Source organism: Otolemur garnettii, unplaced genomic scaffold (genome assembly GCF_000181295.1).
Source record: "Otolemur garnettii isolate 467f Iridium unplaced genomic scaffold, OtoGar3 scaffold00118, whole genome shotgun sequence".
Classification (NCBI taxonomy): Eukaryota; Metazoa; Chordata; class Mammalia; order Primates; family Galagidae; genus Otolemur; species Otolemur garnettii.
Window position 1 is genome coordinate 3,385,009 of NW_003852513.1, and position 72,089 is coordinate 3,457,097.

Sequence of the window (72,089 nt, forward strand, 5' to 3'; positions counted from 1 at the left end):
AATGGAATGTAGAATATGTGGTGATCTCTTACAGAAGAAAATGTCCAAGGGCAGCACCTGTGGCTCAGTGGGTAGGACGCCAGCCCCATATACCAAGGGTGGTGGATTTGAACCCCGCCCTGGCCAAATTGCAACAACAACAAAAATAGGTGTTGTGGCGGGAGCCTGTAGTCCCAGCTACTGGGGGGGCTGAGGCAAGAGAAACACCTAAGCCCAGGAGTTGGAGGTTGCTGTGAGCTGTGATGTTACAGCACTCTACCGATGGCGATAAAGTGAGACTCTGTCTCTTGAAAAAAGAGAGAGAGAGAGAGAGAGAGAGAGAAGAAAAAGTCCTGTATCAAAGCAATCCCCTCTTAGCTAGGTTGTCAAAAGTGATCTTTAAAAAATAAATGAAACCAAGAGTTCAGTGCCAATGGGCTGCTGTGCCTATGTTCTGGCATGTCTGGACCTGGATAGCTGAGTTCTAAATTACATATTCACTCCTATATCGAGCAGTGGTGACTGCAGTGGTTACTGTACCATGGTTAGCCTGGAGCTCAAAACTATTGTTTTTGTGACCTACCTTGCTTTTTTTTGTTTACTCTAGAGTCTTTTTTTTTTTTATTAAATCATAGTTGTGCACATTAATGCTATCATGGGGTACAGTGTGTTGTTTCTATATAAAATTTGAAATATTCTCATCCAGTTGGCCAACATAGCCTTCATGTCATTCTCCTAGTTGTTGTGTTAAGACATTTATATTCCACATTTAGAAAGATTCACATGTACCCTTATAGGATAGATCATAGGTGTGATTCCAACAATCCCCAGTGTAGAGTCTCCTTTGTTTACATGAAAATGGAAGATACTTTCCAGGTGTGTTGGACATGCTGAGTGCCCACCCAATCCCCTCCTCTCTTGCTATTTCCATGCATGTGAGCTTGACGTCCCACAGCCAGTGACTACATCTTTGTTGGGAGGCTACCTTTGGGTTAACAAAATGTACTTTGCCCACATGCATTTTGGGGCTGGATGTGTATGGAAATTAACACAGGTGACGCCCCAGGTGACGGCCCTTAACCCAGTGACCTGTGTTGTACAGGTTATAAATAACTAGGCTCTTTACCCTCTTTTCTGGACTAAGTCTAGAGCTTCCCTGTGTTGTCTATTATGATGATTGGCTTAGTAATACATACCACATGGCCTGTCTTTCCTTTTTGCATCATCTTCCTATTTTTTTGTAAGGATCGTTGTTCCAAATTACTATATACACTCAGTTTTTGTCTCAGTGTTTACTTCTAGGGGATACACAACCAAGAACTTGGTATTGTCCAAACAATCCAGATAGAGTCTTGATTGTAGCAGTATAAGTCTACCAAATAGGGGTAGCAGGTAGAATTTTTGTTTCTTTTCGAGGCCTGAAAACTTATAAACCTCAATCTATGACTGACAGAATCTGGCATACTTGATTGCAGATTACTGTCACAGAAATTCTGGTGTATATAAATTTACATTCGCAAAATTCACATTCACATAAATTTGTATTATATTGACTGGTTTCACTCTGAGATAGCCAAATGACCTGATCAATTGTTAGCTTTAAATAACAGAAACATCTGTGTATGTGATTATGTATGTCATTTTTTAGCTGTACAAAGCGTGTTGGAAGTCTGTTACGTTCCAGGTGCTATCCTGGGCTTTAGAGATATAGCAGTGACTAAGACTTACTGATTGCTTAGTCTTAACTCTCTGCCTTCATGGAAATTTAAAGTTGATCTTATTTTGTTGTGTCTACATTTTAAATTTTGTGTCTACAATTTAAAGTTGATCTTAATTTGTTGCGTCTATATTTACATGCTGTTTTTGTAAATATATGATATTACTATAAATGCTAATAGTTGTTATTAAGAGGTTTTACTCAATGTGTATGATTCTTTTCCCTAGTACTTGCATTAAAATATTCAGAGTGATGATACATTTTCTCTGTTATGCTCTTCTATATTGATTGTAGTTTATTGATTTTGCATACCTGGTACATTCACTTAACTACTTCTTTTTTTTGCTCTCCATTTTCATTCTTTTCTTCCATGGATGACTTTTCATTATTGTAGAATTTCATTTGTTTCAAGTTCTGTTTTATTTCTCCATGAATGTCTCACCAAGATTAGCATTTTTCCAAGTTTTTATATTTTGTTTACCCATGGCTACATAAATGTTTTAAAGCTTTTGATTACATACAAAAATGCTCAAAATTGAATACATTTTTGATTAAGTGGTCTGAAGCACAGATCATTCTTAATACTATGAAGAATAGTATATGTAAGTGTGAAATAAATGCCATATTCAGTTTTACACATTATAGCAATTTTTAAGCTTAATTTAAGAATAAGTTAGTAATTTTTAGAAATGTATAAACCTCTTACAGATGTTTACTACTTCTTGTCGTACGTCAGTGTAAAAACTCTGGTTGACTCACGGTCACTGTGTTCCTGTGCATTCGGAGACTGGACTCCTCACCTCCAGTTTGCAGTTAGCTAAACCTTGAGGAAACATAGCAGAAAGTTGATGTACATAGTCCTTTACTGAAAGTTTTAGATTCATAAAATGTGAGTATTCCTTAGACATTTTTGCCTTTAATATTCTTTGCATATAGAAATGATGATTAACCTTATTAAGCCAAAGTGTAGTTGACTTTTCTTTTTTTTTTTTTTGGCAGGTTTTGGCCGGGGCCGGGTTTGAACCCGCCACCTCCAGCATATGGGGCCGGCATCCTACTCCTTTGAGCCACAGGTGCCACCCCCATGTAGTTAACCTTTCTTCTGGCATTAGCACCTTGGTTTTTCTCTGGAGAATGACCCCCTCTCAATATTTAGATTTCAGTTGAAGTTGGCTGCTCCCCACTTCCATGGAGGGAACATAATTTAGGAGTGGCCAGGAATAGTAGTACATCCCTTCCAGGACATCCCTTTGGTGGTTGGTTCAAGGGTAGATAATGTCAGCCAAGACAGGCTGTCAGACTTTGGCTAGAACTATAGGAAAGAGGTATTCTCCTTCTGCTGGAGTTGCCAGGCTGGTAGTCTGTATGCCTGGAGCTATTTTGGGGACCATCTGAGAATAGCTTGCTTGAGTACAACGCCTGTAAAAGGAACTGGAACACAAATGGAGAGAAACAAAGTACTGTTGACAAAACCTGAGCATCTGGGTCCAGGGGTGCTGAGATCTGCCCCTGTCCTCTTATCTGAATCATTAATGTTTGGCAACTCCATCAACACTCTCCTACCACCCCTTCACAATTTGCATTATTTTTTTCTTAATTGCAACCATAGGGTGCTATATAGACTATATGAGCCCATTTTTCTCCTTCTCTCCACAAGACTTTTGTGTTCAAAACAACAAATACAATAAATAGACTTCAATAAGGACCTTTTGGCTCGTCTCCTATATGCAGGAGAGTAAAGCTGTTCTTTGCTGTGGAGCAGTAAGAAGTGCCCTATGGTGTTGAATCCATAGTTACATGCCTAAAGGAGGGCAAAGTCATTGAACACTGAGCATGACCTAAATCTGTAATCTGAGAGAAGATCTGTCGTACTTAGAGATGTGCCTACTATTTACTCAGTGAAGGTTAACCAAGCTCCTGCTATTTTAGACAAGGGGGAAGGGTAATGAGTGATACAAATAGAACTCCCTGACCTCTTGGAGCCGACATTCTTGTGTTATTCTGGAGGGATGGAACCCAGAAATGGCCATTTCTAGGGCAGGTGGCACTCGGGAAGTCTTCATTTCTCTTCCAGAAAAACCTTAAGTGGTTTCCCATTGTACTTAAATAAAATCCACATTTAATGTATTTTTAAGTAAAATACATTATTAAATGTATTATGGGCCTGAGCAATAAGATCTGGCCCATGTTCACTTATCCAAAGCCTTATCCAAGGATTTATACCCTCTGCTCACACCACCTTGCACTAGTCATACCAGGTTTCTTTCCTTCTCTCTAACAGTAATCTGCTTCAAAAACTTCTGCATTTTCTCTGCTCCGTCTTGACTATCTTCCCCTCCCTCCATTGTACCTCGTTTCACATGGTCCCAGCTTAAATGGCATTTCTTCAGAAAGGCTTTCCCTAATCACCCTGTCCGAAATGGGTCCCCTTAGTATTATACCAAAGAATCTCTTTTTCCATAGTATATATAATAAATTATCATGTGTATACAATAGATTCATGTCTATGTGTTTTATTTTTTAGTGTTCATTTACTACCTCTCACACCACTGTGAGCTCTGTCATGGCAGAGACTATGTATCTGTTTTGTTCACCAAGTTACTTAGTGCCTGGCCTAGGGCCTATGACATTGTAGAGACTTAAATTCTATTATGAGTGCCTGGCGTAGGACCTACTCCATTGTGGAGACTTCAATCTATTTGTTGAATAACTATGTGTCTTGACCTCAGGCTCTTTAGCAGCTCTCTGAACTCCCTCAGACCTTCTTTGAATCTTGTTCCTTCCAAGTCCAGAAACCCTTCTTTCCCTCTCCTTCAGCTGCCTGTCCTAGAAGTCACTCTGGTACAGCAGTCATCATCTATTTATGTGATAGGATGGGACTCAGGCTCCAAAGTGGGACAGTGACCACAGATACCTGATGAGATAACAGGAACCAAAACAGAAACTCCACCCTTGTAACTGGAGCTTTCCAGAGTGGGAATTGAAAGGGGAAGGGTGGTCCCAGAATCCCATTTGTCATCACTGGGGCACTGGACCCCAGACCTGACCACAGATAGAAGAGGCTCAGAACAGGAAGGCCAGTGATGAGCCTGAGCATATGGGCAAGTGTCTGCTTGTAAGCTTGTTTGTTTTGAGTGTGAAATGTGTGTGAAATGGGGTGGTTATATAATGAGCAGCTATTTCTGCTTACCTACTGACCACCCAACACACACAGAATGGCCAGCTAACCAGGGAAAGAAGGACCTCTAGGTGGGTTAGTGCTGGGGAAGTCCAAGGCACAGGAAATACGATGAGTTGACACCCAATCTTGCCTATGCCAATCATTCTGGTTCTTTTTTGGCTTTAGGATGTAAATAGATTCTGACTTAGTCTACTCTGGTCTCTTTTAGACTTCAAACCTTCTTAGATTCAAGGAATTAATTCATTCTCTACTATTTTCCTATGAAAGTTTTAAAATATACAGAAAATTTGAAATAATTTTATTGTGGTCACCCAAGTATCTACCACCTAGATTCTGTCATTAGTATTTCACTCTGCTTGTTTTATCACATCTTTATCTATCTGTTTAACCCTTTATCTACCTATTGCTACATCTTAATTTTTGAAGTATTTACTGAGGAAAAGAAACATAGTTGTTGGTACATTTCCCCTTCAGCACTCATATCATTAGTAAGAATTAGTATTTTTTACATTTTTTTTCTTTCTGAGGTAAGTTTTATACATAATAAATGCACAAATCTTCAGAATGCATTTATGGTGTCTCAACAAATGAATATACCTGTGTAAACCAAACCATTGCATCACAGTGTATAAATTAGTTACTCATCATCCCAGAAATTTCTCTTTATACCCTTTCCCTGTAAATCCTTGTGCCAATCACTGGAGGCCAGGGCTGTTCTGTTTTTTGTTTTTTTTCTATCATAGTTTCAAGACATGGATTTATACCAGTTTGTGTCATTAATGAGCCCTCAATCTTTCTTCAGCAGTTATCTGTTCTTCCGATGATTTAGATACAAAGAACTCTGCTTCCAAAATTCAAATGCAGCCAAAGCTTGAAAGAAAGAAGCCAGTGTCAACTGCACAATGACTTTCTCCATTTAGGGACTAGTGTTATGTTACCAACTCAGATTTCCTCAGGGTGCACCAGATACAGAATAAAAATGGGGGTCACAAGGTCAGAGTATTACACTAATAGAGACAAATAGCATTTCTCTGGTTGTTACCTCCCCCTCCTCCCACTCACTCTGAGATCATTCTGGCCTCTTAGATTCTCAGCGGCACTTTCAGGAAGTCTCCCTCTATGTCTCACAGGAGGTTGCCAGCACTGCCAAATTATTCCTCTGTGTTCAGACTAGCTCTTTACCCTTTGTTGGGTCAAACTGGTACTTTGACAGTCTCTGTTAACCTAAAGATGAGTTATTTTCCAAAAATATCTTTTACAAATATATCTTTGGTGGCCAAATCTCATTTGTTCTTTAGATATGCTTGGACACATCTAAATTATCTGTGAGTTCATAGTGCTGCATAATCTTGCTATCTGTCACTATTCTATCAAAACTGACATCCTTGAAAACGAAACCATTGATAAGGGCTATATATTTTTTCTAGCCCTTATTTGTCCAATATAATAGAAAACACTTTCTATTTTATGTTAGGCTTTAGCTTTTATACATTCCTTTTCACGTATTAAAGTCAGACTTTACTATATTAAACAATAACATGCCCCAAATACCTCACGTCCCCTGAATTTGAACTCTCTAAGTCATCTTATCAGAAATGATTTCAAAATTGTGCTGAGTTGGTGTTAAATGCCAGTCAAAATTTAGCTTCACTATGTTCTTGGCTTTATCCAAGGAACAATATTTATTTATGTATTTGAATTTCCTATTATATTTTATCCTTATTTTAAAAATGAATTCACAATAGAAAAATGAAAGAGCTGGTAAAATACAAAGACCTAAATTTCTTAGTAATAAATTTGGAACAAAGACTAACATGACCTGAAAGCAGTGATTTGTCAGTCTCAATCAAAGGTTCATTAGAGTTAAGCAGCTTGTCCATGTGTTGAGGTGTATTAATAAAAAGAAAGAACATATGTGGAATGCTTCAGAACTATATCATCAAAGATTGGGTTTAAAGGTGAAACATAATGAGAGATATTACAGTATAACATTTTGTAGCTCTTTGGTAAGAAACCCCACTGTTAAAGCCATTTATTGTAATGTAATTTTCCTATTACTATCTATTACAATTTATAAAGACATACATACCATGTGATTATTTATCCAGTGTATCTTTCTCCTGCTATACAATGACCCTGAGTTTTTTTTTTCTTTTAACCACTTGCTTGTGAGAAATTAGCAAAATGACTAGCACTTAAACATGGGTATAACAAATATGTTGAATGAATGAATGAACTTGTGTGAATATTCCTATAGAAAAGCTACTTTGATGTTGGGTTTAAAGACATGAGCATTTTAAATATTGGTAGATGCAGCTAAATAGCTCTCTCTCTAAAAAAAAGGTATAAATCCTATTCTTGACGTATTGGAAAAATGTAAAATAAATGTAGAATCTATTTGTTTTCTTGTGAAGAAGTTAATATGCAACTATGCTTAAAAAAAAAAAAAAAGCAACCCTGTTCTGGCTGGGTGCACTGGCTCATGCCTGTAATCCCAGCACTTTGAGAGGCTGAGGCAGGAGGCTCACTTGAGGCCAGGAGTTCAAGACCAGCCTGGGCAACTTAGCGAGATTCTGTCTCTACAAACAATGTATTATTTTGTATTTTAAAATATTAAAATAGGGAAAGAATTGGCTCCTTTGGTAAAAGTATATTGTATTGACAAACTATGTTTTAAGATTTTGAAATTGTTGCTTCTTATAATTTGAGAATGTAGTACTCTAAGGAAGTAACATAAAAAACCAAAATTTGTAGATGTTAGCCAGGTAAAAAGTGTAAGAAATGGATTTTGAATAGAAGGAAGAACAAGTGTGAATATATGAAAAAGCAAAACTCCAAATAGTCAACACTAGAAATGAGATTAAATAAATGATATGTATGTGTATCTTGAATACGATGGCGTCATTACAAGAAATGAAATGGACTAGTAGTTGCTGATACAGAAAGATACTATCTTTTTGAGGAGGAAAACACAGATGTAGGATCTTGTTTTCTTGAAATAAACAAACCAATGTGGGCATGTGCATGTACAAAAAGTGTCTTAGAGGATGCAAATCAAAATGTTAACCTGCTTTACTCCTGGGGAGTGAATGGCTTGGGATTGTGATAGGGAGATTAATATACTTAGGTTTTAATGGAATTTTTAAAAACAGCCAACTTACATAAATTTTGTAATGAATGGATTGTTTTAAAAAAAGAACATGGTATGTGGAAGCAGGATGGGTTTTAAAATGCATTTGTTAATAAACTCATAGGAAGCATCAGGAGATTTCTTGTAGCACTTCTAGACTTCTACAAAATGGGGTAGGTTAGATTAACGATTTTCTAACGTTTTTAAAGCTGTGGAGCCTGTTGTTTACATTCAATCACAGGCAGAATTCCTGTATGTGAAAAGTGATGAAAGCAGAGTTGCTTGGTGGAAGCTCTGAGTGAGGGGCCTCTCTCCAAGTCCCCCTTCCCCCATAATCTTTTGACAGTCCCTAGGGCTCTGCTGAGCACAGTTTGAAATATACTGGTCTCTTCCCGGGATGCTTTTGATTTAGTCCTTCCTGAAGGTCAGAGGGATATATCAGCCCTGTGATTCTAAAGCACAAAGAATAAAGAATGCCTACAGGTAACCCTTGAATTCCCTCTTGTCTCACAGAAAACACATTTACAGCAGGAAACATTCATGTCCTGTAAGATATTTCCAGATGTACAATCGAAAAGGAATCATTTTTTTTTTTTATTTCTTGGCTTTGGAGTCTTATAATTTTACTTCTTCAAGTGCAAGCTTTATGATCTATGCCTTCTTTATATCCTGAAAGTAACTAGAACAGTTTTCTTAAGGTAGGGATTGTAGGTTCTATAAATGTCTCACTGCTCTAGCATTCTTAGACATAAGGAAACAGACAACTTAAAAAAATGACATATTTCTATATATTTCTCTAAGAATATGCCTTTTCTAGGTTCAGGCTATTGAACAAAGAAATACATCTTTAAAAAGCATACATAGTATTTAATAGTGAAATCTAATCCAAGTTTTAAACAGAATTAGCCTTCATTTAGGATTTGTACACAATTTTATGTTTACTATTTCATGCCCAGTGTTTAGTTTAGGGGATTTTTTTGTTTGTTTGCAGTATTTGAAGTGCAGTTTCCTAATACCACATGTTGTTATGTTTAACTTGCTAGTATCTTGAAAGTTTTGATATAAACATTCTAGTGTGTTTTAAAAATTAGAGAAAGCATGTATTACAATTTATTCACATAGACGTAAATTTGTGTACTGTACCTTAAATGGCTTTATTTTTACTTTTATGTGTGTGTGTGTGTGTGACTATAGTAAAGGCAAGTAAAACAAGCATAATATCAAAAAGAAGGAAAAAAAACTCTCTTCCCCACAAGGTGGTACTGTGGTTCTTTTACTCTTTCAAAAATCTGTGTATAGAACTGATATTTCCCCACTTGTCTTCCTTCCCCCATTTTTTACAGGTGATCTTCAATTAGATTCTAATAAAAATGAGAAATAATTTCAAAGGCAACCTGCTACTTTTAGGTTTGAAGTAACTGGCAAGCAACCGAAGGTTTTCTATTTAGACTTCTTTACAAGAGTTCTTGTCCTTAGGTTTAAAAAAAGTTCTTATAAAAACTTTGGTTATAGTTTATACCATTTTATTTATACTTTGTACTATAATGAAGGTGGATGTAGTTGTAGTTTGTTGTAAAGAAATAACAATATTAAGCATCTTTAACATTTTTTCAATAAATGAGTATAAATACAGCTTGTAGTCTTCAGGCAATTCAACTCTGGTGTTATAATTTTCTCTCTTTTCTGATAAACTTTCATGTTCAGAATTTGGTACACACCATAGTTATATAGGTAATAATTTCAGATATGTTTTTTTAAAAAAGCATTTGAGGTAGTCAGAGTGTTATTAATTTCTTTTTATGCTATATCCTTTAGTTTCTTTGAAGATTTAAAAAATATATTTATATTTGGCTATGGAACATTACATACAAATTTGTTTTTCTCTGTACTAAGAACCAAGGCGAGTAATGGAAGACTGGGCTCCAATCTCTGCTTCCCTACTTTTCTGGCTGGTCACAGGTGGAAGCCTGTCAAGCTCCTCATAGATTTCTGGGTCTGGCGTTGGGGGGTGGGGGTGAGGCGGACATGATGACAAAGAAGCCACCACAGCTCCTGCCCTCAGGGCAGAGGCGGTCTCAGAGGTCCCGCATAGTAGAAATGTAGTGGTTGCAAGTGGGGCGAGGGGACCTGCGTCTTAGACCGTCGTGACATAGCAGACGAGGGTTTTTGTGGACTACCTCTTTCGGGGGGTGGCGCAGGGAGGGGCCGATGGAGATCGTGGCGGGATGGTGGTCTGGGGAAGGCCAGGGTCTAGGAGTGGAAACAAATCTTTGATGAATTTGGTCGCAAAAACCAACGTGGCAGGAAAAGGAAAAACAAAAGAGAAAGGACTCTGCGAGAGATTGGGAAGACAAAACCAAGGGAAAACACAGGATCAGAAATGACAACAAGAAGCAGAGAAGGGAAGGCAGGAAGTGGAGAAGAGGAGGAAATGGGGTCCGAGGAGGCCCGGGCAGGGCGCCGGGCGGTAGGGCCGGGCCTGCGCTCCCTCCGGTCTGGCTCTCGGGAGCCGCGGAGTCCGCGTCTTCAGTCCGGGTTAGCGGTGGGATGCGTCGACCTTGAGAGGTTAGGTAGCTGCTCAAGGTCACCGCGCTAAGCGCCAGAGCCAGGATTCTCCCCGCTGCTCCCCCGACTCCCGGCTCCAGCCAGAACGCGGGCCGCGGGGCTGGGGCCGAGGCCGGGCGGGGAGGCGGCCCGGGGCGTTGGGCGCGGAGGCGCCCGGCGGGAGCCACGTCCAGGCCGCCGGGCCGCAGTCGGGGCCGAGGGCCGAGGCCGGGTCTCCGGCGCGCGGAGAGTCTCCCCACTCCCCGCGCTGCCCGGGTCGCCCGGCTCTCCCGGAGTCGCACTCGGTCCCCGGTACGCCATTGCGGAGCGCCCCACTCCCGGGGCCCGCGCCTGGGTCTCCGCCCGGACCCGCCTGTGGGCGGCGCTGCGCGCGTCCCCGACTCGGGCACCGGCGGCGACAGCGTCTCCCAGCGCCCGGAGTCGGGTGCTGCCGGGGAGCGTGGTGCAGGACCCACAGGCTGGAGGACGCCCGGACCGTTTACAGACCTCACGGTCACTTAGATGCGTATGCACAGATAGCATACACACGACGGGTACGGGTGTGCCTCGCTGGCAAAACCCCAAAACCACCGCAAGGAAGAGCGTGGCCGCGTCTGGATGGTAAACCGTGCGGCTTCGTGTCAGAGCACCCCATTCGGTGCTCCTGCCAATCCTCGGTGATTATTCTATGATTATTAATTGACAAGACACCTTTCACCTGAAAATGGCTCGTCTGCATTGTCTCCGCAGAGAACTGCGAATTAAAGTTTCTTTGTTAGGGAGAACAAAGAGGAATCCAAATTATTTTAAGGAAGCTTTAGCATTTGCCTTGGCAAACCGTTTTGCTAAAAATCAACCTTGGCTCTTTGACTCGCCCCCTCTCTGTCAAAGACTCGGCAGGGCCGTCTTAGGGCAAGGATAATGCTCCTTCTGGGTTTGGGGCCTCTGTCTTGTAGAGATAAACAATTTAAAGTTAAGAGGGAATTTAGAATTGGGGTCTGTAGCACGAGTGGGAACTGCGGCCTGGGGAAGTTAAGGGTGTTGTGAAAGTTCGTGCCCAGCTGGGACTGGCCTGCCGGATCCAGGCCTGGGGCTCTGAGCCTTTGTAGAGTGGCGGCTCCCAAGGCCTCCCTCCACGTGGCCCTGCACCCCACGCTCATCCTCCCTCTTGGGAGCCCAGTAAAAATAATCCCTTCTTGAAAGTTTGTCAAGAAGGCAATGTCTTCTTCCTTTTCAATTTAAAAATTATTTTCTCTCGCTGTCAGATTCATCCTGACATAGATCAGGAGTGGAAAACTGTGTGGTGTAGAATAGAGTCATTAGTAAATCCATCTCGTTTTTTGTTTCATTTGACAGCAACACATTAAATTAATCCCTGTCCAAAAGAATCACATTAAGGGAGCTGTCAGTGCTAATCCCCAGCTCATGGTTGCTACCTAGCTCAGGGTTGACTTTAATGGGTCGCGCTGACATCTGTTTCTTTGGAGGCACGTCGGTGACTTCATCCAGATCCAGATCTTTTCCCATCAGAATGTCAAGGCACCCACAAGCTTTTCCAGGCCCTAAGTTATCTGGGTGTCCAGCTTCCATAGGGGTTGTGCTCTTGTTGGGACCATTGATTCACATTTGTACCTTTAACTGAGTAAAGATGCTTGTAACAGTAAAAAGAAAGTAAGGTAGAAAACCTTCCCCAGGAGGACAAAAGCTGATTAAAAAATTAAAATAAATGAAGTTGCTATTGTTCTTATATGTATTTTTAGCATCTGTTTTGGTTTCTTCTGTTATCTGCATACTCAATTGTGTATAAACCAGATTTAAGATTGAAAAAACTTAGAAAAACAATTAAATGGTTGTGAGGAAAACAGATTACACACACTAATGAAAGAAAAAAGATGGGGAGAGAGGAAGGGACGAAAAAGCCTGGAAAAACATAAGATTAAAAATCTATACAAGGTATAGAGGAAAAAAGGGAATTTACTGGCAAATCAAGGTGATAATTCAGATAGAATTTAGGCAGTACAGAAACTAGGAAAACATGTTATTATAAGCTTTAATTAACATCTAGAAACCATAATAACAAAGTGTTTTCTTTAAATTTGCTGTCTATGTCTCTCTCTCCTCCCTTCACCCCTGCAGCCCCTGATGAACCCCTATGGATTATCTAGCTTTTTGCTTAAGACATTTATGGATTCCAGATCTGACAATCATGTATTAGTCTTTGTCTGGGCAGTAAAGAAAAGCAAAAGACTGATTGCATCTTACATCATTTTACCTGTTTTTAAAATATACTTCCCACCTGATTATTCTTATTTTCATAGATACTTGTCTCCAAGGTTTAGGAGACAAAATGGGAACTAAAAATCTGGAGATGATCATCCATTATTTCACAGCTTACAGTGAGTGATTATTGTACATGCACTACAGGGTTCTATATTGATGCATACCAGAAAAGAGATATGTGTATCTCATTTTTTACTAATTGAACCGTGCTTTGTTCATATGTTGCAAAGTGACACTGTAGATCTCTTTGCCAAGTGGAAAACTTACCTTTCCCCTGAATATCCTGAATATCTGTATTTTCCAGTCACATGGTACAGCAGAACTTGTGGGATCTTAGCTATTTTAATTCCAATTTTGTTTTTCTTTTATAACAATTCCTTACTCCTTTGGCTCCTGAAAGTCACCACTGAATTGTAAGGGTGGAAAAGTATCTCTTTCTTTTTATTGTCACGTAGTAGATGTACATATTTTGGGACAATTTTCTTTTATTCTACCCATCCTAGGTTCATGGCTGAAGCCCCTATAATAAAAAAAACAGATTAATAAGAGACAATCATACAAATATATTTAATATAAGTTTTACATGATATGAGAGCCTTCATAAGAAAATGAAGACTTGAAGAAGTGGTTAAACCTGAATGTTTTTTGTAGTAGGTTTGTGTATGTTTTACATAGTTTTATGGTAGGTTGGATGAAGAGCGGATAGTCGTGGAGAAATATGACGGGACAAATGGAGTTTACACTAAATGTGGCAAACTGGGGGAAACTCGGAGGCCTGTTGATTCAGATCCTTTCTGTGTCCCTTTGTGCAGAGATAACGGTGTTCCTTTCCTGCTAGGACAGGGAAGACCCCTCTCACGTGAGGTCTTATGACCTGCTTCAGGGGAAAGGATGGAGAAGTTCAGGAAGAACTTCCTACTTCTGCTGTTTCCTCAAGTTCTTTTAGCTTAACTTATTCCTTCTGCTTAAAATATGCCAAGAACCCCATCAGGACATAGCTACTTTTGAATTTGCTTTTATGCAAGCAAAACACAGTTTTATGGAGTATCTATTGAAAGTTATTTCATTTATTTTACTGATTAAACAACTAAGGTTCATTCAGAGAAAATGGGCTAGGACTAAAACGATGGTCTTATCATTTTGGTGGCCCAAACGATAAGACTATGAAGGATCAGCAGGAAAACAGCTGTGCATGTTTTCAGGACTCTCCAGAGGACCCTGGGAGCGTGTGAGGAGCGGGCATGGGCTCCTGTTGCATCAGTGGGCTGAGACCTAGTTGACATTTTGGAAGTCATCAGGCTAGAGCAGACATGAAAGGAATGTCAAAACTCCAGGGACTCCAAACTTAACCAGCCCTTGTACTCAGCACAGTGTCTTGTGCATAGTAGGCATTGAGCAAATAATCTCCGAATCAACAGTGATTGTGTGCAGAGCGTGCGTGGGAGAGGGAATGCAGGCTGGCAGGATGTAGAGAGAAAACAGCAGAGGTGGCCAGGGAGGCGGCAGAGCTGGACACTGTTAGCTGTGGAAGTGGAGGCAGTCAGTGGCACCTCGCTGGGTCAAGACGACTGGGGAGCTGGCTGTGTGCGAGTTGCCGCAGAAGGCGAAGTCACAGGCAACGATGCGGCGGGGGATATGAGGCGTTTATCCCTCGGACAGATGGCCACAGGTGCTGTTCACTGGGTTTGTGGTCAGACAGGGCTTTGCCTTCAGGGGCAAATTTAGGTAATTCAATCATCCTTCCATAGAAAGGCGTGTATGTGGGAGCTCTTGGTTTAGCTCTGAGAAGCAGCAGAAGCCGGGCCCCCGCCTGTGATGATCAGCCAGGAGATGAGGCTGGTGACTGAGCTCCTGGGGGCACCTGCGCTCCTGTCTGCGCAGCCCGGAAGGACAGACGAATCGCTGGTGGCGGGGACACCACTGGCAGAGACTGGGATGGGGTCTGGGGAGGCTGCAATGGCAGTGGGTGTAGGAGGTGGGGAAGAACTTTCTATTAGAGTATTCCTCAGGCCATGTCCTTACACCCCATCACTGGCAGCCATTACCTCACTGTTTTTTTCTTCACTGGCTCAATGGATGGCCGGTGGCTTTCCTTTTCCACATCTGTCTCCTGTGGTTTTTGTCTGGCATTTTCTCCGACCTGTGGAGTAAGAGCTTTTGTCCTATCATCCATCCGACTTTGAGGCAAATACAATATTTTTGGCTTTTAAAAAGGATTTTTTTTTATTAGCAATTATGGGAATGGAGAGAAGTATAAGTGTAAGTAAGTATACTTATAAGTATAAGAGAGCCCCATTCCCCTTCTTTCATATGCTTAGACATCCACAGAAGTATAGCACAGTCTTTATGGCTGAGGAGTGTTCTTGGGGCATGGAAAGAATGGAAGTCAGAGGCAGTGAAGTTTCAGACCCCAGTTCTCTAGAAGGTTGTCACAGGAGTTGGAAGCGAGGTCTGAGATGAACAAGACCTTTGAGGATGGTGAGGATTTGGACAGGGATGTGGGTGCTGCCTGCACCATGGAGGCTTGAGCTGAGTGAGGAAGGGTGGGGAGGAGGAAGGTGGCTCTGGGGTTCTCCATCCACTTAACCCTCCTTGCTGCTGCTGCTTCTGAACACAGGCTGCTGCCGGGAGAGCAGGGAGCAGGTGAGAAGTGGGACCCACACTCAGGATTGTTTCTAAGTGCTAATGCTAATTTTCTCTGAGCGATCAGTGGCCTCTCACTATTGACCTGTGGTGTGTTTCTGTGACAATGTTGTCTGGATTAGTGAACCAGGCTGTGGAGTAGAAGGAAGATCCAAGAGGGGAAAAAGAGGTACACGAACCTGTACTTTTAGTTTTATGCTATTGCTTCTAAGCCCATTGAAAAGATTGTAACTGACAACCCATTTTTAAACTTAAATTATATCTGTGTAATTTAGGTAGAAAGCCCCTGGGCAGGTATGGCACCTTTTTTCTGTGCTTGCCAGGGTACCAAGCATACTGAAGGCGTTTAGCAAATAATGATAATAATTTAAAGCAATGGGAACATTGGGTGTATAGGGAGATAAGAAACTGGAAGACTGGGGCCCACTAATAATTAATAATGTCTCAGGAGGTGGTCCCACTGTTTTTGGATTTCAAATCCCTTTGTTCAATTTCTTGCTGGAGTGAATTCAACACAAAAAAGAATAATCTTTAATTTGATACTTAGTAACTTCAGTGTCCTGTGCTGAGCTGGTTAAGATTGCATATTCTTATGAAAACATACGCATTCATAATCAGCCAGATAATGTCACTCCCCAGGGTTTCTAAATGCAAAAGCGAGAGATTTCATATTCAGATATGTGGCTTCAAAGTCATAGGATCATCTGAGAAGTTCGCATTCCTTATTTTTTACTTTTTATTATTGAAATTGAAAGGAAAACAACACCATGAAAGTCTCTAATTAGATACATAATGAAACAAGGCCCAGCATTCACAAGTTAAGGCTTCACTAGGAAAGAATTCTCACCCTTTTGTGTGATAGGCTGAACTGACACTTTAGTAACATGACAGGATGACGGGAGTATGCCTTTGGTGAAGGTTTAGTGTCCAATTCTCTTGCTGCCCTGTGTGCTCACATCCTGAGGAGTTGGGGTCTGCCATAATTTATTTGGATTAAAATAGCCAGCGAATGTAGCATAGGGGAGTCCCTGAAAAGACTGGAAAGAAGGCAAAATGGGTCTGATCTGCTCATCACTTCTTTCAGTGTGTTCTTTCCGCCGTCTCTAATGCACCCGTTACCACCTGCCTTGGGTTTGGTTTAAACATTTCTTCTCTTCCCTGTATCAAAGCTTAGGATTCTCTGCTTTGCTGGACTGACCCCATTCCATTTTAGATTCTACTCTTTTAACATTCCTGAATCCTTTCCTTCCTCTGTATCTTCTTTGCCTTGTCTTATTCTTAGTTCGCATCATCTCTTGTCTGAGTTACCGGAAAGCTCCTTGAACGGTGCACTCAGGCTGGGCTCCGTGTAGGGCATCCTTTACCTGCTGTTAGGGTTTTCTTTCTCAGACACAGATCTGCTTTTGTCTTGTTTCTGCTTAAAAATTTTTACACCCTGTCTCCATCAGCTACAGAGTAAACATTATACTAAGCAAAGCATCACAAGTACTCTGTCCTCTGGTCCCTGGCTATCTGCCCAGCCTTATCAGTTCCCTGGGCCATCCTTCTTTGTCCATGGGCTTTCACAGGCTGCTGTGGTGTGCTTTGCTCCATCTGTACCTTTGAACAAGGCATTGTGTTTGCCTGCACTGCCTACCCAGGTTTATTGTGAAATTACTTTACTTACCCGGACAGAACAATTATTTCCTCATCATCACACTTTCTTTAAAGGGAATCTATCCTTGGACTAGGGTTGGAGTAAGGTAGATTTTCTTTCCAAAGAATTGATATGGAGAAACAGAGAGGGATGATATGGAGACACAGTCTTGAGTGTTGATATGGTCATATGTACAAGCCGAGAGAGCTGATCTATAGGAAAAGGCCGGAAGATGGAGCAGATTGGAGGAAAAAGTACATGTGGGAGATCCTTAGGACCTAAAGAAGGGGAAAGGGGTGGGGCACCACTTGGCCTGTCTGCTTATCTATTCCTGTGGAGTCACTGTTGAGTCTGCAGTCACTTGTTAGATACTCTTAGCTCTTTACGCTACTATCATCTCTATTTAACTGGCCCAAGTGAGAGTTCCTGTTTCTAGTTATCAAATGATTCCTTTTTAAGACTCATCTATCATGTGCAATGAAATTATTTGTATACAGTATGTTCATCTTCCTCAACAAACAGAAAACCCTGTGATAGAGACACTTAAAAACTTTTATTTTGAGATTCCCAGGAATTAGGCTAGCTTTGGTTGGTTGATGGCATAAATTTGAAGGAAGGGAAACTAATCCTATTTTCTCAGTGTCTTTTCTAGTATAATAAAAAGCTTATGAAATTGCAAAGTTGGTGTTGCTATTATTGCAGATGACGAAGTGTTAGGTCTTTCAGGAATGTGGAATCAATCCTATGAGGTACAGAAAATGCCAAAAAGTGGGAATTTGTCATTACTGGATTTGAGAATTTGTCAGCATTAGATTTCATGGGGAGGTATTTTGGGAGCCTTTAGACATCGCTGAAATTATAGCATATCTTGGTGCAGAGCCAGCGGAGCACAGGGACAGTGGCAGAAGGAACTGTCTGAGGGACAGGAGGACTCCTCTGCGGGAGCTGATTGAGTGGAAACATGTCCGGGACCTTAGTGCCCGGAACTGCATTTACTTTCTTCCAAATAGTTTTAGATAAGCACTGATCACCCAGGAAAAACAGAAATAGTCTTAGTAAAACCAATCAAAACACCAACTTGCTTGAGATAAAATCACTGTGGGAGACTTCACTCTGAATCAGTGTCCTGCCCTTTCACTGTGGTTGCCTCTAAGAACCCAGTCTCTTTTACACTTCCTAGGTTGGTATTGCTGATTGAATGATAACAGACATCAAATGAACACATATGAATTAAAGAGGATGCAAAGACCTCAATGTTGGGAAATTAAACGGGATGGATCATTGAAATTAGCTTGAGATGTTTCCCTCCTCCAGATTTTACTTTCTAAGATAGCTGACTCATTCGAATTCTTGATGTCCTTTTTAAATTGAGAGATGTACATTTTCACTTTCTTTTCCCCCTTACCACAGCATTGTATCAGTAAACCTCCTGTTTTTTGATTACACCAAATGAGGGCAGTGAAACTGTCACTTCTCAAGCTGCTGTCCTCACTGGCTGGCATTTCTGTCGTGGCAGATGCCTTTGAGAACATCAGTCTTCACGGAGACCAAAGCCTGTTTTGGCAAACTTCTTCTAGACAAATCTTTCAATGAGGAATGGATCCTCGTTAATGCTATTTCTGGTAAACGGGCCACACATTAAGGCCAGCTTTGTTTAAGGACTTAATAAATTCTACTTGTGGGTCAAGGTGATGCTCCTTTTACATTGAATGTGACTGTAATAGGCTAGAGTTGCAGCATAGCCATGTTGTTGGATAAACACAAACTTACGATGCTTAACAAATTCTGGGCTTATATTTTAAGGTTTTCTCCCTTGTGAAAATGCTATTCAGCTCCAGGAAAATGTGCGTTCACTGTCCTCTGGAGAATCTATGAACACAAATGGAGGTTAAACAGCTGGATAAAATGCCAGAGTTTTAAAATATAGCTAGGGATCAAAGCTGGAAAGCAAAAAGCCCTCCTCAGCTTCCAAGATAGCCAATTAAGTTGCAAACACTATTGATAATAGTTGCTTTATTCAGAGGCTTATTATATACAACACCACGCTGTCTTGAAACTGAGGAGGAGGCCGTGCAATCGTCTCCATAATCCATAATTGAAAGAACCATAAGTGTAACAATTATTTCCCTGTATGATTGCTTCCACAATTTCTTGTTCTCTGCAGGATCCTTTTTTGTTTTTTGTTTTTTTCCCCCTTTAGCTAGTTGCAACAATCAAGCAATTACATGTGACTCATATTTAAGATTAAATTTTGCATGTCTACTGAGGTATACAAAAATCTCTATTTTTCATAATTGTGAACTATGCTTATATAATCAATCAACTTTTAATGTAAGTAGTATTGAATTTTACGTTTTACCAATCAATGACTTACAATAAAGTGATGTGATTAATTTAAAGATGAATGAACAGTACAATATTCAAATTGGGAAAAATTCTCTGTATGATGGAAAAAAGATAAGAAATAAAAGCATTTCTCATATGGGGTATTTAATTCAATATTTAAAAAATTGTGCCATCCTCCAGAAGCTATTTCTGGCTTTCAGTACTTTAAAATGTTTAGTAATGAACTAAACGAAGATGTTATTACTTCTCAGATTCAATAGCGTCATTCTATCTGTGGGTTTCATGAAGTGGCAAAGGACTCTTAGGAATCTATTTATTGTCTTTGCTATAATTAAGAAGTTCATTTGATAATTGTTTAGAAGTGATTGGAGATTGGCCAGCTTTTCTGGGAGCCCTGATTTGTTAGGGCAGAGGCTGCATTTGACCTGCCCAGTCCCTGCTCCTCCTCAAATCTAGTGGGGGAAAGTAGGAAGAGTTGGAGGCACAGAGGGAAAGGGAGAGGAAGGCGTGGAGGAGAGTAGGAGCGGCCTGGAGAGAGTCTCATGCATTTTGAACATGTGACATACAAGCAGCTCTTTATTAAAGAAATTTAAAAACCATCAAATCATGTCATCTTAACCAAAGCTAACAACACTTCATTGGATTTAGACTTTATTTAGAAAACCCATGGATATTTCTCTCCATGTATAACCAATACATTTTCGCAAAACCCCTCACGTTTTACATGATCTCAGAGACCATCTAATTCTTCTGCTCATTGCTCAGAAGAGCACCTATACTCTACAACTGGCAAGTCCAAACTTGATTGTCCAAACCTGGACACTTGAGAATAAATGATTACCCCAGAACACAGGTGTAAACTGGGAAACTGGAATTTATGACTACCTTGATTATAAAAAATGGAAATTAAAATTGCCAGACGGTTGAGTCATTAAAATTAATTTAATTGCTTTTTTAGTGTTCTGCCTTTATGACTGAGGGAAAAGTTAAACCGGCGATTCTAGTAATAGCTCTCGTCTTCTGATCACTTATCATGCACCAGACACTATTCTGAGTACTTTATTTGTAGAAACATGACTAACGTCTTGGTCACCCTTTGCAGCTGCCATACTTGTCCCTATTTTGTAGATGAGGAAACGGACACCTGGAGAGATTAAGTTACTGGTCTACATGCGCAGTCACAAAGCTCTCAAGTGAACCATCTGTATCCAAATCCAGAGTCCGTGTCTTCACAGCCACCTTCCTCTGCCTCTCCTTCCTCTAGCACTGATGGTTGTAGAAGAAGTTCTCCAATGGCGGAAATATTTGAAGGGCTAAGAAGATCTCAAAGATTTGCAACTCTAAGGCCATAAAGAATAGGAGGCCCAGGGCAGGAGGTTGTGAAGCAGACGATTAGAGACCAAGGTAAAACACGGCATCAGAGATGACAAATTAAAGCATTAGGCTGTGGTTATCCTGTCAGCGTGCAGAAGGCATGACAGTGTGATCCTGGGCGGGTGGCTGGAGCAGCATCTGACCAAGTGAGGGGCAACGGCAGGGAATGGAGGCTCCTCAGCCTGGTGCAGCCTCTACGTGGAGTACGTGCACTCGCTTTGATCACAGGGACAGGAGAGGTTTACTAGTTGATGCCCTGGGGTTCTTTGTCACAGCCTGGGTCCTGGCAACCACTGACCTGCTGGCGCCCTGAGCAGGCTGATGCTGTGTTGAGAAATCATGGAGACCAATTGGCTGATTATATCTTGATTTCTTGCTCTCTTCCTAGTGGGAAATGACGAGATTCAAGAACTAGGAACGATATACTGTCACTTCTTTCTTTCTTTCTTTTTTTTTTTTTTAAACAGAGACCTGGTTCTTACATGCCAGTTTTAATTCTACATAATGTGAGTTGATGTGAGTTGTGTGCGTGTGTGTGTGTGTTTTTGTAGTTATTTTTGTCCTTATCACTAAGACATCTCTAGTCTCAATTATTTATTATTTTATAGATTTTGGTGCAGACATACATTTACCACGTATACTTTTAAACCCTTTGACATATTGTGTCTAAGTTTTTGTTAAAGAATGTAGGAGCACACTCATTCTCCTCTTTTATTGATAATTCACTCACCTGGATCCCCGCTATATTCTATTCATTAAACTGGCAAAGTCAGTCTTATGCTGGTCAATCTTACTGAGGATCCGTTTATTAAACAGAGCTACCCTGGGAGGCTGACATGGAGTCAGTAACTCCTGTTTCCAAAGTATCTAGGCAAGGAACCAATGCCAGAAAGTGAAACTAAGCGAAAGATAAAGAACTTAATGAAAAGCAATGTAAAAAGGGCAAATGATAGTAGGAATTACTTACATTAATTCTCAGTGATTATGGCCTAAAAGTGTTCTCACCAGATACTTTATCCTACTTTAATCTGTTTGAATATTGTCATGTATTTTGCAAAATAATGAAGTACAATGACAAAATCTAAAAGAAAAATTATATAATACATATGGAAAAAGTATAGACACTTTGCATATAGAATCCAAAATTACAAGATGTTATTTAGCTTTCTTAAGATAATATAAATATTCTCCAGTTTGAAATTAGAAGGGAGCTCGGAGGTTATCTAATTCAATTTTGCCCTTCACACGGTGACTAGCTGAGGATCAGAATCTCCCATGCCTTGCTCAAGGTCACTTGGTAGAACAAACACAACTAGAACCCAGGTTCTCAGTCCCTCAGTCTTCATCCCTTTCAATATTTTTGTATTCACTTAAAATATTCATATTGTATACATAACACAGATTATACATCTGTAAATTTAGTGCTGGAAGACAAAGAAATCTCATTCAGGGAAATGTAATGTTTTCTGTGACAAACTCGTTCCTGTGATGCACACAAAACATCCTCCACGTCGGCAAACCAGGTAGTAATCTCGGCCTGATCTTGCTTCTCAAAGGCTAACGCTGCCTTTGGTAGGTCTGTTCAGCTCTGTGCATAGCAGGAAAAATAATGTCTTTACTTTCTGAGGTGGGACAAGTTGGTTTTTTTTTTTTTTTTTTTTTAAACTTACAAAGCGCCAACAATTGGAAAGGACTTGAAAATTCCATGTTATGGACATACTATCACTTTTTCATGAGAAGCAAATTATCTAAAGTAATAACGTTAATGGTTAAGCAAGGCAGAAAGCCTTTTACAATATCCTCTGCTTATGTCTTTGATTTTAGTTCCACTCTTTTCTATAGAATTAAAAACATTTTCTCTTATATATGTTTTTCTATCTTGACCAAATTCTTGTTAGAAATACATTGTTACAAAACTGTAATAACTTTCCTGAAATTAATAAACTGAGCTAAATCATTTGAGTAGTTTTCTCCTGTGCCTTATCTGGATAGACAATTGATAGTGGTCACATTAACTGGGTAATTACTTAATCTCCATTATTTTCTGATATTACAGCAGAGCCAAAAATGAGAGAGCAGGAACATAGAGGGTGAACTGTGAATGCAAAAACAAAGCTGTTTAACTTTTGTGTTTATATATTTGGGGGTCTGGTGGGGATAAACATTCTTTTCAGGTTAGAGAAATAAAATGAAGAAAGAATCAAAATAATCTATTTTGGAAGCAATATTTCTTAAATTAAATGCTTAATTATGGCACTAGAATACACATAGCCCCAAACTATTTTATTATCGGTATGTGCAAGACATAATTATACACATCATTGCAAATATCTGATGCTTTTTTGTAAGAACTGACATTTGAATCTATTTGTCAAAGGTCTGCACTTTGTTTTCGTTATTTGTTGTAGAGACCAAATAAAATGCTTATTCTTCTTGTTATTCATGAAAAGACATTCATTTTAATCTTGAAGGCATAGGTTTGAATCAAAGAGGTATCATTTAAGTAGAAATATCTTTGCAATTAAACACGTTGGCACTAATTTTATTGTTCTGATTACATTTTTATTTTAACCATTGGAGGGCACATTAGTTTGAGAGAAATTGAAACACACAGCAGTAAGATGGAAGAACTCTTAAAAGTGGTAGAGAAACTTTATGTACTTAACTCTGCTTATTTTCACTCATTTCATTGTCATTTGCAATGTAATTTATCAGAATTTTTTTAATCTGGCAAAGAATTCAAATATAGTAAGTTTTATGTAAGGAATAACTCTTCACTTTTTACTGGGGCTACTACTCCTAGGAGGACAAGGTTGGTCTAGTTGAGTTTGAGGAGGTTGACTGTTGTGACCAAAGAGGACATAATAAATCATGGCATTTGAAGAATATCTTGAGTTCAAAGGTATGCACGATTAGGTCACTATGAAGCAAATGCCAGCCCCCCTTTTTGTAGTTAATAAAAAAAGGCGCCTAAGTGGGAATGAATGCAGCTCAGCAACTGTGCTTCACAGAAAATATTTATAACCTTTAAAATTTGGTACAAATTACAGAGAGAACAAAAGATGGCCCTGGAGTGAACATAAGGCTTTATTTCACTGAAAGACTTGACTGAGGTCGTAAACTGCAAGTGGGCAAGCAGCTCCCATGGCTTAGAACGACTGCCGAGACTCAGAATGACTTCATTTGTTTTCAATCTACGGCAAACTGTTATTACTGCTAATGTTCGTGTTTTCCTCTAAAGCCCGCAGACTTTTAATCTGTAAAGGCTGAAAGAGATACTAGCTAGGATTCAACAATAACACTTTTATGATGTTAAGTTAAAAGAATACTTTAAATGATTAATTCATTAACTTATTTAATAAAATTTATTAATCACCCTGCTAAGTTTCAAATTCTAATCTGGGTGCTAGGGCATAAAGACAGATAATATATTGTCCCCAGCTTGAAAATACAATTTTTTGTTGCCTTGTGATTTATAGAGAAATAAATCAGCAAATAACTGTAGTGTATAATAACTGTATATATTAGTGGGAAAACAGGAATGATTTGTCAAACCCATTACAAAAAATACTTCTCATTATTTTTTTTAAGGGAGCTGAGTGGTTAGTCAGAATCTTTAGTGTATTCTATCTTCTGTTTAAGACTACAGAACTGCTCTGGTAATATTTTTCTCTGAGAGTCAATTATACAATAAATTGTAGTAATTAGTGGCATAAAACAAGGTAATAATGTAATTAAAACCAAAATATTTACTTGCTATAGAAGATACTTTTATGCATCTTAATTTTGCTCCTTGCAAGCTAATAATACTCTATAGGAATTTCTGTGTGGCTTTTACATCTGGTGGTTTTGGAATTAGCATGTAAAAGAGAGCTCAGAATTATGCTTTAATTATGATTTGAATGATGATTTGAGTCTGAGCATGAGTTGTCAACAGAATTGTGAGCTGGGGGAAAAAGAGATAAGGACTGTGAGTAGAATAAAAAGTATATTTGCAGTCACTTACTTTAAAGTGCCTTTTGTTTTAAAAGAAGTAATTAATGTTAGGAATTAATTGGTACAGATTCTTGATTTTAGAGTTACCACTTGGTTGCCAAGATGAAGCCTTTTCAAAATTACTACACGATATGCAATGACGGGAACATTTCAATGGAAGGTAGAAAACATAATTGAAAAGCTAGCTTTTGAGTCTGCTCGTCACCCTAATTGATAGTAGATGAGCCCGAGGAACTCAATACTGCAGTTCAATAAAAAATGTGTTTAGCTGAATTTCACATGATGACGCACGGTTTTCCTAAGCCCTGAACATCATCACTGATGTTTGCATGTAATAGCAGGTTTTAAATGGAGCCTGATCAGTATACTTAATTAAAAAGTTAATTTTATAAAATAATCATTGAGTCAAAATTTCATGCAAAATGTGAGTTTAGATATAGCATCTAAAAATATTTAAAGGTTTGGATAACCAAATAAGAGCATTCACAAAATTCATAAAATCCAGCCATAAAGAAAATGTTTTAGATGTCTATTTATTAACATACAAAGAACGTTACAAAATAGATCATACGGTGTGAGTACCAACATGGTAAAAAAAATTACGACATATATAAGGACATTAAAAATCAGGAAGGACACACACCAAATATTAATGATGTTATCTTATTATTGTAGATAGTCAGATTAGGGAGATTTCCATTTGGTTAGGCTGATCTGTATTGTCCTAATTTTTCTACAGTAAACACATTTGATGATCTAATAAAAAGAGCTTATTAGAATCCAGTCTGCTCAATATTTAGCAGAAAATTTTTTGTATGACTTTAGACTCTAACCGTGTACTCTTGTTGCTACTGCATCGGCACTAACATATTACATATTTGTGATTGCTGTTTATTCATGTGTCCTCTCTTTTTGTATTTACATATTTTCTTGCAACAAGTATTAACAATTTAGCAAAATATAACACAAATAACACCTAATTTGTCTTATGTTAATACAAATGAGAGGACATGGTGAATTTAGAAGCAGAAAAAAGGACAATTGAACAATGTGTTTGAATTTTAGCTTTGTAAATATAGAAGTGAGTACATAAGGTTTTGTGTGAGATAATAGAAAAGAAGTCCGAATTAGACTGCGTTTTAAGTCTGCACGTGGGGAAAAGGAAGATGGAGTTATGGGTAGTGAAGGGCCAAACTGATCAGTCAGGGCAGGAAGTGTCACCATCCTTTGAAGAAAGGTGATGAGTCAGCTAACACCCTGGCGATCTATTTTTATAAGGTTGTATCTATTTTAGTGAGGAGAAAACTTGGCCCAGTTGATCTGCTCTAGAGACTTTATTTTCTTATTTCTATTTAAAATAATAGTTTTTGGCAGATGCATTCTCAAATCACTAAAAGTCTCAGACATTATATTAATGTGAGCAGTTGAACCAAACATACAAAAATCAAATGAGGTGGATGGATTTGAATTGAGGTTCAGTAGGACTTTCCATTGATAGGAAGAATAATAATGGCCCCTCTTCACTTAACAAAAACCATACACATGTAGATGTACATGTAAGATGTCTTCAAGGAGGCTCTCCTCTGGGTCAGGTAGGATTGAGCCATAAGAGAAGATTACTTTGCCCATCAGGATTAATAAATATGAAGTAAGTATTATGTTGCCCAAAGTAAATATCATACAATCAGAGTTTAAGAGGGAAGTTATGCTTGTGGCACCATGATATTAACTTCTTTCTCCCTTTTCTGATTCAGCACAACGCTCCAGTGTGTCTTCCCTGTTCTGTTTTATTGGCTATCTTCATTCTCACATATGGAAAACAGCTTTTAACTAGCGAATGATTGATTTTTCATTACACTTTTATTAACAGTAAGTAATTAACTAGTTTCACAATTTTATTTAGAATATTGGTTCAACTATCTGGCCGTAATTTTTTCTGTCCAAAGAAAATTTGTAAAGCAGCCATGTCTCAAATTGGCTCTTTAACTGACGAATTTATTTTCTTGAGGGAGATAGAAAGCTTATAAAATTTTCTAATTAGTGCTAGGACCTGGTTTTCTGTGACTCACTGCTTCATGCAGTCTACGTTTTCGAATTATGCTGTAGGAAATGTCTTTGGTGTCTGGTGCTCTCTGTTGGTCTCTACAATCGTTCTTGGTAATTTAGAAGTTAACTGCACAGTCATGTTTCAAGGATGCACTGGAGCCTGGAGTCGGCACCCACTCCTTTCTACCAAGCCGGGGGGCAAAGAGTCTTGCAGCGCCCGGTCTGTGGCTCTGCCTACGAGTGCAGTCAAGGACCCCAACCGTCAGTGTATTCCACATAACATGTAAACCCTCCTCTTGGCCATGCCTTAAATGCTTCTTCCTTCATAAAGAGCTTGAGAGGAGACTGAATAGTGTGAGCTTACCTGAGAAACTACAGATCATTAACTAGAAAGATGCTTCTGGGCAACAGGAAATTTTTCATTGGAATTCAAATCTAAGAAAGTAATTAATTTCTCTGCAGAAGAGGATCCTATTCTCCTTTTCTGGTGGCCTTCACTGTTGCAACTGAGCCATTTAAGTCATAACAGAGGGAATCTGACTCCTCTCTCATTAACCCTCATGGTTTGTCTCCTTCCTTTCCTCTCCACTTTAGGATTAAGTGGTTCCTTCTAGGGAATTTTTCTGGGAAGATATTTTACTTTATGGCTCTGAGGCAGAGTTAAGCAGTATGTTTGAAGGAATATAATATACAATAGTTGTTTTTCATAACATGCATCTACTACTATCAGAGAGAGTGTTAAAAATAAAAATTTTTAGTTGTTAAAAGGAAGATGATAAATTAGTTGAAATAATTACAATAAATACAATAAAGGTTTACTATATGTGTATGTGATGAGAGAGAGAAAGCAAACGAGCTTATTATCTTACAAAAAATACTAAAATGGCACTGAAAATGGGAGAGAATAGGGGCAGATAATTGACAGAATAGGAAGATCTAAGAAATTACGTTATCAATAATAAACAATATTGAAATCAGATATTTAGAAATGTTATCTATCAATCTACCATCACCTTCATTTACTATCATAAGGACTCATACACTTGTATTTTATTCAACGGGTTATAATTTCTTTTTTTTTGTAGAAACAGAGTCTCACTTTATCACCCTCGGCAGAGTGCTGTGGCATCACACAGTTCATAGCACCTCCAACTCCTGGGCTTAGGCAATTCTCCTGCCTCAGCCTCCCGAGTAGCTGGGACTACAGGCGCCTGCCACAATGCCCGGCTATTTTTGTTGTTATTGCAGTTTGGTCAGGGCCGGGTTTGAACCCACCACCCTTGGTATATGGGGCTGGCGCTCTACCCACTGAGCCACAGGTGCCGTCCTCAATGGATTTTAATTCTTACTGTATTTATTTTTATGCCGGAGTACCCAGATTTGGTCAGTGCAAGGCCCTTCCAGCTGAATCTTTTGTCTTTTTTGATGTGATTTCATCATTGTTTTGAATACATTGTTACTTCCTGGGATAAAAAAGATGTTTTAGGCTGATCTTGAGCTTTCTCTGCCCTGACCCGGAATCAGCATTTCTGCAAAGAGCTCTTATTTTATTAGTAGAGAGTGGTATTGAGAAACAAAGATAGGGTGTTAAAATTGCTCACTGGCCATCAGGTCCGGTTAGGAGTCAGAATGCGTGCACATGGTTTAGAAATCATAAGCTCTTGCTGATTCCTCCAATTTTAATCCAAATTCCCAAGTTCTTTACTTGCATTTCTTCATTACATACTTGCAGTGAGAAGGTTTCTGGCAACATCAACACCTTTACTCGTTTGTTCATCCCTTGAAGGACATAAAATACTTTCAACATTGATACATCTTTATCTCCACAAAAACAAACGGACTAAGATCATTTTTACTGGTGCATCGCACTTCACTGTGTTTGTGCCATAGTTAATTCATTTACTCTGTTATGTTAAGACTCTTAGATACGTTCCAATATATTTTGTTGCAAATAATGTGGCAGTGAATAACCTCATATTGTTGGAGGTATAATTTCTGGGTAAAAATTCTAGAAAGGGAATTGTTGGATTAAAAGGTAAATGCATATGCAGCTTTATTAGATACTGTCAAAGTCTTCTCCGTCTGTGTTGTAACATCTGCATTCCCCATGTTAGTGTATTTTCTCCCCAAACTTCAAGGTTTTGAATTTTTTCCGATTTGAGGGGTGGAGATGGCCTTCCAGTGTAATGTTAATTTACCTATTATAACCTGTAGTTGAACATTTTTTTATATGGTTAGAATCATTTTTAAGTCTTTCTTTTCTTTGGTAAATTGACTTTTCCTGACTTTTGCTCATTTTTCTATATAATTTTTGTTCATTTATTCATTACCTCTCTTATGTCAGTGATATTGGGTCTGCATCTGTGATGTCATCATACAGATTTTTCTCTCAACTTGCCATTTGTGTTTTGATTTTGCTTGTAGTGTTTTATGTTAAGCAAATGTTTTTTTACTTTTATGTAGTCAAAAATATCAATTTTTCTTCCATTGCATGTGGATGTTTGAATCATGTGTAGTAAGTCTTTCTCTATCGCAGGTTGTAGAAGTGACTGTTACTTTAGCACTTATGTTTTTTCATTTTGTGTGAATGCACATGTCAGGAATGAATTCAGTTTTATATTTTTCCAGTGGTGTTAGTTGTTCTAAGATCATTTATTAAAACCATTTATTAAAATATTCATCTTCATCTAAGTAATTTGAGATAATACCCCTATTAAGTACTTTTATCAAATACTTTCCAAATCTTCTTAATAAAAAGGTTTTCATGTGTAGTTGGGTCTGTTTCTCAAGTTTTTACTTTGATCCACTGGTCTGCCCGTCTATTCATTCGTAAGTATTACATTGTTTTATAATGTCTTCCAGTATCTGGGAGGGCTTGTATTCTCTTATATTTTTTCTCTTTTCATGTTTTCTGAGTGGTTCTTATTTATTATGCCATATGAACTTTTAGTATCAACTTGCTTAGTTCTAGAAAAAAGTTTCTGGTATATGTTTTATTGGGATTGCATTAAATTTATAGATTAGAGGAGAACAGACATCTTTATGCTATTGAAATTTAGTAATTGAGAGCAAAGACTATCTAATTATGAATGTTTTATAATTTTATTTATATAAATTTTGAACATTTCTTGTTAATTTTGTTCCTAAGTATTTTATTTTTGTTGTGGTTGTTGTTGTAAATAGGTTTTCTCTTCCATCCTGTCTTGTTTACTATTTGTGTATGTAAGGTTGATGATTTTTTTCTTTTTTTTGAGACAGAGTCTCACTATGTTGCCCTTGGTAGAGTGCTGTGGAGTCATAGCTCATGGCAACCTCAAACTTTTGGGCTTAAGTGATTCTCTTGCCTCTGCCTCCCCGGTAGCTGGAACTATTGGTGCCTGCAACAATACCTGACTATTTTTTTTATTGTAGTTTTTTCATTGTCGTTTAGCAGACCTAGGCTGGGTTTGAACCGCCAGCCCTGGTGTATGTGGCCGGCATCCTAACCACTGAACTATGGGTGCTGAGCCAAGGTTGATGATTTTTGAATGTTTATTTTGTATCCTTTTACTTTGCAGAATTTTTTAACTTTTTCAGGTATTTTATCATTAATTTGTTAGGTCTTTCTAGGTATATTAAAATTCTCTGTTAAGTAAAGATAGTTGTACTTTTTGGCTCCCAAATCTTACATCTTTGAATATTTTCTGTTGTCAAATAGCATTGACTAACATTCTATCACAAGGTTAAATATCACTGAAAATAATGAGAAACCTTCCTTGTTCCTGACCTTAATGTTAATAATGTCTCTAGTCTTTACTCAGTAAGTAAGTTGCAGATTATAAAATAATAAAATAATACGTATCTTCTTATGGTAAGGAAGTATCTATCTTCCTATTTTCTCAAGAATTTCTATTAGGAGTGATTGTTACTTTTGTCTAAGTTGCTTTTAGCAGTTACACAGGGAATTATATGATTTTTCTCCTTGGAACTATGGCAAATCATGTTAGTAGATTTTCTGGTATCGTATCCCTGTATTCCTCGTACAAATCCTACTTGGCCATGCCATTTTATTTTCTTACAGTGGTGTTGGAAACTGTTCACTAGTATTTTACTTAGGATTTTGTATTGACATTTATATATAGTATTTTTTGGTGCTTTTAAAATAAAGCCTATAGTTTTTTTTTTTTTTGGGTGCTTTTTAAATTAAGAATTTTAAAGTTTTAAATAACTTTTTACTCTCTGAAATAATTTATGTGACATTGGGACTTTTGGGTTTCTAAAAGTTTGATAGGCCTATTTAAAAAAATTTACTTTTTGGTAGGATGGAATTCTTTCATAGCTTCATCTATTCCTTTTATGGAAATAAATGTGTTAAAGTTCCTATCTGTCCTGGAATAATTTTTCTTTTCTTTTCTTTTTTTGAGATAGAGTCTCACCCTGTCTCCCTGGGCTGAGTGCCCTGGAATCATAGCTCCCAGTAACCTCAAACTCCTGGGCTCAAGCAATGCTCCCACCTCAGCAGGTTGGCTCAGGTTGGCCTCCAGCTCCTGAGCTCACGCAATCTACCCACCTCAGCCTTTCAGAGAGCTAGGAGTACAGGCGTGAGACACTACACCTGGCCTACCAGAATAAATTTTGATAAGATGTATTTTCTTAAAACATTTTCCTGGTCATCTATGTTTTCAAATTTATTTGCACAGAGATAGGCAAACAAAGATATCTTTTTATTAGTAGCTATTTCATATTTTTCATTTCTTAGATTATGTAGTAGTTGCACTTTCTTTTTTTTCTTGATTAAATTATTCAGTGGGTTGTCGAATTTGTTAATTTTTATCCAAGAACCAAAAATTTGAGTTTTAAATTTTATTTGATTGTTTTCAATTCTCTGGGCCATGAATTTTCACTTCTATCTTTATCTTCCTTTTTACTTCTTGATTATTTTGTTTCTTCTGTTGTAGTATTTTGAATTGAGAATTTTATTTACCTATTTCCATTCTTTCATTTTAGTTAATATCAATATTTAAGGGTATAATTTTTAGGGGGATTACTGCCTAGACTCTGACATGTAGTATTTATATTTGTAATATTATTCAGAAGTTCTATATTTTCTGTTTATATTTCATTTCACTTTTTAAAGAGAGTTGTTTAATAAAATTTGAAAAAATCCAGGTGGGAAAAGACTATTTGATTATACTTCTCACTTCTAGTAGTAGTGCCTTCTGACCGGTGTGTTTATAATGTTTCCACTTTATGTAGTTTTTAATTTTTTTTGGTTAATATGTGATCTTTGTCATCTAACCCAGTGCCAAGGTGGGTGAATTTTTCACGTGCACTCTGAAGGAATGTGTTGTTATTAACAAGGTGGAGTGTCATATTTTACACATATATTTATCAGATATACATATTGGTATACTATTTAGGTCTTCTTTCTTTCTTTCTTTATATTTTTCCATTTGATTGGTTTTGTATTGAAAGTGTTGCAGTTAGAAGTACATTTTTTCCTATTATACATGTAAGTTTCTATCTCCTTGCACCATGAATAGTTTTGCATTTACTTATGTGATTTTTTTTTTGTATTTTGCAGTTTTTGGCCGGGGCTGGGTTTGAACCTTCCACCTCCGGCAGATGGGGCCAGCGCCCTACTTCTTTGAGCCACCCCTTATGTGATTTTTGTGTTATCTGGTGCGTTGGTATTCATAACTATTCTGTCCTCAATGTCAATTCCGACATTTAGCATTACATAGTGTCTTTTTCTTGTTTAGTGCTTTTTGACCTGAATTCTATTTTATGTTGGGACCAAAACCCTGCTGTATTATTGTTTCCATTTGTCTTTTTTCTCTGCCCATACTTTTAAGTTTAACCTTTTAAAACCACTATTTTAAATGTGTCTCCTGTATACAGCATGGTTGGGTTTCCTTTATAAACCAATCTGAAATATATTTTTCTTTTAATAGGCAATGTAAACTAATTCACATTTATTAGTATGACTGATTTGATTGGTGTTCTCTGTTAGATTATTTTATGTTGTAATTACTGTACAATTACTTATGTTATATTTACTATATTTCTTTTTGTGGTATATATTCTTGATATGTTTTTAAAAGTTTGGTATTTGGGGAAATTTATGTTTTTTCTATCCGTTAGCCTTACATTAGTACTTTTATATTTCTTTTAACCCCTTTATTTCTTACTCGACTGTTCACAACCCAGGCTGTCAATTTTAATTGGTATCCTTGTACTCTCAGCTGTTAGTTCATGGTGACTTTGGTCATTTTTTCTTTTTCCTCCCTTTATTAGTTGCCTTCATTCTACTTTGACAGAACACAGGATGCTCATGTGCTATTTCTCACTAATGTCCCCACCCCTTGGTTTAGTTACAGCTGTGCGGTGAAATATAATGAATGTTCACCATGGTGCCTTTGCTGAAGTTTCCTCAATTTCCACTTGCTTAGGTAAAGGTTATCCTCTGTTTTATTTCTCAAGAATGGCACATGTGTACAACATTATCTGAGTTTCTGCACATTCTAAACTAGTTTCTATGGCTTTAGTGGATAGCGTGGGTGGATGTAAAAATTCCTCACACTTTCTTTTTAAAAATTTCTTGAGAATGCTGTTCCTTGTTGCCTTCCATTTCATATTCCTCTTAAGAAGTCTCATACCAGTCTAATTTTCTTACTCTTATAAAAAATTTAATCTTTCTCTCCATAGACCATGAGATTTTCTTTTCTTTGCTTATAATGCCCAGTAGTTTTATTCACTTTTCCATGTATATAGTAGGAACTTTCAAGGTACAAAGTTTACATTGTCTCTAACTTCCAGAAAATTTTTTGTGATCATATGTTAAAATTCTGGTTCTGCTTTATTGTTTTGTGATGATCATGGGTAGGTGTCTGGTTAGGAATAAAGGGACTTGGTTTCCTGTGCATATTTACTCCTAATATAAATTATTAGAGGCTCCATCAGAATTGGAAAAGATATTGCAGGTTATGTTTCTGACAAAGGTCTGATCATTTTAATCCACAGAGAGGTCAAACTAATCAATAAGAAAAGAACAAATAATTCCATTTCTATGTGGGCAAGATACTTGAACAGAAACTTCTCTGAAGAAGACGGGTGCATGGCCTACAAACACATGAAAAAATGCTCATCATCTTTAATCATCCGAGAAATGCAAATCAAAACCACTTTGAGATATCATCTAACTCCAGTAAGATTAGCCCACATCACAAAATCCCAAAACTACAGATGTTGGTGTGGATGCAGAGAGATGGGAACACTTCTACACTGCTGGTGGGAATGCCAGCTAATATGGCCTTTTTGGAAGGAAGTTTGGGGAATACTCAAGGAACTAAAAAGTAGACCTACTGTTTGATCCTGCAATCCCTCTGTTAGGTATTTACCCAGATGATCAAACATCATTTTGCAACAAAGACATTTGCACCAGAATATTTATTGCAGCCCAATTCATGATTTCCAAGTCATGGAAGCAGCCCAAGTGCCCATGAACCCATCAATGGATTAACAAATTGTGGTATATGTACACCATGGAATACTATGCAGCCATGAAAAAGACAGAGCCTTCACATCTTTTATGTTTACCTGGATGGAGCTGGAACATATTCTTCTTAGTAAAGTATCCCAAGAATGGAAAAAAAAGTATCCAATGTACTTGATACTACTATGAAATCAGTATATAATTACCTACACATTCATAGGAACAGTAAAATATAACTATAGTCCAGAAAGAAAAGGGGAAGAGGAAGGACAGGGGAGAGAAGGGAGAATATGGGAGGAGGGAGGGTATTAGGGGGGACCTAACCTAATGTGCATAATGCAATGATACGTTAAAAAAAAGAATAGAATATGAATGTCTTACCGCAACAAATAAGTAAGTGAGGAGATGGTTATGTTAATCAGTTAGAGGTAAGCATTCCAAATTGTATATCAAATCAGCACATTGTAGCTCATAAATGCATTAATGTACATAGTTATGATTTAATAAAGAATTTTAAAAAATAAATCTAAAAGAGAAATCTAGAGAACACCTTCTAGGTTAAAAAAAAAAAAAAAAAAACACAGAAAAATAGGCCAGGCTTGGTGCCTCACACCTATAACCCTAACACTCTCAGAGGCTGAGGCAGGAGTATCCATTAAGGTCAGGAGTTCGAGACCATCCTGAGCAAAAGCGAGATGCTCCCTTTACAATAGAAAAATTAACTGGTGTGGTGGCTACTTGGGAGGCTGAGCAGGAGGATAGCTTGAGCCTAGGAGTTTGAGGTTGCTGTGAGCTATGATGTTGCCCATGGTTCTCTAACCTGGGTGACAGAGTGAGACCGTGTCTCAAACACACATGCACACACACACACCCCCATAAAAATTTGAATTTATGAAGAAGGTGAAGATGGCAGAGGCCAGGATGGGGGTCCTGGGAGTCCTGGGAGTATGATGGCTGCAAAGAGCAGCCCTGAATGTGGGGCCATTAGGTGCACAGACAGCCTTCCACATGACAAAGGATATGCTCCCGGGGGCCTATCCTAAAACACCAGAGGAATGGGCCACCACCGCCAAGAAGTATAATATGGGTGTAGACGACTACGAGCCTTACCCGGACGATGGCATGGGGTATGGTGACTTTCCAAAGCTCCCTAACCACTCACAGCATGGGAGGGATCCATGCTATGACTCCGACCACCCAGACCTGAGGTTGAACTGGGGTGAACTGATACATTGGGACCTAGACAGGAACCGTGTGGACACATCACCCACTCTTGTTTCTTGGAATGTCATGTGTAAGCAATTCTTTGGCTTTGTGGCCTTCATGATTTTCATGTACTGGGTTGGGGCGATGTACCCCACCTACCAGCCTATGGGCCAAAGCAGTATCCTTATAATAATTTATACCTGGAACGAGGGGGCGATCCTACCAAAGAACCCGAGCCTGTAGTTCACTATGAGATCTGAAGAGGCTTCATGGGCTTTTGTGCTAACTAGGACTCCCTCTTTCCTGGAAATTTAACCCTATTGAAATCCCTAATAAAATTTAGTGCTATGGTATCTTAAAAAAAAAAAATTTGAATTTATAAATCAAAGACATTATGGCTTGATAATTGTTGTTACACATGACTTATAAAAGAAATTAATGCTACTTATTTTGAGTAGTAATTATCCAGCCCATGTAAGGTATGATTTTATTTACAAATAACTGACCTTTTTAATTTTCAAAGTATTATGAGGGTACAAAAATTTTTGGATATGTGGATTACTTTTACAATGCTTGAGTCATGCTTGTAAGTGTGCCTGTCACCAGACAGTGTTCACTGTACCCGATCAGTAGGCTTTTGGTCATCCTCACTTCCCCACCCCCTTCTTGATTTCCCTCTATGCACTTGTGTACACCTTGGTGAGTTCCAGTTCAATAGTGAATACATGTTGTGTTTGTTTTTCCATCATTTAGATACTTCACTTGGGAAATGGTCTCCAGTTCCATACAAGTTGTTGCAAAAGGCCTTAACTCATCTCTCTTGATGGCTGAATAGCATTCCATGGTATACATATACAGATTTTGTTAATCCACTCATGAATTGATAGGCACTTGGGTTGATTCCACATCTTTGCACTTGTAGATTGTATTGCAATAAGCATTCAAGTGCAGTTGTTTTTTTGATAAGTCTTCTTCTTCTTCTTCTTTTTTTTTTTTTTTTTGAAGATAAGTCTTCTTTTTCTTTGGGTAAATGCCCAGTGGTGGGATTGCTGGATCAAATAGTAGGTCTACTTTTAGTACCTGAAGGAATCTCCATACTGTTTTCCACAGAGGTTATACTAATTTGCAGTCCCACCAATAGTAAATAAGTCTTCATTTCCCCTGCATCCATGCCAGCATCTATTGTTTTTGGACTTTGTAATAAAAGCCATTCTAACAGGGGTAAGCTGATATTTCACTATGGTTTTAATTTACATTTTCCTGATGCTTAGTGATGTTGAGCACTTTTTCATATGTTTATTGCCCATTTGTCTATCTTTTGAAAAGTTTCAGTTCATGTCTTTTGCCCACTTTTAAATAGGATTGTTTGTTTTTTTTCTTGCTGATTTGCTTGAGTTCTTTATAAATTATGGTCATAAGCCCTTTATTGGAGGTATTGCTTGTGAATATTTTCTCCTATCCGGTAGTTTTTCTGTTCACTGTTTTGATTATTTCCTTAACTGTGCAGAAGATTTTTTTTTTTTTTTTGCAGTTTTTGATTGGGGCTGGGTTTGAACCCACCACCTCCAGCATATGGGGCCAGTGCCCTACTCCTTTGAGCCACAGGCACCACCCTGTGCAGAAGATTTTTAATTTAATGAGTTCCATTTATTTATTTTCATTTTTTTCTGTGATTGTCATTGAAGTTGTCTTCCTAAATTCTTTGCATAGGCTGATACCTGGAACAGTTTTCCCAACATTTTCTTCCAGAATTCTTATGGTTTAATGCCTTACATTTAAGTCTTTTATCCATGTTGATTTAATTTTTGTGAGTGTAAGAGATACTGATCCTGTTTCATTCTTCTGCATGTGGCTAACCAATTTTCCCAGTACCATTTATTGAATAGAGATTCTTCTCCCCAGTGTATATCGTTGTCTGTGTTGTCAAAGATCAGGTGGCTGTATGTGGATGATTTTGAGAATGAAAGAGAACAAAAAATTCAGATATAAGATAATCCACACATCTGAGTTTTTTGTTCTCTTTCACTCATCTATGTCTCAATCTTTGTGCTAATACAATGCTGTTTGGGGTACTATAGCCCTGTATCATAGTTTGAAGTATGACAATATGATGCCTCCAGATTCTTTCCTTTTGCATAAGATAACTTTAGTTATTTGGACTCTTTTCTGGTTCCGAACAAGAATAGAATTATTTTTTTCTAGTTCTGTGAGCTATGACATTGGTATTTTGATGGGGATTGCATTCAATCTGTAAATCACTTTGGTTAGTATGGACATCTTAACAATGTTAATTCTATAGATCCATAAACATGAAATGTTTTTCTATTTGTATCATCTACAATTTATTTCTTTAATGTTTTGTAGTTGTCTTTTTAGAGATCTTTCACCTTCTTGGGTAAGTATCTACTTCTTGGTATTTTATTTTCTTATTCACTATTGGAAATGTTAGAGAGTCTTTGATTTGACTCTCTGCTAGACTTTTGTTAGTGTACAGGAATGCTACTGACTTGTGTACATTGATTTTGTGACTTGAGTCTTTGTTGAACTTATCAATTCCAGGAGTCTTTTGGTGGAATCTGTGGGATTCTCTAGATATAATATCATATTGTCAGTATAAAGTGATAGTTGGACCTCCTTGTTCCTTATTTGGATATCCTGAATTTCTTTCTCTTGCTTTATTGCTCTGGTTAGGACTTCTAGCACTATGTTGAATGGGCACTATGTGACAGTGGGGAACCTTATCTTGTCCAGTTCTGAGTGGGAATGCTTTCAAATTTTCTGTACTCAGTATGATGTTGATTGTGTATTTGTCATATATGGATTTTATAATTTGGGGATATGTTCCTTCTATGCCTAGTTTGTTGAGAGGTTTTATTAAGAATGGTGCTGTGTTTTGTCAAGTGTTTTTTATGCATCTATTAAGATGGTCATATAATCTTTGGTTTTGCTCCTGTTTATTGTTTACTGAATGAAATTTATGGATTTTACATATGTTGAACCATCCTTGCATCCCTGAGATGAAGCCCTCATGGTCATGATTATTTTTTGATGTGCTATTGAATTCAGTTTACTAACATTTTATTGAGGATTATTGCATCTGTATTTGTAAGGGGTCTGAAGTTTTCTTTCTTTTATTGTGTTCTTTCCCTGCTTTGGTGATACTGGCTTTATAGAATTAGTTGGGAAGAATTGCCTCCTTTTCAATGTTATGGAATAGTTTCTGCAGATGGAGAGCAACTCTCCATTTTTGGCTGGATAAAATTTGGCTGTGAACTTATCTGGTCTAGGGCTTTTTCTTGTTGGAAGTTTTTTTTTTTTTTTTTTTTTTTTTAAATTGCTGCTTCAATCCCCTTGCTTGTTACTGGTCTGCTCGGCAGTTCTGCTTCTTCCTAATTGAGTCTTGGGAGGTTGTGTGTTTCCAGTATTTGTCTGTTTTCTCTACATTTTCAAGTTCATGTGCATAGAGATTTTCACAGTATTCATCAATGATATTTTGTATTTCTGTGGTAATAGTTGTAATATCTTTTTGATTTCTGATGGAGCTTATGTGTGTGCTTTCTCTTCCTTTTCTGGTTAACCTAGCAAGAAGTTTACAATTTTTATAATTTTTTTTTATCTTTTTAAGCAACTAACTTTTATTTCATTGATCTTGTTACTGAGTGCCCAGAAACTAAGGTTTTGGTTCTGATTATGCCCCTAAATGGGAAGATGATCAACTTGTGCAAGCCATATAATCTTCTAAGTCCTAGTTAGCACTTCCGAAAAAAGAAAAACACTTTAAATTAGATGGTCAGTGAATTTCCTTTCAGGCATTTGGTCTTATATATTTTCTTTCTGATTATGATACCAACTAGATTTAGATAATTGCCTCCAAAGGTGTTCTGGCTTTCTGTATCATTCCCATTCAATTCCATGCTCATAATTTCCCCCTAAAAATTTCTTAAACAGTAATCTTTTTTCTCTTTTTGCAGGTTTTGTCCGGAGCCAGGTTTGAACCTGTCACCTCCAGTATATGGGGCTGGCGCCCTACTCCTTTGAGCCACAGGTGCCGCCCAACAGTAATCTTTTGAGTTATGTTCTTGTTTAAGAACTAGTCTATTGGCTTCCTTTTGCCTATCAAGCTTGACTTCATTGTGAAGTTATCAAGAGTCTTCAAAATGATTCCTACCTTCATAAATGAATCTGTGATTACCTTTTAACATCATACCTTCTCCCCAGTCAGTGTAGACTTCTGATGATTTCTTCCCAAATTTTGATCCTCATCTTCTCCCCACTTGAAAATCTAGCACCTGTCCCCCTGAATTCTAAGTCATGTTTTAAAAATCAACTCCTCTCTTTCAGAAAGTTTATCCTGGACTATTCCAAGCCTCAGTGTTCTTCTTGCCTCTTACTTCTAAGAATATCTGTGGCATGATTTAGTATTGACTGATTTCTATGTGGAGACCATCTTCTGTGTCTACTCAGTCTACCAGAGTATGAAGCCCAACATACCATAAACACATGTTTGTTTATTTGTTTTTAGGAAGACATGCTTTACTCAAAATATGGAACAGGTTATAACCTCAAAGTTTGAAAAGCAAAAACAATAACAAACCAGGGCTCTGTTGGAGGATGACCTGTAATATGATAAAAAATATTGTATGCCAGAGCCAACTTGGTAAATTAAAGAGCCAAAAGAGGCTATTAAATAAAAAATTAACTCTTGAATTCTTTTTTTGTGTGTTTTGGGCTTTGTGCGCAATTGGCAATTGGGCTTTGTGGGCTCAAGTATCTTCATTAGAAATTGTGCATATTAAAATTGTCTATGCTACCAAAAATAGCATTTCAGTTTTAAAGATGCCACTTTTAACTACTTAAGAAATTTAGTGCATTTCAAGTTATATATTGTTTTTTTAACAGATCAAAGTATGAAAATAGAGTCTATGAATATGTAAAGAGGGAGCCACAGAATAGGCCAGAAGGACTTGGTTTTGTCCCTAGGTAATATTTAACTGAGTTTTAAAATTTGAATGCCTTCTTGGACTTCATAAATTATTTCTATTAAATAGGATTCAAAAGAAGAACTTATCTGCCACATGTCATCTTTTCTTCACATCTGTCATAGAACCCTGATTTGTTTTTGTAATTATTATGTAGAACTTTTGTATTTTGCAAGGCATCTTGAAGTAATTTTAATTATTATGAAAAACATGTTGCAGAAATATTGTATAATTCTGTATGACTTTCTTTGACATCTTTTGAGTTTTTGGCTATTCTCTACTTATAGAAAAATTTATTTTGTCACACAACTGCCTTCAAAAAGTTTCAAGTCTCCTTAACAATGTGCCACAGAGTAGACAGATCAGCCTATATTCAGAATTTAAATTTAAACTCTCATGGGCCTAGGACAGGATGCTGAAGAGAATCATGATTCATATTCCTTGTTCTCTAAGGTGGAACAAGTGTCTAGACTCCCGAGAGCTGAATGTCAGCAGTCTTTAGCACAATGATTCTCAGTGTAGCAGAAGTGGTGGGAAACCACGTCAAAGACTGAAATACTAAAGGGAAAAAGTTGTCTTTTAGAACACAAGAGACCCAGAGAAGATGAGGTATGGCAGAGACCTTGTGCTTTCCATCTGTTCAAGAAAAACTTAGGTAAACATTTTTTACCTCTTCCCTGCCCCATCTTGGTGTCTGCTTACTGTTCACCACACCTGTATTATATAGTCTTATTAACCAAGAGCAATCTGCTTTTCTGTGATTTTAGATGTGATTCTATACCTCACTAGTTATAAATGATAATAACATCATCAAATGATTAATGTTTTATCATTTACAAAGGCTTTTTACAAACCTTACTGCCTATGATCCTTATTGTAAGCCTGTGATGTAGGTAAGAAGACACTGTTTCACTTATGAATAATTTGAAACTCAGGATAATTAATTGATTTTTTCCAAGATTTCACAATTGATAGAATTATGTGGGAACTGGAACCTAGGTCACTTCACCCAAAGTTCAGAGGTCTCTCAATTATTCTTTAATTTCTATTATGAAATTTGTTAGTGATGACATTCATGGGTGACTTTGATTAATGGAAAATGGCGGTAAAGATGTGTGAGAGGACTCACGTTCCATAGGAGGGTAGGAATGAGGTCTGGGAGTCCCCTACGTTGCTTTTCTGATTTAATCATAGAATTATAGTATTTGAAAATTAATAAATCAATGGATAGTGATCTTTTTTGTATTATTATATGCAAAGCCCTACGATTACCTGAGCTCTTGATTTATTAGATCCTAATACATCTTGTTTGCAAATTTCTTCCAAGAGTGAGTTCTAGTCTCTTTCAATATAACCTTTCACATTCTTAACTTCACTCATTACAAAATACTTCTATCTATGTTACCTAAATCCTGACTGCTGTCATTTAAGCACAAATTCTTTTGTTCAGTAGGAGCCAGTATAACATTTTTATTTATAGCTTTGGAAGAGTACAAGAAACATATTTGAATGATTTCTGATTCCTGACAAGCTCTAACAACTGATAGTCCCAGGCACTGAACTGAATGTCTTTTGGCAGGGATGGCTATTTTGAGGGGGAAAAGATAGAAACTGGCCCAAAAAGCCCCCTTTTTTCATGCAGGTGTGATTTTATGATAGAATTTTATGACAGAAGCCAACCAAGTGCTTTTTATATGGTTTACGATGTCATCGGCTCCTAGGCTGAGATTGCTTTCTCATTATTCATGTTTATTTGGCTTAAAGAAAATTAAAAATCAGACAAGACAATTGTGATATAATTTTGGTTTTGCAGATGTAATCTGACTCTTGAGCAACTTCAAAGAAGTTTGCATCTTTTATTTGTGCTACTGACTTTTGGTCTCAAAAATGTATGTGCTTTTTCAAAGGCAGAAATTATGCTTGTCTATATGGCTTGTGCAATTCTGAGCACTGTGTTGGCACTTCATATTAATAGCAAACAGGAAAAGTTCTGCATCCTACAGCTATTTTTCTAGCTTCAAAGATTTTAAAGATGGTATTTAGCCCACTCTTAAGAAAAAATTATAGCTGGAATCCTCTCCCTGTGGTATACCTGATGCCTTTCTTCACTAATGTTTTCTTCAATCTACAGTAAATGGGGTAAAATTCAGGCAGGAATTTGTGTTTTCCTGTCTTTAAGTTACAATTTGTTACCATGACTAGAAAGCACCTTACACAGGTGTCCTTTCAGAAGGCATCTTATGACACTTGTCCTCCTCACTGTTCTCTTATGTGTGGTCACCTTTCCATAGTAACTTGTGACCCTGCCCTGCCCCTGACTAAACCTGAATGGAGCTGTTGTGGGCTTGAGGCCAAAGTGCTGCATCTGTAGGCTGCTCAGTGGCCTTTCCATGTCTACCTTCCAATCCCCCAACCCCAATGCTTTAGAAGCAGCACACGTGCACCCAGACACACACACGCACACAACACACACACACACACACGCACACATGCACCCAGACACACACACGCACACAACACACACACACACACACACACACACTTTCCCAACATCTCCAGGCCTCCCTCATTCTCTACCTGTAAGCCAATCCATGTCCTCTCTCGAGGGCCTGATTTTCTGCTTTTCTCTGGATATCTGCCCATTGGTTCCTCTTGCATCCATCTCCTCTTGCCTCCTTTCTTAAGCCCATTTTTCCACCCGTCACAAGTATATACAAGTCTAATAATTAGGAATCTGTTCTGTGCATGCCATTTCAAATTTTAATAGCATTTTTGAGTGCATAGCATTTCTGCTTAGCATACAAGCATTAGCTGTGACTCAAACTTGAGCCATGGATAGACAAAGCATGCATTCAAATCAATTTTCTTTTTGCCCATACTCTTTATTGTTGTGTCTCTCCAAAATTCATATTTTGAAGCCTTGACTTCTAATGTAAATGTATTTGGAGATAGGTCCTTTAAGGAATTAATGTTAAATGAGGTCATAAATGTGGAACCCTAACCTAACCGGACTGTGTCATTAAGAAAGGAAGAGACTCTCAGGACTCATGTGCTCAGAGGAAAGGGTGTGTGGGGGTGTGGAGAGAGGATATCACACACAAACCTCTTCAGAAGCCAGCCCTGCTTCTGATTTTAACACTTTTAGTTTCTAGAACTGTGATAAAACAAATTTCAGGTGTGTAAGCCAGTCAGTGCATGGGATTCGTTATGGCAGCCTTAATAGACACACATAAGGTTTGAGTCTGAAGACATGATTTTAGTGGAATTAGACTTGAACATTTCAAAGTGGTACACTGGATTCCAATCAGCATCACTGTCAATATATAACTGATTCATCCCTGTTATCCTGGCACCTGGGGGATACAAGTTAAACACTGATTTTAGTGGAAATGTAGTTAAACCTTTGGCCCATGGTTTATAAGTACTAGGCAATTAAGTCAAAAAACTTGTTCAAAATCTTACGTAAGGTGCACTTTGGGGTCTACATTTGTCTTGAGAACTCTGCATCCTGAGATCTAGAACATTTCAACCTCTGACTTAGGACTAATAGTGATTTGATCAGAAACTGTAAATATTCATGACTTATCCTTAGTTAAGAGGGCACATGGTGTAATACAATCTATGTAGTTTGGGGTTTCAAGGTGGTTGTTGACAATTGCTTTGGTAGTGATTTGTTTTTTGAAACTAGAGTCTCTAACCTCATTAATTTAGCTGATCCGTAGAGAGTACATATTGAAAGTCAACTTCAGCTTCAAAATGATAAACAATTAAAAATATAAATTGTAAATTATACTTCACATGTATTAATACGGCACAAATCAGAGTGTTAATGATGCAAATTTAAGTTTCATTCTAGTACTTGGTAACAGGTGATAGGTTTTGGCTGACTCATGCACATATTCACAACCGTGCACACATAGGAGACGGCCTCTAAAAAGCTACTCTGCAGGGGACTGCATTATGTGGGATTTGGTTGGAAAGGAAGGCCACTAGGACTACTGTTGGAATAAGAGATTTCTTATAGGAATTAGATCTGATGCAAAAGTGGAAGGAACTGGGGGAGTATGGCTCAGAGAAGGAATTAGAGAATCAAAGAGTCTCTAGCCAGTAAGCCTGAAATACTGACCCAGACGGACAAGCGAGAGCTTGCAGGGAAACCTGAGAAGGCGGCACACTCAGTTGCCACAGTGGGTTCATGGAAAAGCCTTTGGGAAGCTGTTGCCTCTGTGTGATGACCGCCACCGAGGACCATAGCTGAGCATCTGGCATTGTGCCTGGGGGCCACTGTTGGCTGCCAGAGCCATCAGCTGGGAGATGAGCTGAGCAGGGGAGAGAAGAGAGTGAGGACAAGCTGGGACCCGCCCGGAGCTTGGCATCTGTTTGCTAACATGTCCAACCACGATTTCCTTCCGGGAGTAAAGGCTGCTGCTTTAATTCTGCCTTCCAAATCTTGTACAAGTTTCTCTTTGGCCAACTTGAACCTGAACTCTTTAGGGTTCTCAACCAAGTTGACACCGCCCCGCACAGCACCATATAGGACTATCATTTTCTAGGGGTCTTTGTAAGAGAGACAAGTTAATGCTTGTGGTGTAGAACTAGCATCATTCTAGCGGTGTTATTTGAGGGTCATGAAAGGTGTGCTTGCTGGCAAATATCCCCTGTATCAGCCAACCTGTCTTCATTAGCATGTATTTTGGGTTAAGGTATTAAGTCTACAAAAATACTTGGTGAGAATGAAAAATTTAAGAGAACTAATACATTAATAAAACTATTTCATCATTTATATAAATGTATTATTTTATCACCATGATGGTCAAATATAAGAGAAGCTTTGTGTAGAGAAGATGACAAAAGCTCCAGTGTTATTCCAGAGGATTAGGCAGAGCTGAATATCCTGCTGGGAGCCTCTAAAGATTCAGGGAGTTCACAAATGGAGAAGAAAGCATGTACAAGTGTGGGATTAACTTCTTTACTACACTGCTCCAGGATGAAATCACAAATGGTACTTGTGAGGTGTTCATATTCATATTTATGTTCATGAAGTTAACCCTAGGATCATTTTCATTTTGAAAAGGTATATAATAAAGCAATAATTTGTTCTTTAGTTCCTGGAAAATCAAGTTACTTTTTTAGGTTGCCAGGTTTCCGTAGATAACTGTTTTAATTTAGCTTTTCCCGACTGTGCTATAAATCAAACTTTAAGACCAGGGTGTCTACTAAATGTTTTTTCTTTCCTGTCTCTTCCCTTCTTTTCTGATGTGGCTCTTAAAATGCAGAGGTGATTTCTGTCTCTGACCTCTGGCAAACTGTGGTCTCCTGCAAATTGGCTTGGATGCTCTCCTTTAGCTGGGCAAGATTGCAGAGACTGGGAACCTGCAGGCAGCTTTTTGTGCTCTGGTGACAGTGAGATGTGATGGACAGGAGCAAGACCAGGCAAACACGATAGATTGGCATCAAGGACATTTGGGGTGAGCAAGTTCTTCTAGTTTAAACCTGAGAAGCAAGGTAAATTAATAAGGAAAATAGTTATTTCTACCTGCAGGCACCAGGGGCACTTCAGCCAGGCTGCTAAAAGGTTGCAGCTCACCTGTCGTGGAGACAGCCTACAGTGAAGTTAAAAATAATTTGTTTTCAAACATGGTTTAGATACGTTCTACTCTGTGGTGACAGAGGAGCGCTTCGTTTTCTCTCGAGCTCTCCTACCCTGGAGGCCTTAGTTGGCTTCTCTCATGCACACGTTCTCTCTTTCTACAAACATGCAGAAGCAATCAATCAACCAGTTTAGGAAGACCAGCCAGCCCAACACGGATCGATTTCACAGGGAAGTCGATGGGCTGTTAATAGAAGTACAACTACCTGTCAAAACAGGGAAAATATATCCATGACGGTGACAAAGGGCAAATCAATTTAACAAGAGATTTTTTTTTCTTCTAGAAACATAGATATAGAGTACATGGATGTCTGCGGGAGTCTGTAACTGTGAATGGAAACCCTATACTTGGGCTACTGAAGCTAAGATTATTAGGTCAATGATTCTGGGAGAGCACACTGAGCCCGGTTTCTCTTTTTCCAGGTGGTTTGTCTGGTAACTGTAACAGTTTGCTCTGTAATAGACTGTAGCAGGGAGCGGCTGCCTGAAAACACATTTTAATAATTATGTTATCCCGAGTTAAGTTTGTACTGTTCATTAAGTAAATTATATTCCCACAAACCTCACATTTTCGTGTTTCTTGTGTATCTCATTTTAGACAAGGAGCTGCTCTCTGGCAAGGATGTCTGTCTGGCCAACCGTTATCTTATAAGTCAGCTCGATCACTTCCAGAGGCCTCATGAAGCTGCTGGCATTGTGACTTTTACTTAAAGCAACTTCCACGTTCAGGCTTAGTTTCTTTAAAAGGAAATCTTAATCATGAGTACAACTGCCAGGTTCAACCCATTTCACATCACCCCATATTTTGAGGTCAAGGATTTAATTTTTTTAAAACAAATCTAATACGCTTGAATTTAGCTCAGCACCATGGATGTTCTGCAAAACAAACCAAAATAATCCCATGTTGCAAGAGAATCTGTCATTGCAATCAGAAAACACACTGGGCGGCCCAGGCAGCAGTGCAGAGTTACACCACCCCTGGTGAGCACAGTGCTGCTCCCTGGCCGGAGAGGAGCTGCGGGGGGGTCCAGGTGGAGGTTGAGAAACATGTTTCGGAATCAGGCGTACCTGCCTTCTGGGCTGCTGCCTCCACTTAGCTGCGTAACTTGGGGAAGCCCCTTACCCCTTCCAAGCCCAGGTTTCTAATTCAGTGCCATGGGCTGCAGGTGGTGCTGATTTCATGACGTTGTTGACATATAAATCCAAGGTCCCCAGATGCAAAATGAAGGGTACCTGTGACATCGTTCGTTTCTGTAATTTTCTTTCTACTTAAGGCTGGCCCAGGGAGAGGATAATCCAACTGGCTATTTTTTTTTTTTTTCCCAGGAAGCCAGGTGAAGGCTTCCCATGCTGTGTTTAAATTAACAGATGGATAAGAACTATGCCCTCCCCCACCCGCACGTCTATACTCTCCTCTCTTGTCACATATTGTCATTGTCATCTCCACTTTTAGAGAACTGTCTCATTCCTTGGCTCTCACTTCCTGGGATATGAGGGAATGAGGCCAGTCCGGTGCCCTCGCCTTGTGTTTTCTGGTGGTGGCTTTTTGTCTGGTGTTGAGGGCTAGCAATTTGTCCTCTGGCCTCAACGTGGCCTTGCAAACTGCAGCTGTCATGAGCATGGACTCATCTTCATCTCCATTCCCACAGCAGGTGAGAGATAAAGGAAAGAACAGGTTTTAGTTACTTTCCAAGAATGCTAGGTAGTAACAAACGACATTAAAAAAAAATCCGCACCAACATCTCTGGCTTTGGGATTTTGTGATGTGGGCTAATCTTACTGGAGTCAGATGATATCTCAAAGTAGTTTTGATGGGCATTTCTCTAATGATTAAGGATGATGAGCATTTTTTCATGTGTCTGTAGGCCGTGCGCCTGTCTTCTTCAGAGAAGTTTCTCTTCAAGTCCCTTGCCCACCCTGAGATGGAGATGTTGGTGTGGATGTGGAGAAAAGAGAACGCTTCTACATTGCTGGTGGGAATGCAAACTAATGCGTTCCTTTTGGAAAGATGTTTGGAGAACACTTAGAGATCTAAAAATAGACCTGCCATTCGATCCTACAATTCCGCTACTAGGTATAAATAAGCTTCACATTAAGGTACCTGTTATTATCTACAAAAAAGTTTGGATTCAAAACAAGGAGAATATGCACTATAAAAACTGTTTCTGGGCAGTGCCTGTGGTTCAAAGGAATAGGGTGCTGGCCCCATATACTGGAGGTGGCAGGTTTAAACTCGGCCCCAGCCAAAAACCACAAAAAAAAATTTTTCATTCTGATGTCATTACAGATACTTCAGTTTGAAGTGTTACATTTTGTATGACAGTAGGTAAGTATCTTTGAATTTAACTGAAGATTGCTCAAATGTTAACTGAATATAGCTCAAATGTTTCTCTATGATATTTTGATATATTAATTAGTGGTATGTTATTTTAATTAAAGTATATAATACTTTGATCAATGTAGAAAGAAGCAAAAGCAAATCAAGGTAGATGGCAAAGGCCTAAATATGAGACACATGACAACCTCATTAAAAATGACACTGTACAGACTGTCTATGAGCAGGTCTTGCGCGAGTCTGTAACTTCCCTGAGCCTCCCTCTCTCCATCTGTAATGTTTCAACAATATCTACTCTGTCAAGCTCACAAGGCCATTGTGAGGTCAAGTGAGATGATGCAAAAGCTCTTGGCAAACTGAGAAGCACTGAAGAAATAAATGGTACTATTGTAGGCCAAAAATAACTGAAGTTTCAGATAGTTTCTCTAATAAAAAAGTTGTGGCCTGTTCTTTTTGCATTCACTTGAAGACTCTCAGTTTTGATCCAGTAGGTAGTTATGGAATAAATGAAGTAAAAACTTATGCAAAGAAAAATTCTCTTAAGTGTTATCGTCAAGAATTTTATAAAGTAGCTTGCTGTAAGTATGGAACTACTGCATGATAGGACTCAAGATACCTCTTAACACTTTCAAAAATAAAGAAGGGGCTGACTTCTCAGAAACCTTGGCTCCTGGCCATTCCTCAGTCTCCTCTAGAAAGACCACCATCGCTCTCACCATCTTCTCTTGTTCAGTATACTCGGTACCATTAAAAGATCTCTTATAACAACTTAAGAGTTTTAAGAATATAAAGGAACCAAGTTAAATGTTGGTATATTACTCAGTTTGCACAAATTTGAAATGGCTCAATAATCCCTACCATGTTTTTCTATTTTTTTTTAGTCCACAATCTCTTCCTCTACATATAAATTGTTCTCGGTCAGCTTTTTCCAACCTATGTTCTGAGGAATACTAGCTGGCTGAGATAGTAACAGGTGAAAAAATATCTATATGAAGTAAGATGGAAATATGCAGGGTAACATAAGTTTGTATACTATAGAATCTCACAATCTTTGATGTACTAATTGCACTTTCTAAAGAGAAATTGAGTGTACAGAATTTCCCAAATTCATCCAACCATAGAATTCCTTTTTTTCCTGAGAAATATCTAGAGGGGCTAATAGTTTTAGAATATACTTTGGAATATGCTATTCTAGCCAATTCATCCTGGTTTTAAACATTTCAGGACTAATTCCAACAATGGTTACCTTTTTAATTACTGAAGGAGAAGAATCGTTTTTCTTATAACGTCAACTGCCATAATAACCTCCCAGATTCCACTCCACAAGTATCCTTCCTAAATCAACTAAGAACTACATTTTCTTTACTACATATTGAGAAGTTATTCTTGTGTTAATGAGAATTATAATCTTTTAAAGAAAATCCTTATATTCCTCCCCTAAACATTAAAAATGCAAAGATCTAATTCTAGATCCCAGGACCTTAGAATGACAATTACTTTGAGGAAATTTGAGAGTATTTTACTGTAACATCATTGCAATTAGCACTAGCAATAATAATAATAATTAACAATAATTACTAGTGGTGGTTACAGTAGCAGTATTGGCTAAGAACTTATTTTTCATTTTAATCCTTATATCCCCTCTTATGAATTTAGGACCTAGTACTACTTCCGAGGTAAAGATAAGTGCACTGAGGTTTACAGAGATTAACTGCCTTGCCAGTTTTCACACAAAGGAGGGAGGGCAGAACCTCAAATTCATATCTGACCCTTCACTCTATGTTCTTAACCACTACACAGTTCCATTTTCTGTTCCAGTGATGAAACAAATTTAGGTTACATTCTTGTTGTTATACAGGAAAATTATATAAATCCAAACTGATTGGAATTGGGCTTTGGATTTCCTTTTGGTCAAATTATCATTCTCAAAGAATATACTTTAAGTTTTTAAAAAAGGAAAACAGACTGCTATTTACTAATGATAGGTTACTAGGGTTTTAAAACAGGGGAGATTTTAAAAAATCTGCATTCAAGGTGAAGACATTATCTATGGTTTCTGCCATAATAGCAAAATGTTGGTACTCTGAAATTCATTTCTCAAAGAAATTCGTTTTTCCTTGCAAAGAAATATTTTCCATAAAATCAAAGGGATTTTCTGCCTGGAAAACCTTTGAGAATCCAAGTTCTACAAGTAATCTGTTAGCCACAAACTCAGTATACTGTGTCATCAAAATACAATTCATTCCAACGAGGACAACTGGTAAAGCTTCTGTTAAAAACTCCTGCTCAATTTTGACAGCCTCAATAATGATCTCCCTGACTCTCTCTTCTGAAGGCTTATTTACGAAGTATCAAAATATCAGGTAAGCAAAGTCACAGTGCAGACCTTCATCTCTGCTGATAAGTTCATTGGAAAAAGTGAGTCCAGACATAAGAACTCTCTTCTTTAGCTAGAATATAGCAGCAAAAGATCCTGAGAAGAAAATTCTTTCTACAGCAGCAAAGGCCACCACTCTTTCCCCCAAAGTAGATTTTATATCTGCTATCCATCACAAGGTCCAATCTGCTTTTTTCTGAACACATGGCATTGTTTCAATCACATTAAATAAAAAATCCCTTTTCTTGGGATCTGATGTAAGTGTCTGTTAGCAAACTGTACATCTCTGAGTGAACATTCTCGATGAGAATTTGTGAACCTCTGGAACCTGCACCTCCTGACTGACACCACGTTTTCATTTATAATTCCATCACTGGCTGCAAAAAAGGCTAAAATGTGAGAGACCCAATATTTCTCATCTGATTTAAGCTTGTTCCAGTGAGGGAGATCTTTTGATAAGTCAACCTCTTCTGCTGTCCAGAAGGATGCTTGTTCCTGTTTGTATGTTTTCCAAGTATCAGGGTACTGGATTGCAAAGATGACACAGTGGCGAGAACTCTTCCTTAAGAGTGGCTCTTCATTTGACTTCACTTCATTTTCATTGGCACCTGAAGATAACGAACGGTTCATCCAACGCGGCCGGCCATTCCGGGTCGCCCACCTTGAAGACTCCACCAGAGCTCTGAGCTGGGGGACCTGTGGCCACTGGCCAACTCTTAGGTGGCCCCTGGGTCTGCTTGGTCCACGGCGCCCCCAGCTCTGGAGACACGTTCACCTCGGCCTACCCACATCTTTTCTTTCAGTTAAATGTTTTAGCTTTTGTTCAAAATATATTTATTTTTATAAATTATTTATATGTATCAGTACATTATTAAGACTGAATACATCATGAAATATACGAACATAAATATTTTAAAAATATAAATTTTTATTTTAGTTATTAATGTTTTAAAATACCTTTTGGCTGCCTTATAAAAATGATGATTAATGAAAGTAATGTTAATGCATATGTTCAATTATATTCAAAAATCTTGGATTAACACTTAGTGGCACAGCTGTTTGAAGGCGTCATTTCCAGATTAGTTTTCTTTAACGTGTGGTTTGAATGGTGTGACAGCCAACAGTGATCTCTCAAAGATATTAACACCCGGATTCAAGTAGAAGAAGTACGTCGCTGGTTTCATTAACAAATTATGATAATTGTTTTTCAAATTCGTCCAACAATTAAGCAAAAGTTTTTCCCTTAATTCACCCATTGTGGTCCTGCCTCCCTGCTGTCAATCGCTGTCAACACGCAGATGGATTTGAAGGTGCTCTGTTCTCCCATTTCACACACTGTGTGCACAAGCCGTTGGAATTGCTCACCTGGACATTTGTAACCAGGTTAGGAATTGTAATTAAGTTTAAGCACCTATACTTGGCAGTTCTTGAAGGTAAGGCATACCATTTCCAGCAACAAAAATCATGTGCCAGCAAAAGCATTTGAGTTCAAAATGTTCTTTCTGAAGCAGGAGTTTCTTTCTTAAAGAGGCTCTTCCCCACCCCCACACTGTCACTTTGCTCTGGAAGGAACATGTTTTGTGCTTCTGGTTGGAAGATATGTGTATCCCAGTGACAGGCTGAGTCTCTCTCTGTGGCTTTCAGCTCTGGGGCTGGCTGAGAGAGCAGCAGGGAGACGCTCGCCTCGGTATATTAGTGTTTTCTTCTATCTCAGCATTTTAGAAAGGTCTATTCACTTCATTTGTTCATTTTGTGACGGCGGTTCAGTCGAAAGTATTCAGTATAAACTGTTACTCCAGAGTGCTGGCTACGTGAGCGTCAGAAAGTGCTCAGGCTAACACAAGACTGAGGAGTCCCCTGTTGCATCCTCCAAACGAGTGAGTGCACTAAGTATTAGGAATCCTTAACTACTTTTTACATTTTTAGATGAATACAAATACAAGTTGTAACATTTTCTTCCCTCACCCCATGGCCCATCTTGCTAATCCCCTAGGCACCCACATTTTCCTTTGGAGATACTAGAAAGTGACCACAAATTACTAAGTGGGAGGAAGGTGCCACAATCAGGTTTAATTTGTCTTTGGATTTCATTTTGTGGCTTTGAGCCTAGACACGTGCATTCTTTATGCATTCTTCTGAAGTTTTTAATGGGGGACATATTCAAATAAATGAGTGATTTGGTTTTTCATAACATTATTCAAACATCTTCAGAATAGGCAACCCCTCTGGGCCTCAAGAAGACCTGACTGGCCTCACTGGATCTTGATACTTCTGAAATTCTGTGATAGCTCCAGGACTTTTGCTCCTTAGGTTGGGGAATAAGATGCTTTGGGTACAAGGAGAGGACTGAGGTGACTTAAACACTTCATCATAGAAAGAAGAATAGTTGTGTTCTGAAAGAGACAGGGCAAATGCTTTTTGTGACCCTGTTAAAAATGGAAGATTTAAGAGAAAAAAAGTATCAGCTCTGACCCTGTATTAAAAGAAGAGGAGAAAAATATGAAAAATGAGAAATGACTCTACATTAAGAATTTCTTGAGAAGTTAGGCCCTTTTTAAGCCTTAATGAAAAATTCTTGTGTTTTCTCTAAATATAAGCATATGAAAACAAAGAACTGGCCACTGACCTTGAAACAAGGAGAGAAAAAATAGAGCTGGTCCCTGAGAAATAGAAGTTGTCAAAGCAAAGCCCACCTCTGTGAAATCTAATGGTAATTTTGGCTGAAAGTGCTGTGCTTGTTTATTTTGCTGACTATGTACCCAGTACCCAAGGGACTTCACCCCTTGTTAAGCCTGTAGAATTACTTTTGAGAGAAAAATTGTCACTATCTATTCAGGAAATAATTATGTAAAAAGTTTTTGCTTCACTTCATAATGTTTCCAATTGCTATAATTGTGTGAGTGTAGAAGACAAAATAAATGAGAAATTTTACAGAGCACTGTGTAGCTGCAAATGGCTTACAGGATGGCATCCTCATCTGGAACCATACCTCCCAAACTCTTGCATGGTTCGAAAATACATTTTACGTCTTGGGAAAGGGACTGTAGAGCTATGCAGAATATCAAATTGGAATCTTAACCAAGGTACCAAGATATGATCAATGTCAGACACTGGAGTGAGCTGTGAGACAGAACGTCTGTTTGGAATTTCAAAGTGCATTTTAAACTCAGCTTTATGGCTCTTCCATCATATAGTTGCTGTGGGTACAGAAAAGAGGTGCCGGGTGGATTGTGAGTTTTGACTTCTCCATCGTCAAGAAGCTTGGGTAGGGGGTGCCTGCCTCTTGTGTTGGCTGTCAACAGGACACTCAGAGACCCTGAAATGTGCCCTTGGCGGTGAGCCAGGCACCTTGGACAGCATCTGCCTCCTGCATGGGGAATCCAGAATATGAGGGATGTACCATCCCACTCTGAGTTCAGCACTGAAGGGAAGAATGGTTTCTGATACGTTGGGATAGCCTATGTCCCTGGAATTTTAGATAAAGAATTTGTGGATATTTCCGATGCTAGACTTGAACAATGAGTGGAAGAGAACTGATGTGCCTGTCTTAGGTCCTGTTTGATAGTGTTGATTCGAGGGGCAATGGCACCCCAGTGGCACCCCAGCAGAAGGAGCAAGCTGGAGGTCACTGAGGGAGTCCCAGCAGCGGAGTGGAGGTGCATGACTCAGTCCAAGAAGGGCCATGGAGGGCTACAATACTGAGAAGCCCCGAAGAGCTCTCAAATGGGCCTCGAAAACATGACCTTTGTTTAAAGGTCGTACAGGCCCGGAGAGCAAAAAGTCATCTCGCAACTCTACCAGTCAAACAAAAACTTTCCCTCCTCACTGCCTCTTTCCTCCCCACCATGACAGGACAGTAAGGTGAAGGGCAAGGCTTTGGAAGTGTGAGACCAGAGTGGGCGTGGGGAAGATGGGCCAAGGTGATCTAGGCCTGTGTTTGTGACCTAAAGTCATGGTCATATTACAAAACTCTCCCTCCAACCCAGGAATATTTAGTAACCTGACAGTAAATCAAGAAATATTGAGACTACCCTAAGTTTCATCTGGGGAATAGAAGAACTTTTCCTTCACTGAATACATTTTGTGGGAGAGGCAGGTGTAAAGATACTTGGTGATTATATTTCAGTTCTTCCTGTGGCATCCTGGTCACAGAGCCCCTGCTTCCCTCTGGGCCTCTAGAACAGAAGTGAGAGAACATGGCAAAAGCATTGTACTCAGAGATCTAGGGACCAAGGAAAGGCTGGTGCACACTGTTTTGGCCCCTTCCTCTGGCTGCAGGAGGAGCTGGAGGCAGAGGGAGGGTGTAATTGTGGAGTAAGCAGAGGGGGCCATTGCTTTTGGTTTGTGCAGTGGGGTACCATGACTGGAGTGTTTGTTCCCCCCAAATTTTTGTGTCAAAATCCTAATGCCAAGGCAATGGTATTGTAGTGGGCCCTCTGAGAGGTGATTAGGTTGTGAGTGAGAAGTCCTTGTGAATGAGATTAGCAATCTTATCAAAGAGGCCCCAGAGAACTGTCCTTCCCTTCTGCTGTGGGAGAGCACAGTGAGAAGTCGCTATCTATGAACTGGAACATGGGCCCTCACCACACACTGAATCTTCCAGTGCTTTAGTCATGGACTCTTCATCCTCCAGAACTGTGAGAAATGCACATTTGTTGTTATAAGCCACCTGGTTTATGGTGTTTTCTTTAGCAGCCTGAATGGGCTGAGATGAGGGATGTTCAACAGCATCAGTTGGTCTCCTCATCAATGAATCATTAAAGGGCTGGCAGAATGATTAAAAGGCAGGCTGAAGGCTGGCTGCATCTGAGAATTGAGGCACAATGCAAGCTGTTTGTCTCTCCACCTTTCACATATGTGCATTGCAAAGACAACCTCTTTCAGTATCACCACATGTGTAATTTTCATTTCTTGCATAAGGAAGTGAGGAAAGAACGTATCAAGCACAGAAGAACATAGGCATCGGTTGTTTGTAAGCCAGGGAAAGTCACAGAATCTTACAACTTAGGGTGGGAAATCTAGTGAGACTCAATACAGCACAGGGATGTAGATGGCAGGTTTTGGAGTCAAGTTGTCTGGGATCTTGGATAAGTATAGGCTGCTGTATCCTCACCTATAAAAAGGGCCAACTATCTCATAGAAATTAAAGATTATCTCCATAGAGTGCTTGTTGTTGTTCTTGGTACTTGATAAGTGTGAAGAAATTGTCAGCTAAGATTGTTAGTGTTGTCTCCTAATCCATAGAGTTGATTCTTGTTATGCCTAATATCTTTTTCTATAAAGTTGCCATAAACACTGAACCAGCAAATATTAAACCATTGATCTTACTGGAAACATAGGGTTAGGCCTACAAGCCTGTGGTCACAGTAATTTTGTCAACTGGTGAATACATAACTTTGTATTATGTGCGTTTCTGTTTAAAGGCACCTTATTTAACATATAAGCACCTTGTTAATATTGATCATTAACACTGGACAACTGTAACAACCTGGAGAACTGCAACTTGTGCCTGAGTGAGGACTCAGCACATGTGTCTTCTCTGTAGGTCACATTCTTGTGCTGAGGAGCACCAGAAAGCATGCTGGCATTGCATTTGGGGGCCACTTTCCACAATAAAATCCACAATAAAAGGTCCCAAAGTAGAAAAACTGTGTCACTCAGACTGTGAGAAGGACACTTGTGTACAGTCTGAGCACTAGAACAAGAAGGCAGAGCCTACCTTGTTTGACCTCAGCTAGAAACATGCATGTTGAGCAACTCAAATTTTTTGCCACTCTGCACATCTGTGAATGTCAGCGAGAGCCTCAGGGAATTGACTGGGGGTGGGGGGGCAAATAAATTTTGGTGAGTAGGCAAATTTGCAACTACAAATGCAAGTTGCCTGGGTCTGGGTGCTGTGGTTTGAATGTACCCCGTAAGGTGAATGTGTTGGAAACTTAATTGCTAATGCAACAGTGTTGAAAGGTGGGACCTTTTAGCAGTGATTAGGTCATGAGGGCTCTCCCTTCATGAATCCATTAATGTCAGGGTCTTGGGTGTGGTACTGTTACTGTGTGGGTGGGATCGTTATAAAGCGAGTGTGGCCCCCTCTCCTCTCTCACACACTCCTTCATCCGTACGGTGCCTTCTGCATCTGCCATGGAGCAATGTATCACGAAGCCCCCGTCACCAGGGTTTGGTGCCAAGGTCTTGGACTTCCTAGCCTCCAGAATCACAAGCCAAGCACATTTCTGTTCCTTGTAAATTACCCAGTCTCTGGTATTCTGGAATGGAAACATAAGAGGACTGAGACACTGGGTGCTCCCAGGTCAATTTAACTCTCCAGTCAGGGAAGAATGACATGCAGAGGCAGCTCATCCTGTCTTTGGCTGAATCTCACTGTCACAGTGCTTGCTAAACGCCACCCCATGGGCCTCACAGAAGGACTTCGGTATTTATTTCAAAGGACCTTCATTTTCTGGAAATGCCTCCTGTGCCTCCTTGGCACAGCTGTGTGTTAAGCATCCCCCCTTTCCCGTGGCTGTTCTCCCTGTGATAGCACATAGTTTGTCCTCGCTGTCCCTGTAGCCCGTCTTGCAAGATGCTTCCGTGTTTCAATATGTTTTTTTAGAGAGTTAAGTTCAGGACTAAAGCAAAGTTTCTGAGTGCCTGATGACAAGGTCTGATCAGGGCCCCACAGAAAAGTGACAATTATCTCTCTTAAATGCCATATATTGCTAAATATTTATAGAGTTTGTATGGCAGAGACTCTTAGTACTCACACAGGAAATGTACCTTTCTTAATGTTTCCTTGCCTTTTGCATCTAGGTAGGTCATTGGACTAATCCTTGCTAGTAGGATACAGGTGGAAATGATGTAAGCCACCTGCAGGCCTGATCCGTAATATCATCCCATGGAAACTTTTTTCTGAGATCCTCACTCTGTTGTCCAGGGTAGAGTGTCCTGATATCAGCCTCGCTCACAACAACCTCAGAGTCCTGGGTTTAAGCCATCCTCCTGCTTCAGCCTCCTATGCAGCTGTGACTACAGGTGCTCACCATAACACCTAGCTAGTTTTTCTATTTTTAGTAGAAATGGGGTCTTGATTTTTCTTAGGCTTGTATTGGACTCCTGAGCTCAAGTGATCCTCCTGCCTCAGCCTCCCAGAGTGCTCAGATTATAGGTGTGAACCACTGTGCCTGGCCACCAAGGAATTCTTTATGACCTCCTTGGGTATCATATGCTTCAGAAAACATAGCAATGAGCTGGAAGGAACTCTGGGTCCCGAGTCTCCATGTGATGGAGAGCTGTGTAGAGGAGGCTTTCAGCCTGCCACAAGACTTGGCATGATTTTGACATAAAATTTAATTGTTTTAAAAACTGATTTTTTGCAGCATGCAATGTTAATTACTGAAATGAATATAATCTGTAACAGCTTTTTTATTGGCCATATTATGATGCTAATTCACATCAAGTTTGCCATAAGCTAAAACCCAATTTTTAAAATACAGGCTGCTTAGACCTGTAATAGACCCTTATCATATACTTGTGATGTTTTTGGATATATGTTCAATATGTCACATTTATTCCTATTAGGCTTTACTTTTTAGATCTGGCTAATCCCTTTACAGTTTCTCAAGAACTTGTAAGACTGTGAGTTTGTCAAGCAGCCTTCCTTTCAAATTTTGTGACTCCTGCATGGGTAATCTTTTAAGCTCCTTGTTGATAAACACTTTATTATCCAATGCCTGGATTGTGGTCTTCAAAGAAGATACAGATATTGTTTCTGGCCCAATTACCTATTATTTTCCCATGTGAATTACTTGTCAATTCTAGTACTGTTCCTTTTTTCTTTTTTTCCCTATTTCATGTTTTCTCTTCTTCAACGTAACTACTTATTACTTTACCTGGATCTTTCATTTTTTCCTCTTTTGTTTTACACTGTCAGTCTCCGGAGAACATATTCTTCCCTCTCTTTGAGAAGACACCTGTCAAGAGCTAAAGGCACGTCATTCTGGAATTTGATGCTGGGGTTCCAGGGCTGTACCCCAGTGCATACACGGTGCCTTAAATAATGTTCAGGAGAACCTCCAAAGCTGGCCACCTCCCTCCACTGGTCGCCTCCTTAAGGTGAGCTAATTTTCTTGTTTTTAAGTGGCTGTCTCTTCTTTTTATTTCATCCTTCCATGGCAAAGAGCTGACAGCTCCTTCCTTATAAAGGCTTTAATCCCATTCATGAAGGCCACACTTTCATCATCTAACTACCTCCCAAAGGCCCCAGTTCCTAATACCACAGCAGTGGGGGTTAGGATTTTAACATATGAATTTGCAGGACGGATGGACTTTCAGTTCACAACGTCTTTGGCCCTGCTGTGCTTGTCAGCCCTTCCTGTCTCTCACGGACCCCACCTGCTTCAGTTAGTTAGTCTCTTCGTTCCTCCTGAGGCCCCTGATCTTCCCTTGCCATCGTGTATATTTTACCCAGAAGACAGGAATACAGAGAACGATACAATGCGGGAAAGGCAAGATACTCAAGGCTGAGATCAACCCTCCAACTCTGATAACCTTTCTCTTCACTTCAGCAAATTGCTCACCACCCTTCACTCGTGTTCCACAGCCCAGATTTAAAGACAACAAAGCCTTCACTCTGCTCACGGCCTCCCTGTCCTCTGGGACATCACTTCTTGCCGTTTCTCTTGGTTTCTTTCCTGCTCAAGTCATTCTTTTCTCTGACATCTTAGCACCTGATCTCCTGGGCTCTGCTACGTATTTGTATTATCCCAGGGCACTATGTTCCTCAAAGGTTACAAAGGAATTCTTTTTTCCCAGATTTGATGAACTTTGACATTTTTTAGACACTTGGTAATTCTGGATACTCACTGAATAAACTCTAGCCTCATTGCCTTCCACAGCGCTGTGGTTTCTTCTCTCCCTCTGCTCTTTTTCTGGATCCTTTGCTAGCTCCTCCACTGTTCTTACTCTTGTTCCTGTCTTCCAGAGCCAAAGCCAATGTTCCCGGAGCTCCACTTTTCACATGTACCCCTCTTGACTTCAGTGATCACTTCTACAATGAATGACTTCCAAAAGTGCATTTGTGATCTTTCACGCTTGCTCCAATTATGCGTTCCCAACCAGCTATGCTATAACTCCACTTGAAAGGAAAATTAAAGAGTTTTACTTACTTCTAAAGTGGCTCCCTTTTTATAGCCACTTTATTTCTGTTAGTGGTCCCAGCAATATCGTAGTCTTTAAATAACTTTGAAATTACGTTTGGCATCACTCATCTCCTTCATGCAATCTGCATTAGCTTTGTCCTTTTACTTCAAAATGCTTTTATATTGTGTGTGTGTGTCCATCCGCCCAGCCCCCAGCCCCCTCCAAATTAAAACTGAAGCCTGCACGGCTGGTTTCTGAGAGCCCTGTCACGCAGGTTTAGACCCTTAGCCCTCCTCAGTGATGTCTGTGTCCTGTCCCCTCAGAGTCACAGCCCCAGCAGTTGATCTTCCTTTCTGTAGTCAAAATTCTCTTTCTCAAAGCACAAAAAACAAAAACCCTTTAAACTGTTATCCCTGAAGTAGGAATCCCTTATAATAGCTCATCAATTGCTCTATCCTAGTAGCTTAACTCAAAGTTCTTTAAATTAAAATGGAATCCAAACTCTGAATTGAAGCGAGGGCTCTGCGTCTTAGCTGTCATCCCTGTGAGGAGGTGCCTCTGGTGTGATTGCCTGTGTGCCCTGCTGACATCCTGGTGTCCGCTCTCTGCCCTGCCTCACTGAATCTGGGGACTCCTTCTTCCTGTCAATCCAGCTACCAACTTCCTACAACCGCCTGTTTGTTGCCTGTCCCCAGTTTAGTCTGTCTGCCTGTCTGTGACCGTTCCTGGGGACTGTTCTCGTTACTGACCGTCCTCTCAGCCAGCAGGTGGCTTTCCCGTCCTCACTCCACCCTTCTTTCTTGTTCTTCATTGTGCTCCGCTTTTGCTGTTCTTTTTACCATTCTTTTCATCTCTCAAAACCATTACTTAGTTCTCAAGGACGAATATAAATCCGATTTGCTCTCTAAAAACATTCTTCTACTTTACCCTATCGTTTGAATTTCTACTGTAATTACAGCCAGAACCACTTAAATCAGCACCTACTGATTCCTGGGGTTTTTCATGGCTCTCTATTTTGCCTCTCTAACTTGGGGTCAGAATGACACCCTTTATTCCTGTGAGCATTTGTACATTTTAAACATTAGATAAACATTTCTGATTGGCAGGTTGTTCTTCCAGTTTTTTACAACTTGACCTAAGTTGCTGACTATTTGAATGTATTGCTGGAGTTATTCTTTTAGTTAAAAATGGATTTATATTTTCTACTTGCAGTGGTAAAAAAATGCCTATCACATTTGTAATATTTGTGTGAATTCCATGAGCAAATACTTGGTGTACAAAGAAAAGTTTTGAAATTCAGTTGCAAATGATAGGGTAGAGTTTAAAGAAGTTAGATAATAAAGGCATTTAAAATAAAAATGTAAATGAACATATGAATATGCCTCAGACTGAGTCACAAAACCTTTCCAAAACAAATTGCAGAAATTAGGATTAAAATAATTTCTCAGGATCTTACTGTTAAATTATAGTGAAATGAAGGCATTTAGACGGGGTCGTAGGCATCGTGTTGTTAATTACAGTGGCTGCATTTGCTTTTGTTCTGGTGCATTGTAATTAATGAAGATCTACAGCTCTAAGCTTTGTCTTGAGAAACACGTGCTGTTTTCTTAGACGTCAATATAACCACTATACTCTTCATTTGTTTCTGAAGAATGGCTCGTTTTAGCACAAGGGAGTCCATTTTTAAGGCAGCAACACAAAAATCATAGCGAGATTTGTGCCTCTACAGACGGGAGAGCAAGCCCCGCCTTGTCTCCACAGCCCACAAATGACACATGGGACATTGTTTACACCAACTTAGTCATGATAGGTATAATCAGGGGCTTTAAAAAAAATTTCAAGCCCCCTCAAATGACTTTAGGGTGCAAGTGAGGAAAAATTAGCAATGGTATAAATTAAAATGTATGTTCTGGACCCAAGTGGAGATGGTTCCGCCCCTGTGCTTATAGGTGTTTTCTGATCTGACTTGGAGAATGTAACAAACTTTTGGAGAGGGAGGAAAGTGGGGAACTAAACATATCTCCAACCGATAAAGACACAGGCAATAAATCTGAAGAGCCAACTATAGAAGGGAGGTGAGGGTAAGATTTTTGCTTTTTGTTAGAAGTATTATTACAGCCTAATTGTATTCCCTGTTGTACATATACTGCAGTTTGTTAATCCATTCCTGAATTGATGTGCATTTAGGTTGTTTCCACATCTTGGGGATTATAAATTGAGCTGTGATAAACAATTTAGTGCAAATGTCTTTATGATGGAATGATTTTTTTTCGTCTGGGTAGATGTCTAGTAATGGGATTGCAGGATCAAATGAGAGGTCTAATTTGAGTTCTTTGAGAACTCTCTATATTTCTTTCCAAAGAAGCTGTATGAGTTTGCAGTCCCACCAGCAGTGTAAAAGTGTTCTACTCTCTGGCGGCACCTGTGGCTCAAAGGAGTAGGGTGCTGGCCCCATATGCCGGAGGTGGCAGATTCAAACCCAACCCTGGCCAAAAACTGTAAAAAAGAAGTGTTCTACTCTCTCCATATTCTCAAAGCATCTGCAGCTTTGGGACTTTGTGATGTAGGCTATTCTCAGTGGGCTTACATGATAGATATCTCAGTGTGGTTTTGATTTGCATTTCTTTGGTGATCAGGAACAATGAGCATTTTTTCACATGTCTGTCAGCTAATTTGTCTGTCTTCCTCAGAGAAAGTTCTGTTCATGTCTCTTGCCCAGTGAGAGATTGGATTGTTAGCTCTTTTTTTTGTTGATTAATTTGAGTTCTCTGTAGATCCTAGTTATCAAGCCTTTATCAAATTTGTAATATGCAAATATATTTTCCTATTCTGAAGATTGTCTATTTGCTTTGATTGTTGTGTCCTTAGCTGTACAGAAGCTTTTCAGTTTAGTTAAGTTCCATTTATTTATTTTTGTTGTTGCAATTGACACTGAAGTCGTCTTCATAAAATCTTTCCCCAGGCTGACATTCTCAAGAGTTTTCCCCACAAGTTCTTCTAGAATTTTTATTGTTTCATGCCTTAGATTTAAATCTTTTATCCATCTTGAATCAATTTTTATAAGTGGTGAAAAGTGTGGGTTCAGTTTCAATCTTTTACATGTGCTTATCCAGTTCTCCAGCACCCTTTATTGAATAGAGATTCTTTTTCCCAGTGTACGCTTTAAAAAGGGAGACTTTATATCTGTTGTATTAACCTGGATGGTGTTGAAACATATTCTTCTTAGCAAAGTATCACAAGAATGGAAAAGCAAATATCCAATGTACTCAATATTAATGTGAAGCCAGTAGATGATCTCACATATGCTCACATAAGGAAAAAACTCAATTCAATTCAAGTTGGGGGGACGGAGGATGAGAGAAGGTGGGGGGGTCTAGGAGTGCTCCCACTTAATGGGAACAATGTAGAGGTGTATGGCACATCTTTTGGGTGCAGAACACAACTATAAGACGAACTCCACCTAACAAATTCAAATATCATGATCTGGGTGTTTGTACCCTCGTGTTAACCTGAAAAAAGATTCTCAAAGACATTATTCTGCTTTATATTCCTTGATCATTAGAATAAAATAAAATATGCAAAACTTCCATTGTAAAAAAAGAAATATTATTACATAAATGTAGGACTGGTAAGAAAGAAAATCATTTTCATTTTTTTCCCTTTGTCTAGTCCCATTTGCTAAAATCCTTCTCCAAAGACACAAGTTCTAAAAGGAAAGGTCACAATTAGACTTGTCAGTGGTCCAGCAGAAGCCTGATGGCTACCTCCCCATGGCCTTCGCACTGGTGCTGTTTTAAAATAATCAGTGCGCACACAAGAATGAACATACAAATTGTGCTGCCTGATTCTTCCTCCTTGTTCTGCAAGGACCAACAGGGCACCCTGTGGGGACATAGATGGTAGAAGAATTCCTTCTCTAGCCCCTCCCAAATTCCCTTCTGGAGCTGGGCGTATAGCCTGGTCCTTGTGGAGGAGTTCTGACAGTAGCCAGCACCTTTCCATAAGGCCCCTGGCTTAGCTGTGAATTTCTACCCCTCCTAGACTGACACCTGGCTGGTGCTTGATGCCTCTGAAAATTCTCAGGAATGCCACAGAGCAGCAGCAAGCTGGGCAACTCCTTCAGTGCTGAGGAGCTAGTCCAGTCCTCCACGTCTTATAAGGCAGAGATGAGTCTGCCCTCTGGCATAACTCCACATTCTCAGCAGCGATTTTCAACGAGTGTGCCGTGGCATACTGGTGTGCCATGAAAGGATCACAGGTGTGCTGCGAACATTTTTAAAGATCTTTAATTCAATCATTTTCAAAAGAAGTTCCAAGCACAGTAAGTATATTCTTTTTTTTTTTTTTTTACTTTTTTTGATCAACATAGTTTAAATGTGCTACAGATGTTTACTGATATGTTCAAATATACTGTCAGATGAAAAAGGTCAAAAAATGCTGCTATATGGGGTCAGAAACTACACATTTCTAAGATCTCCATTTCCTCTCTGGGTATTGAAAAACTGGGCTGATTTTTGATATTTTGCAAAGCAGTTTTAGAATTTTGTTGTAAGTGCCACTTACAGTTAAAAAAAAAATGGCACTTCCCTGTTTATAGAGGAAAACACTCCGTACATAATATGAAGAAGAAAACCTCTCAAATCTAGAAAAAGTTAATTGACTTTAGATAGTCTTATCAAAATATGAACTGATACCATAAGACTCCAGCAGATTTATCCACTACAGATCTTTTACTTTAATTTATTGGTTACTTCACAGAATTGCCAACTGCATTACAGCCCCATGTGTAGTGGGAAAGCGCTATCATATAACCCTTGAGCAGATGTGCTACAAGAGTCTTTTCATTTCCTTTCTTAAACCCAAAGAATAATGACACTGCAATATCATGTGGTGAGAAGAGCAATAATTTGATAAACATTGTCTTTCCATTAGATTAGAGCAATTAATCTGATTCTAATTTGGCTGAAACATTATCACACTGGAGTCCCAAGAGCCCTGTGAATAATCTCCAAACACATTGGCACACTTGGTAGACAAACATTATCTCCACTCGCACTGTTCTTCCATATGGCCCCCTCCCCTGGTGATGGAGGGCACCCCGCCGCTTCAATCAAATAAATGTCAATTATCTGAGATAGATTTTTAGTTCTCGAGCCCAGGCTTGCAGTGCAGCCAGAGTGACTGGGTAGAATGGTCGGCAACTCTTTTCTGCACATGCCACTTGTATTTTAGAGGGAATGCACACCTCGCCACATCAGCCAGTGTTCTAGGAACTTCACAAATAACATGGCTGATTTCAGAGGTTTTGTGTGTGTGTGTGTGCGTGTGTGTGTGTGAGACAGAGACAGAGAAGCAGAGAGAGAGGACTCTTGACCCTCATTGGGTTTACTTTGCTTTTTCTGGGAGGTAGACAGTACTTTAAAATTCGAATCGTTGGCATCCATGGTCTCCTACAGTTAACTCTGTTTACATCTGAGCCCTGTTCAGGCCCTTCTCCTTCTACAGCAGCCCTCCCTGTCCCTGGATGGAAATATAGTCAGAGAGATTTCTGAAACAAAGACCCCTGCCTGGCTGTCTGGTTTCTCTTGCAGGCCTTTTCGTAGACAGGTTTGTTTTGAGCATGGTGAGACTTGGGGGTGAGAGATGTAGGATTTTCCTACCAGCCTCGCAGGGGCTGCTGCTCTGAACTTCAAGAGGCAGTAAAGGGAAGGGGAGGATCACCCTCAAGGCACTTCCAGTGCTAAACAGGACAATCTGGTGTCTTTGAAAGAGGGCCCTGGATGTGGAGCTGATGTCATCCACCCAAGCACAGTAGATGTGAGATGCCGTGAAGGGCGCACTGTGACACGAGGAGGCTGTCAGCTCAGCGTTTCTTTGCAGAGCCTCTACCTTCAGGGTGTCAGTTATCAGGTGTTGGTTTTGTTATCAGACAGGCCCTTGTCTCAAAAGCTTGTAAATTTGCCCAAAGCCCTGAGGGCCTCTGATGACTATATGTCTAGACAAGGAGCATTGGGTCACCCTCCTTGCTGCTGCTACTGTGACAAGCTGGCACCAAGAGAAAGGCAATCCATGGGGATCTGGACTGATTCACTGTGGCAATTCAGCAAACATTGTCAGAAAGGATTTCAGCTTCTACGTTGGCTGTGATCCTGAGTCAAGGAGGAAAACACTGAGAGCTGAAAGTGAAAAAACAGGTGGCATCAAGCTCCTTCTGCCTTAGACACCCTTTAATTGGAGACTGTCAGCCACTGACAGCAAATGTCAAGCCATGGGTCACCCCTGGCATTTAGAGGGCAGGAAGTCCCTGACTCCAGAGGTGGGCCCAGGGCACCTGCTCTGCAAGGCAGGAGGTGTGGAGGCTGGGTATTTTAGCAACAGCTGGAGCATTTGCTGAAAAGAGCAAACGTTATGCCAGGCTGACATGTGGGACAGAGTTGTGAAGAGCGGGCTGAGATAAATGAGGGGAACAGGTCCAGTGGTTAAACATCCAGGCTCTGGAGGAAGGCGGCTTGGGTTCCAAGCCTGATGTCACTGCTTATTGTGTGAGGATAGACAAATTCTCAGTTTCCTTATCTACAAAGTGGAGATTGATGATAGCCCCTACCCCATGGTGGGCACTAAATAAGATAAGGAACTTAGAGCACAGGCATGGGGCTGGCACACAGTATGTGCTGTAAATACTCCCTGCCATCATTAGAGGGTCAGTGTCAGGAGACTTGATGTTGAACTGAGTAGCTCCATTTCTTACCAGACTTATGTGCTTCAGGAGGTCCCTAAGTCACTCTAAGCCTCGTGTTCTCAGGTTTACTCCTGTCACATGGTAGTTTTGACAGACATGTAGTGTTGTGATGAGGACATACCAAAGTGGCTGTGGTGTCACTGTAACATTAGCTACAGGGCCCTGTGTGCCCACCAGGCTGAGTTGCCCTCTCCAGTGCTGTGCCCCAGAACTGCTGGATTCAGCAGATTAAACATACATAAGGGGCGAAAGGCCTCTGAGTGTGTGCTGGTCTGCTGGGGTGCTTCCAGAATAAATACCATAGGCTTAAACAACAGAAATTTATTTCTTCAAAGTAGTGGAGCTGGGATGTCCAAGGTCAAGGGGCCAGCAGACTTTCTCTTCTGATGACCTCCCCTCTTGGCTGGAAGGGGTCAGTACATGTTCTTCTCCGTCTGTGTGTGTGTGTGTCTAATCTCCTATTACAAGGACACCCCCATGGGGGTTACTGCCCACCCTAGTGACCATTTTAACTCCATTACCTCTTTAAAGACTATTTCCAAATATAGATGAGAGTAAATTTTGTGAGCTAAATTTTTTTTTGAAGTTTCTTTTGGATTTATATTGGTCTCTATGATACATCTGTGTTTGTTTTCATGTAAAACAATTTAAAATTTATTCTAATTAAATTATTTTATTAAATCCATGTTAGACAATGCTAGCTGCTATAACAAATAATCCTTCAAAATTCAGTGATCTGACACAGTGAAAGTTTCCTTTCTTGCTCAATTCTCAGTCTGGTGTAGGTATTTCTAAGCCATGGAATGATTTTACTGGGAGGTGATTCAGGAATCCTGAACTCTGGCTCTCACCATCTATGTCAGTCTGCTTAGGCTGCTGTAACAAAGTAGCACAGACTGGGTAACTTAAACAACAGAAATGCGCTGTCCCACAGTTCTACAGATGAGCCGTCTGAGATCAAGATATCAATAGGGTGGTTGCTTCTTGGGGCTGGGAGGGAAGGATCTGTTCTAGGTCTCTAAATTCTATCAGATTGGACAGAAAGACTACTAAAGTAGATATCCTGACTGCTATGGTCTAGTCAGTATTCAAGGAAATTAGGTGCGTGAACTTAAGACAATTCTTTGTATTTTAGAGCCTTGGTGTCTGCTTTTCTAACATGTGTTCTAGCATTAACATTTTATGGTTTAAGTAACATTTGTCCACCTGTCCTTCTCTTCATTCTATCATCCATTCATCCCACCATCCATCCATTCATTCTTTCATCCATCCATCTGTCTCCTCATTCAATCAAGTTCCCAGCATCAAGCTAATTTCTGGCAATATGATGATAATGGATGAGACACAGTTTCTTTCTTCAAGGCATTTACTAGTCTAATGGAAGAGACAGAAAGTAACAAGCATATATATAGGCTCTATTTTCTGTTCTATATTACAGTCCTTCAATTATTTGAGTAAGAGTAACAGTTCTCAATTCTTCTCTCCTCTGGTTTCTAGATCAAATAAATATACAATAGAACCTCCATAGCTGACCACCTCCCTACACTGACCACCTCCTCAAGGTGACCTAGTTTTCATAGACTGGACGTGCACCATGTGTCATGCATCAGTCCAGTAGGCCTAGTTCCTTATGTTGTATTAGTCCCTTGGGTATCTACTGTATCCTAATTTCTTTAACTATTCTTCACATAAGACAGTTTCATCACTCTTTTAAATTAATATTCTGAGGTATTTCCTGGTATTTTTTCTTAATTCATAAATAAAGACGAGCTGTGCTACTTAATTAGGAAGCAGACAACCATTAGACTTGTCCCAGCTGTGGTCTCTCCCCGACTTGGTCTGGGTCAAGACCAGATGTCACAGGTTGTAACGGCTGCTGCCTGGGCTCTGCTTTCCTCCCTCCAGTCGTGTCCTCGGGCACATTGCTGAGTTCTCCTTTTCGGGGCTGTGCAGTACTGGGCCAGGTCAGCAGACACACCTTTTCATCAAATGCAGAGGTCATAATGTTGACGCAGGGACCACACTATTAAAAATTCAAAAATAAAACAGAACAAAAAAATCATTAATCATGTGCTAGGAACTTGGTGAACGTTATCTCATAACAATTCTATGAAATACCCACCATTCCATCACTAAGGCTACCAGATCTTGGAGGTTAATGACTTGCTCACAGTCACACAGCTGGTAGGAAGAGCTGGGATGTATCCCCAGGTTTCTTTGATCTTAAACGCTTGTCTCATAATCTCTATGCTTAAGCATCTCTCTCAGGGCTCTCTGGTCAATTAAAGATTAGGGGATTGCTTGGAGAAGTTTCCGCGGGGCTGCTCAGATAATATCAGGGTTCCCAGGTAAAGGGAAATCAGATGACAGATTCAGGCTTGACCTTTTGGAGATTATTTCTTGATGGAGACATTACAGTCCTGGGTTCAGGCCTTAGATTTTCCTTACAAAATCTCACTTCTATTATTTTGTCAGAGTGGACGGACTTTGAAGGATAGAGGCTCTCTAGTAAAATACAAAAGAGAATGATTTATAAACTATAGTCCCAATTTACCATGGGAAATAGAACTGAGTTTTTAAAATCAGGAGCATTTTTTTTTTTTTCAACCAGACATTCCCTTGCTGTGGGGTCAGTCACTCAGAAGAACAAATAATAATTCAGAAGGTTGCTTGGTGAGCACAGAATTTACAGCAAAGAGATTAGGTATTGCCCAAGGGAAGTCTCCTCAGGCTAATGTAACTTGGAGTTAATCCTTCTCTGCCCTCCGGTTATTTCTGCCTAAATTACTAGAATCCATCTTCTAGAATCACAACATAATTTTCCTTGGTCATTGTTAGACTCAGACACAGAGACAATCTAATGTTTCAATTCTCTTTAGGAAATATTTCTCTTTTGGAAATATCTATTATCAAAAACATCTCTTGTGAAATTACTTCATGTTACAGTGTTCTAAATGATTGTTTATCTTTATTAGTTCACAGCGTCCGTTGTGTGCTCCTTAATGAGGCTTGGGTGTACCTTGTCCTTGGGCATGAGGGTGTGAGTCATCCATTTGGCAGAGCGAGGAGGTTTGGGGCATTGACCTCAGCTAGAAGGATGAGCTCTAAAGAAATGCCAGTCATGCCTTACTCCTAAGCTGACCATAGTGTCTGTTTTAGGATGCCAGGCCTGAGCTTCCAGGCCATTTCCATGGCTAGAGGGATTGGTCTAGGAAGTTTTGCTATTGCAATCTGAATAAATGGGATATGAAGATAAATTTGGAAAAGGAAAAATTCTGGAGAAACCTTCTCTGCTTTTGAGAGGGAGCTATGGAAGGAGTATGGGTATGAGGCCAGAACGGTTGGCGCTACTTTTCTGCTAATGTGAGTGTAAAGCCACAGAGCAGAGGGAATAATTTAGATCAGTGGAGAAAAGGGGGCTGGAGTCATTGTACTACATTAAGTCCAAAGCCCAGCTTACCTCTGAACTTTCATTTGTATGATCAAATAAATTCCCTCTTCGTGGGATGCAGTTTAATTTAGATTTTTGGATACTTGTAGCTGAAAGCATATCAATTGAAGGATGACTTTCTCAAATCCATTTATATTCACAAGCCATCAGGAGAAGTTCTGTAGGTGGCCAAACCTAACCATTATATATGATTTTTTTTTAATACTTCTCAGTTCAATGAGTGAGATCTTTTAAACAGACATTTGATTATGAGATCCAATTTACCTCTTGTACACCTACTATAGTTATCATTAATGCAGCTAGAGCTTATGGAAGTATTAGCATAGCCATCTTTCTATCTCAAGGCAAGAACAGACTGGCATGTGCATGTACACCCGTCTGTCAGTCAAATGCATTGCTTCCTAGACCTGTCAATTTGCCAGCCCCCAAAGTCCTCCATAGACTCACCCTAGCACTGAGAGCATTCTTGATCAGCACGGGTTCCACAGATACTGTCGGAAGATTTTACTACCTCTGGATCTTCAGCTGAATCAAATTTGGTGGCCTGTTAAGATCCGGTCAGAACCGCAGATGCCACCAAAGTGCGGGTTCCTGATGCTGTGGCGGTTACGCAGAAAGCACCCATGCGCTGCTTCCTTCGAGGAAACAATCTTCTATGAAGAAAACAGTCAGTGGAACCTCATGACCTAATCACCTTTCCTTCCAGAGCAAGCTTGTCATGGATTAGTAACAAATATTTAGCAGTGTGACAGCTCATCTGTGGACCTCACTTGGAAGGTCATTCATGCATTTATTTAACAACTATTTGCTGAACTAATATGTGGAAGGGATCCAAGAGTAATCTTGGGAGTTACCTACGAAGCTCTGCTTTATTCTTCATATTCACCCAGACACCACCCTTCCTCTCAATCCCTGCTCCCCTTAGCTTGATGAAAGCTTCTCTCACGGCCTAAAATGCCGCCAGTTTTCTGCTGCTCATCCTGTCCCATCCGGCTCACAGCGTGCTATTAAAATACTCATTTCCGTGCCCAGCTGCTCTCCAGCTCTGCGTCAGTGGGCGCTACCGCGGCGGACTTCTTGCTGAATGTACCGCAAAGACATGTAGCCCCTGGGCTGCGGGCGCTCCTGGAGGACAGCCGGTCCCTACTGTGTTCTGCCATGGGTGTGGCCCCCCCGTGGCCTCCCTCTGAGCCCTCAGGCACCCGAGAACGAGAACGTTCTGAAAATAGCGGCACCTCCGTACACCCTTACTGCCCTCACAGCTTCCGTTTGCTTTGGCCCGTCCTGGGTCTTATTTAGAGTATTTTTTTCAGCTCTAGTTCTCACTGCTAATAGCCCTCTTTTTCTCCATTTCTCCAAATCACAGTAGAACAAGTAGAATCTGATTGGAGCTTTCCTTGTTTTTGGCAAGAGTCTTATCAGGCCTTCCTTTCGGGCAAAGCTCTTTACGTGAGGTCCTCATGAAGCTGACTCTCAGCGTCTTGGGCTACACATCATCAGCCCTATTTCACTCAGCTGTCATCTGAACGGTAAATTTCTGTAAGGTACAAAACAAGATTTTCTAGGGGCTATTTGCATTTTCTAAATCTTCTTTTCATAAATCACTTTTGTAATGATGAGATTGTTAGATTCTCCCAGTTGAAGATTTGATGACTCCTTAATTTTTTATGTCTGCGTTTAATAGTTCATTCCTGTTTCTCTTACCTTATTCACAAACTGCTAATCCGTTATCCAACCTCCAGAACAAGGCAAGGGCATAATGAGAGCATAAGGTCACCACATAAGCTTGAGTTGCCTTGATTTACAGAAGGGAGTAAGTCAATGAATTCTGGTTTGGGGGTACTTCTTTTTTTCTTCAGTAACACACAAGA

General features: G+C 39.4%; 1 pseudogene; it reads left to right on the forward strand.

The window, feature by feature from the left end:
- Window positions 1-35,252: 35,252 nt before the first annotated feature.
- On the forward strand, window positions 35,253-35,892 carry LOC100963864 (annotated as a pseudogene).
- The last annotated feature ends 36,197 nt before the right edge of the window (window positions 35,893-72,089 follow it).